The 72089-nt window shown below is 31.9% G+C and overlaps 4 protein-coding genes across 11 annotated transcripts in view; all 4 read right to left on the bottom strand.

The window, feature by feature from the left end:
* Nucleotides 1–1437, bottom strand: part of LOC144575525 (RNA-binding KH domain-containing protein) — a 5164-nt gene extending 3727 nt beyond the window's left edge. Inside the window, exons 1-2 of one of the 2 annotated variants that reach the window (XM_078325695.1) lie at nucleotides 1003–1437; nucleotides 68–153 (exon numbers count right to left, since the gene is read on the bottom strand). In XM_078325695.1, coding sequence (XP_078181821.1) covers nucleotides 68–153; nucleotides 1003–1109 — 193 coding nt within the window. In that variant the 5' untranslated portion in view covers nucleotides 1110–1437. The remainder of the gene's footprint in view (nucleotides 1–67; nucleotides 154–1002) is intronic. The other variant, XM_078325696.1, reaches the window with a different exon arrangement.
* Nucleotides 1438–9081: 7644 nt separating this feature from the next.
* LOC144575660 (agamous-like MADS-box protein AGL11) lies at nucleotides 9082–16815 on the bottom strand. Of its 2 annotated transcripts, none has more exons than XM_078325870.1 (8): nucleotides 16719–16815; nucleotides 14599–14806; nucleotides 11027–11114; nucleotides 10502–10566; nucleotides 10288–10387; nucleotides 9972–10013; nucleotides 9812–9853; nucleotides 9082–9523 (listed from the first exon to the last, which is right to left on the bottom strand). In XM_078325870.1, the coding sequence occupies exons 2-8, from the start codon at nucleotides 14778–14780 to the stop codon at nucleotides 9314–9316; spliced, it is 729 nt and encodes a 242-aa protein (XP_078181996.1). In that variant the 5' UTR covers nucleotides 14781–14806; nucleotides 16719–16815; the 3' UTR covers nucleotides 9082–9313. The 2 variants fall into 2 exon arrangements, with proteins under 2 accessions (XP_078181996.1, XP_078181997.1); XM_078325871.1 differs by having other exon boundaries at nucleotides 11027–11108.
* A 16917-nt stretch (nucleotides 16816–33732) lies between these two features.
* Nucleotides 33733–35946, bottom strand: LOC144575735 (uncharacterized). 2 transcript variants are annotated; one of them, XM_078325973.1, is made up of 3 exons: nucleotides 35723–35946; nucleotides 34744–35014; nucleotides 33733–34018 (listed from the first exon to the last, which is right to left on the bottom strand). In XM_078325973.1, the coding sequence occupies exons 1-2, from the start codon at nucleotides 35799–35801 to the stop codon at nucleotides 34773–34775; spliced, it is 321 nt and encodes a 106-aa protein (XP_078182099.1). In that variant the 5' UTR covers nucleotides 35802–35946; the 3' UTR covers nucleotides 33733–34018; nucleotides 34744–34772. The 2 variants fall into 2 exon arrangements, with proteins under 2 accessions (XP_078182099.1, XP_078182100.1); XM_078325974.1 differs by having other exon boundaries at nucleotides 34744–35008; nucleotides 35723–35943.
* Nucleotides 35947–36676: 730 nt separating this feature from the next.
* LOC144575863 (Ubiquitin-like superfamily protein) lies at nucleotides 36677–47096 on the bottom strand. 5 transcript variants are annotated; one of them, XM_078326113.1, is made up of 21 exons: nucleotides 46928–47096; nucleotides 46374–46494; nucleotides 45230–45347; nucleotides 44768–44860; nucleotides 44491–44612; nucleotides 44198–44281; nucleotides 43805–43951; nucleotides 43363–43432; nucleotides 42800–42957; nucleotides 41680–41844; nucleotides 41452–41523; nucleotides 41291–41363; nucleotides 41029–41109; nucleotides 40498–40686; nucleotides 40285–40404; nucleotides 39451–39521; nucleotides 39118–39252; nucleotides 38628–38828; nucleotides 38012–38356; nucleotides 37298–37453; nucleotides 36677–36983 (listed from the first exon to the last, which is right to left on the bottom strand). In XM_078326113.1, the coding sequence occupies exons 2-21, from the start codon at nucleotides 46491–46493 to the stop codon at nucleotides 36909–36911; spliced, it is 2595 nt and encodes an 864-aa protein (XP_078182239.1). In that variant the 5' UTR covers nucleotide 46494; nucleotides 46928–47096; the 3' UTR covers nucleotides 36677–36908. The 5 variants fall into 5 exon arrangements, with proteins under 5 accessions (XP_078182239.1, XP_078182235.1, XP_078182236.1 ...); XM_078326109.1 differs by having other exon boundaries at nucleotides 40285–40686; XM_078326110.1 differs by having other exon boundaries at nucleotides 40285–40686; nucleotides 42800–42951.
* Between the last annotated feature and the right edge of the window lie 24993 nt (nucleotides 47097–72089).

Below are 72089 nucleotides of genomic sequence, written 5' to 3'. Positions count from 1 at the left end.
CTTATCCTAGAAAAAATAATTAGTACAAGTTAACTATATTTTTACAAAGGATTAAACCTCTGTATACCTTGGTTGAGAAGGCGGCTACAAAAGGGAAGAACTTGCACAAATGGTGCCAATTTCTGTCTTTCAGCTAGCAACTCTGCCAAATATCTAAAATTGCAACAAAAAAAAGAAAGAAATAAAAACAAATTAGTTATGTATCCTTTTATAAGTAGCTTTCAAGAAAGTATATGCAGCATGAAGTGGCGAGCTCTTTGGCCAAAGTACACATTATCAAATTTTAAGTAACATTAGCAGAATAATAACCTTAATTAGTAAAAGAAATAATCAATTCCACAATCCAAGTAAGCATATGTTTATGCCAAAATGGAAAACAAAAAAGGTTCTTATTTTAGCAATATCCAAATCGGAAAGACCAGCGCTGAGGAATCTTTTGCTACTTTGTTTACTAGAGTTAATACAGTGTTGCAGTAGTGAAGTATAACACTACAAAAAGTTAGATGCCAATTGGTATATGCTAAATCCTTCTAGAATTACATATAGCAAAAAGAAATTTGCATGCATACCATGAATCATCATTTATTACAAGCACAACATCTATCTAATAAACCTCATTTAGTCCATTGAAATATTTCTAATATTCCATGTCAGATTCAGGTTACTAGCAAAACACTTGAAGCACAATGCTTTTCTTTATTAAAGGTTCTAAAGAGAGCAAACACCAGAACATAATAAATCAATACATATTTACTTTCTCTGTTTTAGCAATGCATAAACAGTACTCAAATGCAACTAAACAATTTTTATAAGATAGATCAAAGATGTTGATTATAGGCAATGAAAATAACTAAATTAGCAAATTAATTAAGCAATCAGACATAAGAAAAACTAACTATGGGACATAAATAAAACCCAAAATTGAAAAGATCGAAAATCAGATTTCCCACCTAAGACCGAAAATTAGACAAAAAAGATCATAATTAAAATTATAGATCGAACCTCTCTCTCTCAGACGCAGCAGGAGACCTCATGTGGTGGTGAGGCGAGGAATGAACGCCAGAAGGCGAGTACTGGAAGTAAGTAGGAGGTGCTATTCTCTCATCCATGGCGAATACTTAAACCAAAATTTCTCCCACAAAAATTCCCAAACAATCGGTACAAAAAAGAAGTCAGATGATAAAGTCACCACTTTCCAGCAAAAGATAATTCTTTTTCAGAAGATACAGTTGATAAATAGATGGATAACAGATAGGTTATCAGAGAACAGGCTGTGGGCTCTGCTTTGTCTTTCTTCCTTCTCTCTTTTGATGAGAGAGAGCGACAGAGAGAGGTGGAGAGGAAGGAGGAAGAGACAAGCCCGAAAGAGGGCTGGGTTTCTCTCTCCTCCAGTGTATATCTAATGAGATCAATAATGAGAAGAGAGTTATAGTAGTTGCTTCTGGAAAATTTATTATTGTGTAATATTTTAGAGAAAATTGTTTGACTTTTGCTTCAAAATCCTTGTAAATTTTGTTATTTTTGACGAAGTATGTATATAGTGGATCATAGTCACAAATGAATTATTCGGATTCGGTTTGGCGATGCCAAAAATCTGTGGTTCGGAAATAATTTGGATATAATTTCGGAATGATTCAGAATTATCCGAGCTAGAGATCCCAGCTCTACAAGAGAGCAAAAAAAAAAATGTTCTAAATAAGATCAATAATAAGACGAGACTTATAGTAGTTGCTTCTGAAAAATTTATTAATTGTAATATTTTAGAGAAAATTGTTTGACTTTTGCTTCAAAAATCTTGAAAAATTGTTATTTTTGACAAAAATATAAATAGAAGGGATTTTTTTCCGAGTAAATATCGAAAATCAAGCCAATAACTTATTTAACATTCACAAATAATTGTTCTTTTCAAATTTTGAACTAATAAAAAGAATTCTAAGATATGTTAAGTGTTACCAATATATTTAACCGAGGCTATAATAAATTCAAATATTTTGAACTAACCTAATATATATTTATCGGCGTCTCTTTATTACAATTTTATTGATTTTATGACATGAATTTAGTTTTAACACATTTTAAGAATGTATCCGGTAGATATAAAATCTATAATTTTTCTTCCAATAAAGTAGGTAATATGTTGTTGAGTAGAACTAGGGTGTTTTTAAGTTCACTAAGCTCCTTGATAAATTCAAGTCTAAAACCTGTTAAATCGGCTTCAAATGACGAATCCGAACCGTTGAAACCCATCTACCTTACGAGTAATGTGTCTACACGTGAAAATTTTAAACATTCGAATTAATTTAGTATAAAGTTAATCGATCAAAATTAGAAGGTTAATAAATTAATTTTAATGCATTCATTTTTTGTATATTTTTTGACTGCTTGACTTTATAATAAATTAATTCGAATGTTTAAAGTTTTCACATGTAGACGCATCACTCGTAAGGTAGGCGGGTTTTAATAGTTAGAATTTGTCATTTAAAGCCGATTTAATGAATTTTAGACATAAGTTCACCAAAGAACTTGGTAAACTTAAGAACACACAAGTTTCTTTTGAATGTATATATTAATCTTACATTCAAGACTTTTTCAATGCTTCATTATCATACAAAAGATAAACTAATTTCTTTTAATAGAAAATTATATTAATTAATCTCATATGATTGTTGGGATCTTACTTTCACATACAATAAATTATAATAACAAAAAGAATATGAAAGGACAGAGGCATATATTAATTAAAGCACTATTTAGATCTGGTACGAAAAACTTAACTTATCAATTCCAATTTTTTCAAGGGTATATAGGCAAAAACAATTAAAAAAATATTTACATAATTCTTGTCGAGCTAAGAAGAAATCAATTTTAGTTAATGGAATCTTCGCTTCGGTGCCCATTTGGGGCGGCATTGACTCCAACTAGGAGCTGTTGATAAGAGCGGTTGGTTCTACACGTGTCTCGATCCTGATCGTTGATTGGTCTCCATGAGGAAACCCCATTAAATCGCAAGCGTAGATCAGTACACGTGTCTTGTAGACTTTGATGGGCAATGTTCTATGATGGAAACCATAGTCCATAGACGAGAATTTTCTTTTAGGGAAAAAAAAAGTCATAGTTTCTATTTTTGGTAGTTTAAATTTATTTTTTTAATTTATTTTTCAAAGTCAGGTACAAACTCCGTCTGTGTAGTTTCTACACAACTTGTTTCAAGTTAGGAAAAAGAAGGAGAGTTCATGATAGACTTGGCGAGCTAGCGGTAAAACAGCCTCTTTATAAAAATGAAACCATCATGAATTAAGCAGGAGTGGTAGTAGGATGGGTGATCTTCTGGGAAGTCCCTGAGTTTCTTATTTCGGTTGAATTTTATTTCTAGTCTATCCCAACTTGTTTGAAAATAAAGACTTTAAAGAAGAAGAAGAAAAATTTTCAAAGTCAGGTACTACCATCTGATCAGTGTCAAAATTCACGTGTATAGTGTCAAAGTTCTAAATTGTTTGTACAAATTTTAATGCATATCAGACAATTTGAACCTGACTTTTGACAAAGTTACATCCAAAGTGGGATATAAATTGTTCGATCAGTGTCAAAATTCGCTTATACGATCAGATTTATATAGTTAAAATTTGTTAAATTTTAAATCATTTGTATTAAGCTTAGCACAAATGAAACAGTTTGAATCTAGATTTAAAATTTTTGTTCAAAGCTCTTTGCACAAAAATCAATTTCTTAAGCAAATTTTAGTCCTAGAAATTAAACAAGAAGTGAATAGTTTTGCAGAACATTGAGAAAACGAATAAGTTTGCAGAACATTGAGAAAACAAAAGTAATACAACACCAAACTTTGGAGATATGCTTTTGAAACTACAACATCAAATTGAGAATATTTTCAAAATTATTTTCACTCGGAATAAATTTTCTCTGTGATACGCGTACCTCTCTCTCTCTCTCGATTTTTTTTTCTAAAATAGAATCAATATAAATTATTTTAACAGAACAAGCACCATTAAATTTATTTTTATAAAAAACAGCTCCACTGATAAAAGGAATAAGTTGAAATCATCAATAAAAAATTTTTAGAACAAAATTTAAATTATCTCTCCACCAATCTCTAGGATCAGTGAGCTGCTTTTTATAAAAACCAAATAAAAGGTGCTTAACTGCTTATTATTATTATTATTATTATTATTATTATTATTATTATTATTTTTTAAATGATTCTATATTTTTTTTTAAAAAAAACCCCCTCTCTCTCTATGTAATGAACGAGCTATAGAGAATTAAATAATTTCTATTAACGAATCAACTCATTGCAAATTATTTATATTTTAAAATTTATAATTCATATACATGATTAAAAAAATTTAGCCTTTTTAGTCATGTCATGTTCAATGACGAGTTAATCTATTTTCTTTTTCTAATTTTTCTTAATTCTTACTTCTTTTAAAATGATATCTCTTAATTTGTATTACTTTACAGAGATTCTCACGTTAATTGTATTATAATCCATTATACATAATTGTAGTATTTTTTAAAAATATTTATTTATTATAAAATTTACCGCATGTAAATTTTATAATAGAAATCATGTTTGCTTAAATCAGTAAATATTTTTCAAGGACGAATTAGGTGAAATATAGTCCTACTATATAAAAAATAATAATATTATTAGCAGCTTTTGCTATCGTCTTCTTTGTTACTCTTAATCTAATCATTCCATATCTCTGAACCAAATTGAACTTCATAATCTAATACTTTTCATGTTTAGACTAATTAAACGTCAATTATTGGAACTTATTTATAGCTAAGCTGACTATTAGAAATAAGTTAAGTTACTTTTTATAAAAAAAAAAAGCTCTCATTAATTCTATTTTTTTTAGATATCTTTTACAAGAATTTTTCCAATTAACACTTTTTTGTTTTTGAACCAATTAACACTTTCACTCAACTCGATTAATACTAAAAATATCAAAGGTTTAAATAGCGTTTATCACGTCATAGCGTGCTGGCTGAAAAAACAGCGCTATTCCCAAATAGCGCGCTATAGCGCCATAGCTTTTATGGTCCGAAAGTGCTATAGCGCGCTATTTAGAACCCTGAAAAATATAATATATATACAATTACTTCATTTGAATCAACAAGTTGTATGTCCAACGTGGACATTTATATACAACATTTTAATAATTTTGTTCCTTTTTTGGTTAAAAAGGCCTAGGCCCAGTTTCATTAATAAAAACGAAACCACTGTTCTGTTACACTGGACTAATTCCTTACTACTGGAGTTGAGCATACCGCTCACTCCCTGCTACCAAAAAAACAAATCAGCCTGGGTGAATTACAACCAGAGAAGCAACATCAGCAGTTCTAACCAAAATAGAAAATAGCTCCACAAGGAGATCACTCAAAAACGTTCTCCACGATGGGAGGAAACAACTAGACCAATTATTAACAAACAAGAGCAGCTAGCTCTGAAAACGTCCTAGTAAGTGAGGATTCACAGGCTAACTGAACATCAGGCGCTTCCCTGAGCTGATGAGTCCTCTGCCTGGTAAGTCGCACTCTCTTCCTCCCCTGGCCAGATTACTCTCAAGGGGATAGCATCCATCATGTCTTCCCGAGGCAGCCAATGCTGAGTATGGTCTCTGACGGTCTTCTTTGTCTTTTTGGCACCTGTCCAATACACAACCAGAGAGAGTATTAGATAAATCAAAGCCCTTGCAGTTTTATGAGGTAGGTGCTGGAAAATGATTTCATTACGATGCTTCCACACAGTCCAACATGTGGCACTGAACACCAAGAGGAAGGCTGTCCTATGTGCTGACTGTAGTGTAAGGGCAAATTCAAACACATCCTGCATCGTAGACCACTGCTGGTAATACAAATGGGTCAGACCCATCCAACACCAAATTTGTTGAGCTATTCGACATTTCAAGAACAAATTATTGGTGGTCACTTCTTGAGAGCAAAAAACACATTGACTACTCCCTTCCCACCCTTTTTTCCTCAGATCGTGTTTACTTAAAATTCTATTTCGAAAAGTCAACCACATGAAAATACGTATTTTAGGGGGAATTGGTATGGACCACCATAAGAGTGGTTGCCTAGGTAAAATCCCAGTATAATTTTGTTCCTTTTAAATGAGCAATTATCACAGTTCATGATAATGATTTAATTACTATAATTAAAGAGGCGCCATGTGATTTGCGATATCATTAATGGGCTACTTTTAAATGATGATTACTTGAATTGAACTTTTTAAATTTTTTAGTCATGTTTGATTGTGAAAAAAGAGAGGTGGAATAAATCTTTTTTTTACACCAAATTCGACCATTTATGCTGAACTTTATCTGGGGCAAAGCTTCTCTTCAAAATATACTTTTGAAACCATTTTCTCATTTCTTTTGGTTGATTAAGATTTGCTTTCTCAATTAGATAAATTAAGGCGCAATTACTGAGATTTCTTTGTTGTGAAGTGATGTAATGTGATATAATTAGACGACCATTAATTGAGCCTACATGATATAAGTATACGATTGCCAAATAAACATTGAAATGGCAAAATTTATCTATGGTTTATAATATAATAATGGTCAAAAGTCAACTTAATTGGAGGAACAAGTTTTAAATATTTTTCTCAATTAAATTAAATCACCAATTGTCAGTAGCGTTTGAAAATTGAAATTCTAATCATTTAATGCAAATAGTTGATTTTGGGCTTTAATTTCAAAATTAATTATATGGGCCGGTTCAGCCTACTAATTATAAGCCCAAACATTATATGTTTACTACTTTTCGATTTAAAAAAAAAATAGAATCTATTTTAATTATTTTAATAAAACAAGCACCACTGATTTGTTTTTTTTTATAAAAAGCAGTTCCACCGATTCGATCGGTGGAGGGAGAATTTAAATTTTGTTTTAAGGAATCTACGTTGGTCATTTCTACTTATTCCTCCCGGTGGAACTGTTTTTTTTTTTTTATAAAAATCAATTCAATGGTGCTTGTTCTATTAAAATAATTAAAATTGGTTCTATTTTTTTTTTTTAAATCCTACTTTTCCCTTGGATAAACAAACTCAATTGATTTATATTTGGAGAAATGATCCATAGAATATAAGGTATCATTTACGTCTTGTTTGGATGGAGAGTAGAGGAAGGGAATAGAAAGAAAAGAAAACTTTCTGTCGAATCGTATTTGGTTAACAAAATTATATTAGAAGTAAAAGGTATAGGAGGTTAAAGGATTAATCTTGTATCATCGTAATTAATAGAATCAGTTTCCCTTCCAATTTTGAGTGTAACAGATGGAAATAAATTTTGTTGCAAATATTTTTAGAAAAAAATAATACAAATGCCTAACCCTATATCTTACCTATATAATTTCATACAAGTTTTTTTTTGTCATAATCCTATAGCAGCCACCGAATTTCTTATTAACCTTCTAAATTTTTAATTAACCAAACAAGAAATAAGACGGAAAGAAAAGTTAAATTTATTTTCCCTCATTAATCAACCAAACACAAAAAGTCAAATATGTTAATCTTACTTTCTATTCCATTCCATTCTCTTCTATTCTTTACCTCCTCTTTCCTTCCTCTACTCTCCATCCAAACAGGGTGTTATAGTATTGTAGCATCAGTAAATATATACATTTTTTTTAATCTTAAGATTATGATTATTACATTTTTCTATTTTGAAATAAAAAGAAAGTGCGCCAAGAGTAATTTTACCGCGGTTGTTTTATTATTATTTTTTTTTTATTGAATTCGACCATCTTTAACCAAAGTTTTATTTGAGACGATGCTTCTTATTAATACATTTTCCTTGAAATTAATTTCTTATTTATTTTGGTTCCAAGGATAAACTATATAATAGATTTCCCCAAAATTATATAACCCTTTTTGGAAAAATTATAGTCTTATTTACACATTTAATTCACTTTCTCATTGTTTTGTTTGTTTTCAAATATTTTATTTGCCAGAAAACATTAAAACACAAAAAAAAAAATCATGCTAAGTGTTTTACAAGATATAAAAAAATAATGCGATAACAAAAAAAAAAAAACAATAGCATTGGTAACAAGCTAGAATAATGATTACAACAATTAAAAATTGCATCACAAAAAATGATAAAATATACAGTGGGTAATATTGGTAATATTTGTTATTTCATGCGTTCGTTTTTTCTTCCTAAAGGCAAATGCCTTTTGTTGCCATGCCCAAGAATCAGCTTTTAGCAAAATATCAGACTACATTTGCACAAAATCTCATCCAAAGTCAGTTATAAACCGTCGGATCTGTATTAAAATTTACATACAGATGGTTTAGATATTACGGAGCCATTTAAAATTATTAAGTTTTAAATATGTTGGCACGAATATTAAAGCAAATCAAATGGTAAGGCCCGGTTTTGAATGAGATTCTGTCCAAAGCCCTTCAAACAAAATCCAATCCTACATTTAATTAGCAAAGAAGATTAGGATATATCTGATACAATATTTAATGATGATTAATTATTTTTAATCTCGATCTATGACTGATCCACAAATATTTCTCAATGGCCCTAGTTAGCTTTTACACACACTCGATAACAAACTAGAGGATATATATATATATGCAAGCTTGAATTCTGATCACCTCCGGTACCGTAAAAGAGAATCTATTAGAATTAGTGGATCCGGACCGTTCTATTAACTTGGCACGAATTTTAAAGGGGACTCCTACATCTTCAATAAGCATCGGATTGAGTTAGACCCGATTTGGAGTAAATCTAAACCGTAAAGTTGTGGGCCTCACTTTACAATATCTGAGAGGATATATACTTGCTTTGTTCATGCAAGCTTGGTGCATGTTGCAAACTCCTCTTATATATAATAATCACATAATTGAAGTGAGACCACCTTATTATGCATAGCTAGACCTACTATTTAAAAGAATATATCATAAATTTGTATCTAGTACTATTTCAAGCTTATATATATATTTAATGCCTAGCACAATAACTATATATGGCACAGCATGCACACACCAATACAGTTTACATACATAGCAAGCAGAAACAAACTAATTAGTTCGCAAAACGTTCACACATATCATAGATAATTAAGTTCCAGTTCCTCATGCATTACCATATATATATATATATGCATGCATTTCTATGAACTCATAAGTCATAATGCTAAAAAGTAAAAACAACACACAGTTACAGCACTTAGTTTTAAGCTGTTTTTGAATGCATACATAGTATTAATATCACAACAACAAAAGAAGCACTTAACAAGCATGCACACACAGCAGCAAGACATGCAGCTTTTTTCATTAGAGGAGGTTCTTGCCAGGGGTATTATTGGCCTTAATGTCGTAGCCGAGATGAAGTGCAGTTTGGTCCTGGCCATGGCCATGCGAGTATCCATGTGGGCCAGGCTCCAGCATTTCGAACTGATAGTAATTACCTCTTGAGTTGAATGTATGGAGCGGGTCCAGCTCGGACCCACCTGACATCATCCCGCTTTGTTGCGCGTGCTGTAACTGAAAGGAAGATAATTTTTGAGTATCAGCAAAGCACATAACTATTAACTATATTTACTAAAATCTGTAATGTACTACACTGTTCTAAATTAATATCTCACTTTGTTATTGTAATCATGGTTCATTCATGTTAGTTACAATTGATTAAAACACAAAACTCCACAAAACTTGTTGTAAAAATAAACTTAATTATGCAAGAAATAATGAACTGATAATAGAATCTAAGTTTTAATTTTAGAAAAAAATGTATGAGAAAATAATTGCAAAGATGATTGTTGGGACTTCTACCTTATATCTCAACCCCATATTTTCGTTCTGCAGTTCTTTCTCCTTCATCAATCATAACAAAAAAACATCACATTAGATAATAAATTAATGAAAAAAAGGAAAAAAAAATGGAAAGAACTGGTAGAAGTAATTGGTTATATATAGAAGTTGAAAATGGTACCCTTGTACTTGCTTTCTCAATTTGATCCAAGAACAACTCATACTGTCAATGGAAATAGATAAAACATTAATTCAATGTTATTTCAGGACCATAAGTTATTAATATCTTTAGCTGCTAGTTTTGATTCTCATATATATATATATATATATATATATATATATATATATATTTGTAAGTACTTGTGAGTTTTATAAAAGTAGTAACAAAACAAAGACAACTTATTTTATATGTAAAAGAAGGGAAACAACTCTAATTAATCTACAGAATTAAATTCCAAAATTGATGATTATGTTCAACTAGTTGAATTAATGTATACCTTTTTATTGCGAATGCGGGTAATGGACCTCTCAATCTTGTTTTCCAGATGCTTAAGCTCCTTTGGAGACAGGTTACCAAGACAGTTACCCATAAAATGTCTGCATTTTTATAATTTAGCAACTTGTCATACATTACTGAAATATCAATATTCCTTATCTTAAAATTTAAAATTTGAGAATTAATTAGACAATGATATGATAATGCTAGCTTACTCGTTTCTAGTCTCAAGGACCTGTATCTCATGTCTCATCTTTGCAGTCTCTTGCTGGTAGTATTGCTACAAAATAAAGAAGAAAAAAAAATAAAAGAAATAAACTAAATGAAAAGATAAAGAATTATATATACTTCTATCTATCTATTTCATGTTATCCATCAGATAGCTAGCTAGTTTTAGACTTAGTTTCTCATACATATATACAAAGTTTTGTTACTTCATGCTATAGGGATGAAGAAATGTATATCTTTGTGTGTATTGCACAAAACCATTTTAAGTAATAAATTAAATGGTTTCAAATAGGTTGGAGAATCTGAACAAATTAAATACCAGCTGAGTGTGTTCTTAGACTTAGTTTTAGACCTAGTTTTAGACTTAGTTTCTCATACATATATACAAAGTTTTGTTACTTCATGCTATAGAGATGAAGAAATGTATATCTTTGTGTGTATTGCACAAAACCATTTTAAGCAATAAATTAAATGGTTTCAAATAGGTTGGAGAATCTGAACAAATTAAATACCAGAGTGTTGACTTCAACAGCTGATGTGGAGCCTGAAGTGTTAGCATGTGCCTTCTTATACCTCTCTATGCTTTGCCTTATGCTAGTGCTAAAACAAAAACAAAAACAAAAAAAAATTGAAATTACAAATAACCCTCTTATGATTAATATAGTAACGGTTTTCTAATTAAATGGAGCTCAAGAGTTCTAAATAATGGAGAAAAAACAGGTATATATATAGTTTTGGCATATAAATCTAGCTACATGCCAAAACTTAATTATATTCTAATTAATATTTAATTAAAGAGTGAGCTAAATCATATACAAAATGTCGTAATAAATACATAATTATTGATCAAGAACGTCATTCAGAAAACTTCTTTAATTGTTCTTAGTTTCTTACCCTAGTTCTTCATAAAAATCAGAATTTAATTACATATTAACTAATTAAACACAAGCTGGCATCCACTAAACGTCTAACTATACTATGGAAATTCATTTCTTACAAAAAAAAGATGGTAATAATTATAAATAATGACTTGCTCAAAAAGGAGGTGACAATATATATGACTTCTTTGTAAAAATTAGATTTGGGCCGGTAATATATATATATGCAAATCTCATATTAATCTCTTTTTGCTACCCTCTCTCTCATTTTCTCTATCTCTCTCTCTCTAACACAACCACCAAACACACCTTACAAGTGCTGACGGACTTAACTTGCTAGAAAATTATAAAGAGAATTATAATTTTAATGTTATTCGATGTTCAATTCAAAGGTTAGACATAAATTGTTATAAATTCTAAGTCAATTGATGAAATAAAAAAGTACTAATTCTGTATTTTTATGTACATGATGTAAATATAATCACATTTAAAAATTCAAATTTCAAAGGTATGATTGACAATTGTCAAAATTGTCCCAACCAAAGAAAAACTAGGTTATTTTTGGATCCTTAAGTAGTACTTGGTAAATTAATGATGAAATTTTTGGCTGAGATGAAATTAAAAAAGAATTTCAAGCACCGAGAACAACATTGAATTAGCTCATCCTAATGCTAATCCAGAAAAATATAGAAATAGTAAAAGTGGCACTCTTTCCTCCAACAATAATATTCCAACTTATTATCCAAACAACATTTGCACTGTGAAATTTAGCACAAAATTAGTATTTCCAAGATGCAAAAAATTACTTTAAAAGTGATATTGTCTGAGCAAACATTTAGCTATTGTATTTTATAATGGAAAAATATAATAACTAACAACATGGAGTAGTTAGCCATATAATATACATTTAGTGCTGTCTGTCTGAAATGTTGCACTAACATAGTAACAGCGCTTAAATGGGATCTCAATGCAAAGCAGGAAAAGCTAACATAAAAATAGTAAATATGACTTCACTAGTTTTAACCCTTTGTACCTAGGAAATAGAAAAGCTCTCTCTCTCTCTCTCCAAAGTGTTGACTGTCCCTACTCCCTAGTTGCCAGAGATGCTAAAGACAAGTAGAAACTGGGAGTTGCTTTGGAGAAAGCAAGGGTAAACTGTTGAATGGTCAGTACGTAAAAAGAATAGGTCTCTTATCCTCTCTCTCTCTCTCTCTCTCTCTCTCTCACACACACACACACACACTAATTAGTTAAGTAATATCATGAATACATCATATATAGATAGTTTTTTTTTTGTTTTTAAACGTAGTATTAATTCAAGATAATAGTAATATAAGAAAATAATGATTAAATTTCTCTATATCTTTCTCTCTCCAGAAATCATCATTACTTAGGATACAAGAGGAAGGCCTAGGGGGGGAACCATTTTAACTTGAAAATTACAACAGAAAGGAAACACAGAAAGAATAACCTAAATTTTGCTTTTTCATGATAGAAAACTTTGTAACTATTTAGTATACCAATTAATCCATTTATATATATATATATATATATATATATATATATACTGACTGAAAACTGAAAAGACCCTTTTTTACTGTTAATAAATGTTCCAACTAGATACCATGTCAGACATTGCTTAGGAGAGAGATGTGAGCGGTGATGTCATGCATGCATGAGTTGCATGAAAATGGAAACCGAAAACTCTTGTTGCTGTATTTCCAAAACCATGCAAAGAAATGTATTTTCCAATGCATTTTTTCTGCTCAGGTGATATAATTTTGTTTCTGAGTGTGTAAAAGAGATAAGAGTGCAAATTGCTAACACCTCACAGCATGAGATCATCAGTCAATATATAACACAGCAAGGGAAAACCTCACAGCATATATCTTCAACTGGAGAAGTTAAATGTGACATTGCTTGAACTAATATATATATATGACCCATCAACAGAAGGTCTTTCAGGGTCTCAATAACTTTCAAAAAAAGAAATATACACATAAAAAACAGACAAGAGAATAGTCCAAAGAGATGCAGTCATGCAGATGAATTCATTTTCTTACTTTCTAAAATTGTCTAAATAGGTGCCAAATATGGTTTTACCCTAACTCTTTCTTTTACCATGTAATTGGAAAAATGACCAGGTACTTGGCTATAATATGCTAATAAATATATTTATTATATTTGAAATATAACTAATTGCCATTAGTTTGACAGAATTCTGCTATTTGGAAGCATGATATATAGCACTGTAATATATATTTAACAATACAATAAATGGAGCAATGAGATAATTAGTTGATCTCAACCCATAAATTGGATGGGACCTCGTTAATAAAAGAAAAGTTTGTTTTAAAATTATAAATAACTTTAATCAAAACTATTTAAAAAATGGATTTCACTTTTTTTTTTCTTTTTCTTTTCTATTCCATATATTGGTCAATTCATTATCTTTAATTGATCACATAGCATAAGATATTATTGAATATAAATGTCCTAAGAGAAAGAGCTTCAATTTGATAAATATTATAATATATGAAAATAAATTAAGAAACATTAAATGTGCTTGCTCTTTAACAAATTTTCTACAATCATATATATTCAAAAGAAACATGTACAAGTGAACCATTTTCGGATTTTCCACAACAATAATTAATATCTGTCATGAAACAAAGAAAATTTGGTTAAACAGAAGATGAAAAATCTGATAGTGATTTTTTGGATAAAAGGCTTTAGAAGCCCGTTTCATGTTAATGAAACAAAAGGTTTAAGTTACATAGTGTTCCTGTCAGAGTACTGGTGGGAAAACAAAATAGCACCACCTGTGCCTCTCACCAGTATCTGTACAAGTAAACCCAACTATTGGCAGTTTGCAAAACACCACAATCTGATAGTAATTTATTCATAAAATTTATTAGGATATAATTTTTCTTATGTTTCTTAGCTCCCTGTAAACATGGAGTTTGCACTTCAATGAAAAATTCATTCATTCTCATTTACCTTTTAAAAACAGTATTGAAAGGAATGAAACTACAGAATTTGGATACATATATAGTTCCTAAATAACTTGTATACAGAGAAAAGTGCCAAAATATTTTGAATGTAAGTTCATGTCCCATGAAATTTAAACAACAGTTCATGCATTACTCGTTAATTATACAAAAAGATGGGCATAAATTAACTATAAAATTAAGCTGTTAGTTTACTTGCTATTGGAGTACTCATAGAGGCGGCCACGACTGGAGAAGATTATCAGTGCCACCTCAGCATCACACAGCACTGACAGTTCATACGCCTTCTTCAGCAGTCCATTGCGCCTCTTGCAAAACGTGACTTGGCGGTTTGTCGTGTTTTCAATTCGCTTAATCTCTATCTTTCCCCTCCCCATCTGACTAGTTCCTTCCCTCTTCCTGCCTAAAAGCAGCAACAAAATTATTTTGGAAATGAAATTAGAAAACAGTGCAAGTTACTGTATATACTGATTCAGTTATATCTTAGTACTGTGTTTTCTTCACTTACTAGATCTCCAAAAAGAAGTGGAGATATATATAGTTATATACTATCACTATTTCCAAAAAGAAAAAAAGAAAAAAGAAGATGTATTTTCATAGAGAAGAAGAAAATTAATCTTGTGTGGCCTATGTACTATCTTAGAATTTCTAGAAAGGAAAGAAAACATTGGGGAGACGATAAACAAATTTAGATTTAGGAAATATATATTTTTTTTTACATTAATACTGTCAGCACAAACCATAAACTCTATTTGTTTTCAATTACCAGTAGTAGTTGTTAAATTAGAGCAAAACTAAAGCTTAACCCTAGCTACTAGTCAGCCTTTGTGTATCTTCTTAAAAACAAAATTCAGAAATTTCAAGAAAAACAACAACTGAGAAACAAAGAGAGAAGAGCTTTGTCTTGGTTGTTGAGGGAATTCAGTAAGGAATTCAGCATCTTTTCAAAAGAGAACCTGATCAGAACTAGAACCCAAAAAAAGAAAAAAAAAAGAGAGAAGAAATTGATCACACTGCTGCCTTCTCATATCAACGAAAAAGCTTCAAAATTTAGTTTGTCTAGATCTGAAGATCTTACAAGAAAAACCAGATCTAGATCGTCAATAAAACATGTTCAACAAATATTAAAACAATTTGAAGAAAATGTAAGACAGAAGTACTCATGATCAGTAGCTAATATTAGAAAATTTTAATGATATTAGGATGAAAATTTTAATTAGATCATATATTATTATAGATGATCATGAGGAAAATAGTGCAAGTTACTGTATATACTAATTCAGCTATATATTAGTACTGTATCTTCTTCACTTACTAGATCTCCAAAAAGAAGTAGAGATATATCTACTATCACTATTTCTCCCCCCCAAAAAAAAAGATAATGTATTTTCATAAAGAAGAAGAAAATTAATCTTGTGTGGCCTATGTACTATCTTATTGATGCATGATAGGCATGATATTAGAATTTCTAGAAAAGAAAACATTGCGGAGACCATAAACAAATTTAGATTTAGGAAATAATTTTTTTTTTTTTTAACATTAATACTGTGATCAGCACAAACCATAAACTCTATTTGTTTTCAATTACCAGTAGTACTTGTTAAAGTAGAGCAAAACTAAAGCTTAACCCTAGCTACTAGTCAGCCTTTGGGTATGTTCTTAAAAGCGAAATTCAGAAATTTGAAGAAAAATAACAACAGAGAAACAAAGAGAAGAGCTTTGTCTTGGTTGTTGAGGGAATTCAGTAAGGAATTCAGCATCTTTTCAAAAGAGAACATCAGAACTAGAACCCAAAAAAAAAAAAAAAAGACCGAGAAGGAACTGATCACACCGCTGCCTTCTCATATCAACAAAAAAGCTTCAAAATTTAGTTTGTCTAGCTCTGAAGTTTTACAGACCAGAAATTGGTCGAAGATCTTACGAGAAAAACCAGATCTAGATCGATAAAACATGTTCAACAAATATTAAAACAATTTGAAGAAAATGTAAGACAGGAGTATTCATCAGTAGCTAATATATATATATATATAGCTAGATCATGAGCAAGTGTATAGTAAGATCCAGTAGAAATATAGAGAGCAGATCTGTTCCTTTTTCTGAAAAAAAGACCAGCTAAAATTGGTAAACAATTACAAGGAAATCTAGTAGAAACTTGTAGATAAAATTGTAGCTAGCTAGCACATATATTTATATGGATAATTTTATATCTAGATCTATTTTCGGAACTGTGGGAAACAAACATTCGAAAAAAGAAAGAAATAAAAATGTGGTTTCTGCCTAGCTAGCTAGAGAGATAATTACTAATTAGCACTAACCTTTAATTCCTGATCACCAGAGAGAGAAAGAGAAAGAGAAAGAGAGAGAGGTCGAAAGAAATAGGCACTGCATGGACTATGCATTGGTGAGCGTTAGGTTTCCTTAAGAAGTATGGTGGTATGTTGCACCTGCGGTCTAGTTTAATGCGACTAGAATGGTCTCTACGTGTGCTTATTGAATCCAACATATATGGGACCACACCAAAAAGTGGGCGAATCACGTAATGACACCGTGACATGACACCAAAGGTTGACGCATTTTATTTTGGTACAGAGTTCATAATTCTGTTTGAGAAGCTAATAACAATATATATACATATAGAGATTGACTAATATGCTTTCGGTAGCATATGGGCCGAAGTGCTACCAGTCCAAATTTGAAATTTCAAAATCCAAAAAGTCGATCTGAACCGTTCATCTTGTTCTCCATATTAATATGTGCTTGGAGACCAAATTTTACATTTTTCTGAATTTTTTTACTATTTATTAAGCCACTTTGAAAATCGCTGATCCAACGGTAGCACTGTTTTGTTAAGCTACCGTTGGATTAGTGATTTTCAAAGTGACTTAATATATAGTAAAAAATTTTAGAAAAATATAAAATTTGGTCTCCAAACACATTAATATGGAGAACAAGATGAACGGTTCAGATCGACTTTTTGGATTTTGAAATTTGGACCGGTAGCACTTCGGCCGAAGTGCATGTATATATATATATATATATATATAGAGTACGGCTAACGCGCTTCCTCTAGCATATGGACCGAAATGCTTCCGGTGGAAATTTGAAATTTCAAAATCCAAAAAGTCGATCTGAACCGTTCATCTCCTTCTCCATATTAATATCTACTTGGAGACCAAATTTTACATTTTTCTGAAATTTTTTACTATTTATTAAACCACTTTGAAAATCGCTGATCCAACGGTGGCTTACCAAACAGTAAAAATCAGAAGCTACCGTTGGATCAGCGATTTTCAAAATGGCTTAATAAATAGTAAAAAATTTCAGAAAAATGTAAAATTTGGTCTCCAAGTAGATATTAATATGGAGAAGAAGATGAACGGTTCAGATCGACTTTTTGGATTTTGAAATTTCAAATTTCCACCGGAAGCATTTCGGCCCATATGCTAGAGGAAGCGCGTTAGCCATACTCTATATATATATATATATATGATTGACTAATATGCTTTCGGTAGCACTTCGGCCGAAGTGCTACCGGTCCAAATTTGAAATTTCAAAATCCAAAAAGTCGATCTGAATCGTTCATCTTGTTCTCCATATTAATATGTGCTTGGAGACCAAATTTTATATTTTTCTGATTTTTTTTACTATATATTAAGTCACTTTGAAAATCGCTGATCCAACAGTGGCTTAACAAAACAGTGCTACCGTTGGATTAGCGATTTTCAAAGTGGCTTAATAAATAGTAAAAAAATTCAGAAAAATGTAAAATTTGGTCTCCAAGCACATATTAATATGGAGAACAAGATAAATGGTTCAGATCGACTTTTTAGATTTTGAAATTTCAAATTTGGATCGGTAGCACTTCGGCCCATATGCTACCGAAAGCTTATTAGTCAATCTCTCTCTCTCTCTCTATATATATATATTTAAAAGTACAATTTTAAAATAAGCAGACATAATTAGCAACATATATATATATATATATATATATATATGAGCCGTTCTATCAGTATAAATAATGAAGAGAAACATATATAATTAATGAAAGAATAATTATTTTAGTACCCGCACTACAGTACTCGCACTGTACCCGCGCTATAGTACCCGCACTTAGAGAAACAATGTATTATGATCTCTAATAATTATATTGTGTACGTCTACTAATTAATATTCTAAAAATATATAATATAGCCTCAACTAATTGTTATTTTAAAATCTCAGCAGCACCCTTTCTCTATGGTTCCACTAATTATATGGTCTCTTTTCAAAGTCCCAGCATTAATTCCACGTTAACCTTTCTTTAACAAAAATAGTTAACCTCATAAAAATAAATACTCCAGTGCATAGATATAAATACTTTCAATACTTAGATATTAATACTTTCAGTGTCATATGTAAAAAATACTTAGATATTTACATCTTTGTAGATATAAATACTTAGAAGATTATTAGCACTTAAAAAAGTAAGATATTAATACATTGATGCGTAACTTGTTATGATAATCTCTTTTCGAGTTCCCCAATCATTCCCACGTCAACCTTACTCTAACAAACATAGTTGACCTCAGAGGTATAAATATTTCAGTGTATAAGTAAATACTTTCAATATTTAGATATTAATACTTTCAGTGTCATATGTAAAAAATACTTGCAAGTGTAGGTATAAATACTTGTACGGCGAGGTATAAACACTTGCGTGACGACGAGCCTGAAAGTATGTCATCATGGATCTCATTTGAAAGAGAAAATTGCATAGATATTAATAATTTAGAAAAACAAATTCAAATTGTGGAGTTTTTGCGGTCCTGTAGGAAGATATATTTATGCATTTAATTTTCAGTAGTTCTCGGGTACTGTAGCACGAGTATTGTTATCTTCACACTTTAAGAATCCACGCAATAAATAATTGTTCACATCATAGGTATAAATACTTCCGTTAATAGGTATTAATACTTTAGAAAAAAAATTCGAATCGTGCAGTTTTTGCAATTCTCATAAAAAATTATATTTTCACATTTAATTTTCAGTAGTCCTCCTGCGAGTACAGTGTAGGTACTGTAGCGCAGGTACTATCCTTAATGAAAACCTGTTATATGTATACACTTATTTTAAAATAATGAAGAAAAACATAACAACATACATGAGCGGTCCTATCAGTGTAAATCAGAAGATATAAGCATGATAAGACGGACGATGACTAACACGGGTGATATGACATTATTTAAGAGTCTTAAAAGTGAAAACTTACTTTCTTTATAAATATATATTTCAATGATATGACATGATTAGAAGAGTAAGGCTTGGGTGCTATGGATAGCATAGAGTCCTACGGTTCAATATTCGAGTTTTCAAAATTCTAACGGTCGATCCGAACCGTTCATCTTGTTCTCCATATTAATAAGTGTTTGGAGACCAAATTTTACATTTTTTGGAAATTTTTTACTATTTTTTTAGATAAGTAGAAAATCAAATATCTTAATGGTGTAGAATTTTTTAGATCAAGTGATTTTCTACCTAGCTAAAAAAATAGTAAAAATTTTTCAAAAAATGTAAAATTTGGTCTCCAAACACTTATTAATATGGAGAACAAGATGAACGGTTCGGATCGACCGTTAGGATTTTGAAAACTCGAATATTGAGCCGTAGCACCGTAGGCCTCTATGCTATCCATAGCACCCAAGCCTTACTCTGATTAGAATATTTAATCAGAAATCTATATTCATTACTTAGGATCCATTGCGCTAACTTAAAAATTTGAAAATATTCGGATGAGAATAAAATCCGCTTTGCACACCAAATTTGAGTTACAACAAGTTACCATAGCTATTTTTTACATTTTCAAAGTCCAAATCGTCGATCAAAACCGTTAGATATAATCTCTACAATAAAATGTGCTTGGAGACCAAATTTTACATTTTTTGGAATTTATTTACTATTTATTAAGATAGGTACAGAAACTAGTCAAATTCATACCATTGAATTTTGTACCCATCTTAATAAATAGTAAAAAAATTTCAAAAAATGTAAAATTTGATCAGGAAGCACATTTTATTGTGGAGATCATGTTGAACGGTTTGGATCGACAATTTGGACTTTGAAAATGTAGAAAATAGTTGTGGTAACTTGTTGTAACTTGATTCCTCCTCTCTCTCTCTCTCTCTATATATATATATATATATAGATGGGCTATGGTGAGTTGCGAAGTAAAGCGACTATTTTACTTCACGCTCATATTTTGCGATTTTAAAGTTCAAAACGTCGATCCGAACCGTTCATCTTGTTCTCCATATTGAAATGTGCTTGGATCGAGACCAAATTTTACATTTTTTGAAATTTTTTTACTATTTATTAAGCAATTTTGAAAGTCGCTGATCTGATGGTCCTGAAAATTTTACTGTTTTTTACTGTTCACAACAACAGCAATTTTCAAAAATGCTTAATAAATAGTAAAAAAAATTCCAAAAAATATAAAATTTGGTCTTCAAGCTCATTTCAATATGGATTAAACATCTAATGGTTCGGATCGGTCGTTTGGACTTTCAAAATAAAAATACGGCGTGAAGTAGAAACGCGTTTTACTTCGCAACTCACCGTAGCCCATCTCTCTCTATATATATACATATATATTGCACCATCCACATCACCGCAAGCTGCAGCTAGGGGTGTTCATCGAGTCCGGTTTAATTGATTTTAAACTGAACTGAGGGTTCGGATGAAACTGTTTGTTTTTCGGTACACATATTAGTTCAGTTCATTTTTAAAACCAGTTTAATTGTTTGATTCAGTTTGATTTAGAAAACTTTAAAAATGGTTAGACCAAATCGACCGAAAAGATTTTAGTTATGAACAAAAATTGCTTTCTTGTTGCGTATGAAAATCACTAAACCTCTAAGTGTATTGAAATAAATAATTCTTCTGAGTCTATAAAAAATTAAAAAAAATGGACAAAAATTGTTTTTTTTTCATTTTTTTTATTAAATATACTAAACAATTTTTAATTCTGTTTTTATTAAAAATGAACAAAAATTCTTCAACCGAACAAAGTGAAATTTAGTTTAGTATATTTAATTATATTTTAATTCGTCTGATAAGTTTGTTTCGGTCGGTTCAATTGTATCTTTAAATGCCAAATAAATTTTGATTATTTTATTTCGGTTTTAACCGAACCGAACCGAGCCGGTAAACACCTCTAACGGCAGCAGTATTACGATCACAGACCCAAAGAGCAAGAGAATGACATGGAGCGAATTGGGATCCAGAAGCTGATCCGTATGCCATTCAACAAATTGAAATTTGTGTGCCCAATGGTTTTTGCATCTCCATTAATTTGACTTAATTATTCTAATCGCAAATAAAGTTCTAATTATTGTAAAATAAATAATACTACGTACGAAAATTTAGTTGATATATACATTTCGAGCTGGTGTGTGTAAAGCCTCTCATTTTTACTCCTGTTATTAATGATATTATTCCTAATTAAATGCTGTAATGATATTATTAATGAAAATACATAATGATCAGTCACACGATTAATCGGTATTGAACTTTAATTTTATTCGTATTAAAGACTTTATTGCATGAATAATAATGATATATATCTTAATTTTCTCTTTAAGGAGGTCAGCCATGAATAAGTTATATATATAATTTCATGGGTGCACATGAATACATCACTTAATTATTTTGTGGTAGATATCGAGCAACGCAGATATTCATGCGTCAGTAGCTACGTACATCAGTATTTATACCCACACAAATAGCTTAATAGGTATACGGATAAGTTGCAATATAAAGAGAATAGAAAGATGACCAGTTTCTAAACACATATTTTACTGTAACTAGTATCCTGTCCGTGCGTTACAATGACAATATATTATAAGATTGAATAGAATATAAAAGAGATTATTTTGTTTGACATTAATACAAAATTAAAAAAAAATATATTTAAATGAAAATAAAAGACACAAATAAAAAAATAGAAATTCAAATAATAAATAACAATAAAAGAAACAACAACAAATTAAAAAAAAAGATCAAATATAACATGAAAAAAATTCTTGAAGTATCATTGCGATTTAATATCTAATTTTCTCCAGAAGCAAGACAAGTCATTAAACGATTTAGAGAAGAAATGATATATAAAGAAACAAAATTGGAAAATATATGATTAAATAATTCAAATAAGGATTTTCTTTACATATATATTCTTGATGAAAATTATTTTAACAATGAAAATTTCTCTACATATTGAATAATTATACAAATCCCCTCACCCCTGTCCCCCCCCTTTTTCCCCGCACTCTCTATCCTCAATATTAACTTCCTTAACAACTATTTATCCCCCATTTATTCTGCTAATAATTTCCATTTATCCCCGCATTTAATTAGATTGTCTTTTAATAACAATCCCCGCATTAATTATGCCGTCCTCTAATAACAATCCCCGCATTAATTATACCGTCCTCTAATAACAATCTCCGCATTAATTATGCCGTCATATAATAACAATCTCCACTAATAAATGCTTATATGTTTATTGTTGTTCAAGAAAGTATTTATCATTGTTATGACAAGTATTTATCATAATGTCTAAGAAGTATTTATCATTGTCTCTGACATGATAATACTTTGATTTGATTAAACATTAGTACATTACTTATTAACAAGTTGAAGAACAAAGTTTAAAAAAATATTTATCATTGATTCTGAGAAGTATTTATCGTTGTCTTTGACATACATATATTTTACTGAAAATTACAATTATGTCTGAGAAGTATTTATCCATGTAACATAAAGTATTTATGCATATAACTTAAAATATTTATCATTATGTCTGAGAAGTATTTATCATTGATATTTTACTGAAAGTTGCAATTATGTATGAAAATTATTTTTATCCATGTAATATAAAATATTTATTCATGTAACATAAAATATTTATTATTATGTCTGAGAAGTATTTATCTATGTAACATAAAATATTTATCCATGTAACATAAAATATTTATCATTATGTCTGAGAAGTATTTATTATTGATGTTTTTACTGAAAGTTGCAATTATGTCTGAGAAGTATTTATCCATGTAACATAAAATATTTATCATTATGTTTGAGAAGTATTTATTATTGATGTTTTACTGAAAATTGCAATTATGTCTAAGAAGTATTTATCCATATAACATAAAGTATTTATCATTATGTCTGAGAAGTATTTATCATTGGGTGAGGAGATTGTTTATTTAATGGTCTCCAGTTGTGCGGGGACAATCCAAAAAAAAAAGAAAATTTTGTGCGGGGATAAATGACAAGTATTTATGAGGGGATTGTTTATTTAATGGTCCTCAGTTGTGCGGGGACGATTAAAAAAAAAAGAAAATTTTGTGCGGAGACAACTGATGGATTGATTTATTATTTCATTAATAGAGATCATTGTAGAGGGATTAATACTTTACAAATTCAAGATAAATATTTTGATGTTTCAAGTTAAATACTAACAGTTTTCTAAATACTTATTAATGATTGAGCGGTCCTCTCATGATTTTTTTGACAGTTTGTGCGGAGTTTTTTCACGGGGATAAAGCTGTGGGGATTGTTATCATGATTCTTCTTTATTTTCTCTCTAGATCGAAAATATATGATTGTTTCCATCAGCACAAGATCTGCTATTCATTTATTCACAAAGATATAGTAGCCCTAAAAAAAATTCGGAAATATATGATTATTTCCATTTTTATTGTCAAAACTATAGAGAAAGAGGAGATGAAATGAAATAGAGGAAACGAAAAAATAAGGAAAATTATGTACTATTCAGATCAAGTGATTTTCTATCTATCTAAAAAAATAGTAAAAAATTCTAAAAAATGTAAAATTTGGTTTGCAAGTACATATTCATATGAAGATCATGTTGAACGGTTCGGATCGACCATTAGGATTTTAAAAACTAAAATATTGAGCCGTTGCACGGAGGCCCTTATGCTACATGTAGCACCGTAGCCAAACTCCTTTGATACATGTTTAAATTATTATACACTATGAATTCTTGTCAAACTTGATTTAAATTATAAACTTCTTACTATGTTAACTGTTGGTAGTAACTTACTATATGTTAACCGCAATTCACTGTAGTGTTGTAAAAAATGATTTGTGTTTAACAGACTAATAGAACATTTTCAAATAATTTATCATTATATATACAATTAATTAATCAATATTTTTACGGATATAATTAACATCAATGTTCATAAATGAAAATATTTTTGTAATGATTATGCCGATTATATTGTCGGTTAGTAAAATAGCAATTAGATGCTATAAGTACAATAAAGTAGACACTTTTTGCGAGAGAAAAAACGTTTTTATGACGGTCGTCCGTTGCAAAAAGTACCGTTGCAAAAAGAAAAAGCTGAACAATGAGAGTAGTCTGTCGCAAAAAGTCATTTTTTTATATTCGCGAAAAGTGTCTCATTCTTGTTGTATTCTTAAAAATTAAATCTGCGTCTCTCCGAAGAAAAATGAGGTCTCGTACCACTGCAGTAAGTTTGCGGTTTTTTTGCACACCTTTGTATTTTTTGAATATTTAGTAGGCCTAAAGTAGTGCATGTATGCGTGCATGATAAGAGTCAAGTTTATCTTTCATGCAAATTCAATATGCACTTTACATGGTGCAAAAGACTAAGATGTTTTCCCATTTTGGGGTTAATTTGTTGCTAAGATCTTCCAAGTGATAAAATAGAAAATAACCATTTTAAGAAGCTTTTACATTACCTACGCATGCACATTCTAGTGGAGGCAATATTCTACACGGATCTAGTTATGAAACTGATATATATATATAGGAATATGCTAGCATGCTATGCATAGCATAGAGCCCCTCCGGGCAATGGCTCGAATTTCGAGTTTTCAAAATCCTAACGGTCGATCCGAACCATTAATCTTGTTCTCCATATTAATATGTGTTTGGAGACCAAATTTTACATTTTTTGGAATTTTTTTACTATTTCTTTAGATTTATTGAAAATCGCTGTTTTCAGTAAATCTGGACCATAAAAAAACAGTTAGATGTGATCTCCATATTGAAATGTGCTTGGAGACCAAATTTTACATTTTTTTGAATTTTTTTTACTATTTATTAAGCAATTTTGAAAATTGCTGTTTTGTTGTAAACAGTAAAAAACAGTAAAAATTTCTAGACCATCAGATCAGCGATTTTCAAAATTGCTTAATAAATAGTAAAAAAATTCCAAAAAATGTAAAATTTGGTCTCCAAGCACATTTCAATACGGAGATCATATTGAGCAGTTCGAATTAGTCGTTTGGATTTTCAAAATAAAAATATAGTGCCATAGAGCACCAATGCGTTTTACTCCATGGAGTAGCGTAGCTCATCTCTCATATAATTTTTTTATTATATATAATTGAAGATCAAAATCCCTTCATCTCATTTTAGTGCATATTGGACTCCAAATATTCTTAAAATGAAAAGGTTATGTCTTAGATAAAATAGACTCATATTCCTGACATTATTGTTATTTTCATGAATAATGAGGTGCTTTCAAGAACCTTTGCTTTTTTATTTATGCATAGTACCATATGGCAAAATCATATCTCTAACTGTAATAAATCTGGCCAATTCGACACCTAATATGGTAAAATGTTGGTCCATTTTTTTATTTTATTTTATGCAATTAATGGTTTTTTAAGGCTATATTATATGTTAGGCGATTCAAACCCTAGACAGCCGCTTCTCCTCCTCCACATCTTTACTTTCAATTCATTCATCCGTCACTTCTTCTAAGCTTCTCTTCCGACAAAGCGCTTCTCTCTCTCTCCTCTACCTTTAGAGTCATTTGACTCGTTGTAATTTTTTTTTATCAATATAATTATTAGTTAGCATTTAAAGCCACTAATTAAAAATAAAGGCTATATATGTTATGTTTGAAGTTAAGTTCAAAATACAAGAACCAACAATAGTATAGATTTTATTTAGAATTACGTAGGGACGAAGTTTGACTATTAATTAGTTTGGAATGACACCTCTATACATTCCTAAGATTTGGTTGTCTAAAAAGATCGCTTCAAATTCATTCACTAATTTCTTGTGTCATGTATATTAATTATGCATGTACAATCTCGGAAAATATAAGTTTTATACAATTTTTAAATTTTTAAATAGTATACACTTAATGGTGATGTGATTCAACAAACGGTCTTTCTAAATGCAAATTAATAGACTTTTAATGAATAATGCACTAATTTTAATGTGTTGATCATATAAATATTTATATCTTTTTAATATATCACCCAACATATCAAGAATTAAGTTGTACCTCCAACTTAATTAATATTTATGTCTAACATAGGAAATTAAATGATGTTTTAATTGTTTTCAACTCTTTAAACATGCATATTGTTATAAATTACACACTTTCCATGCATGCATGCATGCATTTACATACAGTAGTTACAAGAATGAGACAGTATCCACGAGGATAAAAAGTAATTATTTGTAAGAATATACTGACATAAAGATTTTTTTTTTCTATTAGCGATGGTACTATTCGCGACAGTATACCCACAATATTTCTCGCGGATATTTGTTCCATTTCTATATATGCAATTAAGGTACGTAGTGTTAAAAGAAAAGACAAGATATTATCAAAAAAATACATCTAAAAAAAAATAATATTTGTTCAGTTTCGCTTTCAGACTTGCATGTAAAGCTTGACAAAGTAAGATCATAATTAATATATCTTATATCTATATGGGGAGATATTTTCTATTGATAGGCGAAATATCTCATTCAAGCCTTTTTAAGGGACCATGTTATCTTTTACCATGTACAGAAGTGCGAAAGCTGGACTTAAGATAATGACCTGACAAGACTTTGGAATTTGGATGGGAATGGACGTCCAAATCCAATTTCAATTTCACTGTATGAGACTCTCTTTTACATAGAATCAAATTTCTTCCTCACGGATTCGTGATTTTTTTTTAATAAACCATAATTAAAAAAATATATTTTTTTGAAACCAACATAATTTTTTATTTTTTTATTTTTACAAAAATCATGAGAGCTAAAATGTCATTTTGGTCTTATATATATTTATATATAGAGTATGGCTAAATTGCTACCGGTAGCACTTCGACCGAGGTGCTTACGGGTTATATTTTAGTATTTGATTTTCAAACAACAAATCCAAACTGTTAGATGTTCAATCTATATTAAAATATGTCTGGAGACCAAATTTTATATTTTTTTGAAATTTTTTTACTATTTATTAAGCTGGTTTGAAAACCGATATTTTCAATGCTTCAGAAATTTAATAAAAACAGCGGTTTTCAAACCAGCTTAATAAATAGTAAAAAAATTCCAAAAAAAATGTAAAATTTGGTCTCCAAGCACATTGTAATATAGATTGAACATCTAACAGTTTGGATTTGTTGTTTGAACATCAAATATGCTAATATGACCCCGTAAGCACTTCGCCGAAGTGCTGCCAGCAGCAAATTAGTCAGTCCCTATATATATATACTAATATTTTTTTTTGAGACCGAAATGGCATTTTGGTCTCTAGTGATTTCACATTTTTTCAGATTTGCGGCCACTAAAAATCCACAAATGTTCACGGGACTGAAATGACCCCGGGATAGCCAAAACTGAGGGTTCCTGGCCGAAACAGGAATTGTTCCGGGTAGAAACTGGGGGTTCCTGGCCGAAACTAGGTGTTCCAACGGCTACACCATTTTTTTCATTTCAGTCCGAAAAAAAATATGGGACCGAAATGACATTTCAGTTTTTTATGATTTTTGTAAAAAAAAAGTAATCATGTTGGTTTCAGAAAAATATTTTCTTTTTTAAATTATGGTTTAGAAAAAAAGTCCCAGGTTGGTTCTATTTTATACTTGCTTTAATCTGAACAGTAATAATTAAAATATAAAAAGTATTTGAGTTTTAAAAAATATTTTTCATGTTTTTATATTGACTATTTAGATTCAAACAGCCATAAAATAGATTGACCAATGGATTTTGTGGCCACATATCCGTTTTCTCCATCCATTTTATGTTTGTTTCAATTTAAATGATCAATTTGAATAATTAAAATACGAGAAGTATTTGGATTTTAGAAAATATTTTTGATGATTTTATATTGATCATTTAAATTAAAGCAGATATAAAATAAATGGATGGATGAATTATGTGGGTAGGATTTTTCTGTCTACAGGTGGACAGGAAATTTGATTCTCTTGTATTATAAATTTATATTTATATTTTTAAATTTTAAACAATCAATCTAAACCGTTAAACAAGATATTCATAAAAATATACTTGCAGACCGAACTTTTTAAAATATTTTTACTATTTCTTTTAGACAGATTTTTAGTGATGTTTTATCTGTCTAAAAAAATAGTTAAAAAAATAATATTTGGTCTTCAAATATATTTTTTATACGTAGATTATGTTGAATTGTTTGAATAGACTGTTTTGAACTTTTGAAAATATAAATATAAATTTATAATACATATCAATATGTTTCATTTGCCTCCCTCAATAAAAATTAATTAAATGTAATCAGTTTTGTTTTAAAAAAAAATCGACATGAACAATAACTTTTCGCACCTGATCCACTTCCTATAAAATGCATGTTTTAATTATTTTCTTATTCTGAATTGGTTGTTTTTTCAATGTTATATCCGCCTATCTATTTGTATTATATGGACGGTCGTCCATTCATCCTGGTTTGGAGAGGATCCGAGCAGAGACTTTTCTTTTCTTTTTGGTCTGGAATTTTTTTTATAAACTATAATTAGAAAAAAGATTTTTATGAAACCAACATGATTATTTTATTTTATTTTTTGTAAACAAACACTATGAGAATCGAAATATCATTTCGGTCCCGAATTTTTATTTTTGTTTTAGAACTGAAATAGCAATTCGGTCCCAGATATTTTTACAATTTTTTAATGTATTTGTTTCTCGAAATCTTTGAAAACGGCTGAGACCGAAATGACATCTTGGTTCTTATAATTTTTGTAAAAAATAAAACAATCAAGTTAGTTTGATAATTTTTTATTTTTTATTGTTTTGTAAACAAACACTATGAGAATCGAACTATCATTTCGGTCCCAAATTTTTTTTTTTTTTAGAACTGAAATAGCAATTCGGTCCCAGATATTTTTACAATTTTTTAATGTATTTGTTTCTCGAAATCTTTGAAAACGGCTGAGACCGAAATGACATCTCGGTTCTTATAGTTTTTGTAAAAAATAAAACAATCAAGTTGGTTTGATAATTTTTTTATTTTTTATTGTTTTTATGGTTTCTATCTCATGTCTGTGCAGATCATGATACCTCTGACGACCGCTAGCTTCTTAGCATTCGCTAGACTTCACTTGGAATTTTTCTCTGTCATTGTCAAAGAACGGCACAAATTAATAGAGCAATTTAATTGGCATAGTCATATATTAATATACCATGTATAATACATGTGATACGGATAACTTAATTAACTGAATAATTAGTATGATATAAACTCTCACAGTTTTGGATGAGTCTATTTGATAGTTCATTCATTTACTATTTATCTAATTGTTCATCATTTTATTTATTGCTTATACTGAGTTCAAACTAATGATCATTTTATTTAATCAGTCCTGTATCTTATTAAATAAAGTAATAAATAAAATGGATGAGCTTTTTCCCACTCTCACAGTTTGAACTAATTAAGGTGTATTTAAGTTTAAGCCTCTTAGTATTAAGCTTAACTTTAAAATTTATCTGATTGACTTATGATGAATCCAAATAAATGAAATTGATCTATTTCACGAGTGATCCATATGTTTATATGTAAAATTTATAAAATTTTGAATTAATTTAGTATAGAGTTGAGTGGTAGAAAAGGAGTTTATAAGGTCATTTTAATACATTCATTTTTCATCATATTTTGACTGCTTGACTTTGTACTAAATTAATTTGAAAATGTACAAGTTTTACATATAAACCTACCACTCGTAAAATATATTGGTTTCAATAGTTTGGATTTATCGGTCTAATTATAATTACTTATCTGCTAACTAAATACATTATTGTTAATAACTAAATTTTAAAAGATTTAAGAATTCACTCATTTAATAATTAACAATTTGTATTTTCAGTTGACAAAAAAGTAAATTCAACAAATATGTGAGTGGATGTTCATATTTCTTCTGGACCACAACATATTCAATCAGCTTTCCTTAATTTCACACACCATGTCTTAAATATTGCATTGATATAATGGAAAATGCTAATATGCTATGCGTGTGTGTGTATATATATATAGGCTGTGGCTAATTTGCTGCCGGAGGTACTGCCACCTTTTTTTTATTTTGTGATGTCCAAACAACAAATCCAAACTATTAGATGTTTAATCTATACTATAATATACTTGGAGACCAAATTTTATATTTTTTGGAATTTTTTTACTATTTATTAAGCTGGTTTGAAAACCGTTGTTTTCAATGCTGCAGAAATTTACTGAAAACAATGGTTTTCAAACCAGCTTAATAAATAATAAAAAAATTTCAAAAAATGTAAAATTTGGTCTCCAGTAGATTATAGTATAGATTAAACATCTAACGGTTTGAATTTGTTGTTTGAACATCACAAAATAAAAAAAGGCGGCAACAAATTAGCCAAACCCATATATATATATATATATAGTTATAGGAGTACGGCTAACGCGCTTCCTCTAGCATATGGGCCGAAATGCTTCCGGTGGAAATTTGAAATTTCAAAATCCAAAAAGTCGATCTGAACCGTTAATCTCCTTCTCCATATTAATATCTGCTTGGAGACCAAATTTTACATTTTTCTGAAATTTTTTACTATTTATTAAGCCACTTTGAAAATCGCTGATCCAACGGTGGCTTAACAAAACAGTAAAACCATTGGATCAGCGATTTTCAAAGTGGCTTAATAAATAGTAAAAAATTTCAGAAAAATGTAAAATTTGGTCTCCGAGCAGATATTAATATGGAGAAGGAGATGAACGGTTCAGATCGACTTTTTGGATTTTGAAATTTCAAATTTCCACCGGAAGCATTTCGGCCCATATGCTAGAGGAAGCGCGTTAGCCGTACTCTAGTTATAGGGTCCATTACTAAATTGAGGTGACATGTATTGAAATTTGATGTTGGTATCTACATAATTTGGTAGGGTATCTGTACTCCATGCCAAATACAATTTTTGTGTTTTTTTAGTATTGGAAATTGTAAGCTGCATGGGCATTTATTATATGTAATTTTGTATGTAACACTAATAATACAAACATTAATTCAGGTCTCTATTAGCACCTGGCGCTGGTTTTTCAGGTGCATGCAGCATAATCAATTTTATGAACGGTTAAAATTTAAGGTTAAGCGCACTAAATTTTTTTGACATAGTTTTTCTCTTCATTTTATTCAGTCCTGTATCTTCACACGGTCAAAGTTCAAACTAGAGTGGGAAAAATGGCACGGCTCCACCGGCTCCGTTACGGAACGACACGTTTGTCAGTTACGTGCCATGACTCGCGTGTCCCGTGTCGTGACCATCTTTTGAAACTTTGGCACCGCACGGCACGGCACATAGTCACTTGTAATTAGGACCATTATATATTGATTAAATGGTGAATCTTGAATAAACTAACTTAAATTATGATTAAATGGTTTGGTCACGGCACGTTTGAGCACGGCGTGACTCCTATGGCATGACCACTCTTTGATATTTTAGTCACGGCACGCACATCACGTGAAAATTAACTTGATCACGGCACCGCACAGCACGGCATGACACGGCACGTTTTTTCCACTCTAGTTCAAACTCACTAAGCGCACTATTTCACCATATATAATAATAAATTAATCACTAAATTTTAATTTTCTCCACATTTATTAAATTTCTCTGTCATTCTAAATAGATAAAAAAAAACACAAAAAAATGCTAATAGTAAAGGACAACTAAACATCATTTTGCTGTCATGTTAATGACATAAATTCTCCATTAGCTAGCTTCTAAACTAATATTAAATACAACTACATAACGTGATTGAAATACAACTAATTAAATTCTTGTAATTGTTTCTGAACTAATTAAATTTCCTTCAAAAACTTGTGTTAGTTATGGGGCAAAGTTTGGTGACCAGCAAAGAAATTAAAGCAATGATAAATTCAACTTCTCTTTGTCCCTCTATATCATTATCTCTCTGTTTAACTACTTTGCAGGAACAAACACATCAATCTACATATTCTATCTTACACCATCCTTTTTTTTCATTTTGTAGCTTTACCCATCCATCTCTTAAATAGGTGACAGTGAACTCTTTACCAGAAGAGGAAACATGTAAATAGATTCCAGTGGAAATCTCATGTTGCCAATCCACAAATTATGCAACCAAGATTTTAATACCTAGACCCTACTTATTTATTCTCCAATGTTGACATCCGCTTTGCCACCTTTGAAAGCATTGTCACTCGTAAGATCCACATGTCAATGTTTGTTATAGGTTTTTGGTATAATATTGGTGGGTCATCTTGCCATGTGTGCATGATATAATTTGGTCCTTTGGAAAGATGCATCCACCAAACTTTTATGTCTACCGAATAAACTTAACAGTTACATAGATTGTTTACTTTTTACAGTTTGAACTTGGAATCCTGCGTTATTAATTATATTCTCTAGAAAATACTATGCTAAAAATAATTTCCGTATAAATTTCATTGGCTTTTTAAATGCAGAATCCAGACAGTCAAGGCACATGAGATAAATTAAGATGTCATTCCCAAAATATATGAAATTATTTGATTCTATCAGTTTCACCAGAATTTATACAACTTATTCAACTCATTTCTGTCCCGCAACAGTAACAAATTAAAAACAAGACAAGTAAAACAAATACACCAAGTTCTTTTGCCTCTGATTTGATCCCCATAGCAGTGTTACTTTTCATAATTACTGTCTAAAAATTTAACCTGGTGCAAATAATGTGGAAGTATATTCCAAAGGCAGCAAGCAGTAGACTTTCAAACCAAAAAATTGGTCCTAATTTTCAAAGATCGTAAGGGACAATTTGATCAAAATCCATTTCAAAATCATATACATTTTTAATAAATTTGACTTGCTTGCGCTATGTTCGGACCAAGTACCTGGCAATCACTGAGTTGTCGATTTTTACCAGTAACACTTAACATATACTTGCAATACAATCCCCTTTTGTGGTACCTCTGTTCAGTTGGCTTCATGATTACCACACTCCAAATGAATAATTAAATAAACAAAAACTGAAAAAAAAATGGGAAGCAAAATCAGAGGGCTACATGAAATGAATTTACGGTTGTGATGGAGAATGATCAATCCATTTGTACAAAAAAATTGATTAACTAAAATAATCTGGGGTTATAACCCTGCCTAAAATTGGAAAAAAAAAGAAAAAAAAAAGGAAGAAGAAGAAGATGCATTCTATCGAACTCAATAAGCTTCACATAACAGTAAAACAAAAATTGCAAGCTGAGTAATTAAGCAAAGGATCTTCCTTGGGTCAAAGTAGAGCCAAATTTTAACAACCAGGGATATTTTTGTTTTGCCAATAGACACCAAAACCTGCATTTAGTGTGATCAATAGATTAATATTGAGGAAAAAGAAGAACAAGAACAAACAAAGAAATAGAGCTTTTGCATATACACCCCTAAAATGTTCTTGATTCACCTATTTTACCCAAGAAGATTCTCCAATGTTCCACTGAATCCCAGAATTAAATGCCCTAGTTAACCTATATCCGTCTTACCAAGAAAACAAAAAAAGGAGCTTATATTTGCTTATGAAGCAATTTCCTTATTTACTCACAAACTACCCTGATCCCCTTTTTCATGACAGATTATTCATATTTCCCAATTTCACTTAACAAAGAATTTACTATCTCTATTAGAAGGGGTAATGAGTAATGACATGAGACCCCCTCAATTTTTTGCTCGTGACAAATGACCCCACTCAACTCTTAGCAAATATATCAAACCAAGATCTGATTCTATTATATGGATAACCAAAAAAGAGAGAAAAAGTATAATAGGTCCAATGCAACCCGAAACATCATACACGTAGCACTGTCCCGTAATTGTATTCAGCACTGTACACAACCTGAAGTGAATTTTACAATTAGAATATGCAACTGAATACAATTGCAGGACATAAACAATATCTCAGTGAAAAACTTCCCAAAACAACTAAAATATGCAGCTGAATACAATTACGGAACCTGAACAAGTAAACTGGTACAATATAAAGATACTGGTACAAAAAATTCCAAGACTACTTGCAAACACAGTACCTGATAGGTAAAGCTCCAATTAAGGTTTCTCACTCACGAAACCCTAATTCAACCTCTAGCTCGTCATCCTCTTCAAAGAGCTTTAGAAGGCGTGCATGCTGTTCCTCTCTCTTCTTCTTTTGCCAGTACTTGAATAGGAAAAAACCTATAGCCCCCGCCCCTCCTATCCCCAACAGAACAAAAAGAACTGTCTGGCCTGTCTTGCCTTTCGGGCTTGAGGGTATTTCTGTCTTTGTGCCATTTTTGGTTGCTAATGAATCATCACCTAGACCTAAAATACAACCAAAAACATGATTAGGCAAGATATATGACACTTGCCACAAACCAAGGATAACCATGTTGCTTATGCTACATACAGTACTGGCACCAAGATGTTATTTACCAACATGTTAAATGCTCAACTGAAGCTGCACTGATGAAATTAAGCAGAAAAAAAATGCAGTGGAAAACAATCTTGACTAAATGAGAATTCGTTAGGATTGGAGAGACAGAAGGTAACTCCAATACTGGCACCATTTATATATTGTTATATGGTATATAATCCATAATTCAGATGGATAAGGAGCTATATAAATTAGAAGTTCCATTTGTATCTCATAGAGATTTATCAATTAAATTTATGCAGATATTTATCTCCAGTGTGTGTGTGTGTGTGGCGAGGTAACAGCAAAACCATGTACTACCAGATCCATGCTAGTCAGCAATCAATTTTGCATAATTCTTTGTTTTTAAACTGATCGTGAAACAACATGTTCTCCAGGAATAAGAGACGCATCAAAAGAAGTAACAAATCCCGAAATTAAATTGGTTTCTGAACCTGATAACCAAATCTGCACTTATAAGCAGGATAGTAATCAGATCTACAAGGTAAGAATCATGTAGATCCGAAATTATTTCATAAAGGGAAAATTTTATATACTCCAATATCAAACCAAATTTCACCCCGAAAGAACGGAAATAATCTCTAATTAAGACCAACCTGAGATGAATTGAAGAGAAATTGCTGCGATTATGAGGAGGAAAGTAGCTGATCTGCCCCAAATTTCGTGCCGTATCATCGCTCAATTTTCTCCTTTTTGAATTTCTCTTTTGTTGTTTTTGTTCCTTTTCGACTCTTTTTCTCGCTACGCTATCTTTGCTTTTCTTGTCGGTGCTTTTAGTTTCTCGCTTGCTCAAAATTCTATATTCTTTTTCGGAAATATTAACTCTTTATACAAGTTTAATCGTGTGTAATTGTCTCACTGGCGAGTTGGAGGAACCTTCTTTGATGTCTAAATTATCTCCATTACATACCACTGGACATCTCCCTTTCCATCAGATGGTCCAGATCTAGCAATCAGATCTCCCTTCTCAAAAATAAACAAAAAAGACTAAAAGATTCAACACGCTCCGTTTCTTATAATTGGTCAAAGATTCATAAGAAGAATGTGTACAGTGTACTTTATCGTAAGGTACTATTGTACCCTTTTAATTTTTGTATCATTTGTTATCAATTATTTTTTAATCACAAGTTCGTTTATGAGTTAATAATTCTTGGGTAAAGGCTGTCGCCAAAAAAATACAACTTCAATTGCATCTGATTTGTTTTAATATATTATATTAATATAAAAGAAAAAAATAATTAAAGTCATATAATCAATTTTGAACGGCTCGGATTGAGAAATAGGAGGTTGAAAAGGAGCAGATTTGAATCCGATTTTCAAAGAGTTGTAACTTTGAGGGAAGTTTCTTTATAATCTCAATAAGAAAAAAGAATAGATACATGAAGAAATATATTGCAAGGTATCTAAATAAAGAAAGAAGTGCGTAATTCTCAAGCACGATAAAGAACATATTTCGAAATTTTAACCTAGATGTCAAAAGAGAGGTAAAATAAGGCCCATAATTCATTGATTCAAAATGCAACGTACAAGTGAAATATGAAATAAGAGCATTTGAAAGGTAATATTGTAACGTCTTCATAAATAAGCATAAAGGCATGTTTCTAATTTACAGAAAAATTATCTCTATAGATAAACACCAAAGGAAACTGAATCATCTTTGTACAAGTAAAACGGCAATCGATTCATTTCTAAAACAACAAAAATAACAGGAATACATAACCAGTTTGAATTTAACACTACTAGATAACCTAACTTCTTTATTAGTGACAAAATTGCATCATCTCACTGTCTGTTGCCCGTAGCAGAGTCAGACTCTACCCGCTTGCGGATTTCTTCATACAGCACATTCATATAATCCTGTTACAGTTTCAATTCATGAGTAGAAATCACAAAAATATGGCAGAAAGTAGGTAACTGTTTTTTTTTTTTGGGACTATTCAGCAATCAACCAATGAAACAATTGACCATTTGTCATTGTGAATGAGAACAAGAATATTTTTCTTTATTCATTTGCTCAATTGCATGAAATTTTGATTGCAGCTCTCAGCTAGTTTAGGAAAACATTATCATATTCACTTAAAAAAAAAAAAAAAAAAAAACCATCAATCAGAAGGCAGGTGATGCCAGCCCATGCATTTTTTAAGAAAGAATCCTTGAGAGAGAGATGGTACATTTGCAAGATCAGGGTTGGTGTTGAGGGTACTAATTAGATCGGTAAAATCGTCATCCGCAGTTTGATACAAGCCAGTACCCTCCATTACAGAAGTGAAGATATTTGAGGCCGAGTCTTGCTGCTCAATTCTCTCACAAGCTTGCTGAAGTGATGCCTTACCACAAAAAAACAGGATGACCAATCAAAATTGATATTTCGGCCCAAGGCTACAACAAAACTGTAACTTTTATCTTAAACTCTTCTTTTTGTGATTTACCCCTTCTACATTCATAGTCAAGATTAAAATTCACATTTTATTTGGTTCTTCTTGAAGTCCTAAAAGAAGAGTTAGGCTACAGTACTATGCATAGCACACATTGATCTTTACTAATGATCCATATATTCAGTTTCAAAGTCTAAATAATTGATCTGAACCGCTCAACGTGATCTCCATATGAAAATGTATTTGGAGACCAAACTTCATATTTTTTTTGAATTTTTTTACTATTTGTCTAGAATCATCAAGTGATTTTCTACCTATCCAAAAAATAGTAAAGTTTTACTAAAAAATGTGAAATTTTGCCGCCAAGTGCATATTCATATGGAAACCATATTGAGCGGTTTGGATAGACTGTTTGGAAATCATATTGCCACCAAGTACGGTCCAATTTGCACTATGCATAGTACCATAGCCTCCCTCCTAAAAGAATTACCAAATAACAAGGTTACCTACCTCCCTATCCCGATCTGCCTGAACAGATGAAGGAGCTGGTGTGCTAGGAGAATTTCCAGCAGTGTGCAGTCCAGATCCTCCTACTCCAAGCACATTGGACACAACAGGCATCATTTGTTGCACAATTCTTGAGAGATCAATTCCCCCACCTGCATTGGGCCCACTTTGGCCCGCACCAGTACCACGTTGCCCATCTATCTGTTGTACCAGATTTCCAAAGATGTCCTGCATGGCTGGATCTCGTGTGCACTGTTCCATCACATTTCTAAGTTCACCAGGAGACCCCATGCCGCTCTGGCTTGCCATATTACTCATGAGGTTGTTTATTACAGGGCTTTGGAGCATCTGAAATGAAGATTTATTACACCAGTAAGGTAGGTCAGTTCAGCGAGATAATGTTATATAAGCAAAAGATCAAGCACCCAAAATATAATGAAGTCATCAGCTTGACACTAGGTTTGTAGCAGAAGATACTGATTTTGTCAAATTTTTAATTATTTTTATCATTGCAACTCTAATTCTTCAAGCAAAAACCAAACAAAAAGAACTAAATAATATACAGAATTTACTTCTGCTGGTACAGATAAGAAAAACTGATTGTGTGGTAAATACTTGCCTGAGAAAACATGCTGCCAAGGTCAACTCCTTGGGAAGGAGCTTGTGATTGTGGTGCTGTTGACTGCATTTGGGCCGGGCTGGATCTCGAGCTAATTTGAGATAAGAGGGATCCAAAATCAAATTGCGGTGTCGGGCTTTCCGAAGCTGGTGATTGAGATGGCCCATCATGTGTTGGTTTAGCAGAAGCTTTGGTCTTTTTCTAAGAAGATGCAAACAAGAGTAACATTATTTGGAAATATATAACCAACAGCAAATAAATTAACCAAGAACAACTTCTGCCAATTTGTACAAGTGATATGATACCCAAGTATAATTAAACAAAAAGAAACCAAAACCATACCTAAACAGTCCCGGTCTTCCAGATCATTATGCTAGTGAACTATGTAGTAATAATAACTTGCTGTACCGGATACAATACAACCCTCACTGAGGAATCCATCTCTCAAGAAGGGCACAAATTAAAAAACCCAAAGGAAGACTAATCTTACCTTAGGTTGCAACCCTGCCAGACCCAAACCCAAAGGTGCCGACGTACCAGTCTCACTTCCTTGACTAGATTTTGAGCTCTGCATTGTCTCAGTTGATGTGCTGGGAATGGTATTGTCAGTGGAATGCTGGTTGACCTGCATTTCCATTCAAAAGAGTAATAATGAATTTGTTTTTTTTTTATTTTATTTTTTATTTTTTTATTTATTATACCAAAGACTGTAAATGAAGCTTCATTTGCTTTCCAAATCTTAGTTGCATCAGATTCATACTTGTACTAGTATGAACCAGATCATAATAATTAAATTTCCATCAGGAGTGCTGTGAGAATTAACCTTATTATCAGTAGATCCAGATCTAACCAAGCTCGCATCTTGCCTGTTCAGAGAACGAGCTCTCAGATTACCTACATATGTAGTAAGATGTATATATTACCAAATTTCAAATTAAAGAGAGTGAGTCTATGGCACTATGCATATCACAAGTTGGTCCGTAATACGGATCAATACTTTTGTTTCAAAATACTAATGGTCGATCTGAACTGTTCAAAATGATTTTCATATGAATATGTACTTGCAGACCGAATTTAACATTTTTTAGAATTTTTTACTATTTTTTAAGATAGGTAGAAAATCACTTGACCTAAAAATTCTGGACCATCCAAAAACAGTGATTTTCTACCTATCTTAAAAAATAGTAAAAAAATTCTAAAAAATATAAAATTTGGTCTGCAAGTACATATTCATATGAAAATCATTTTGAACGGTTCAGATCGACCGCTGTGATTTTGAAAACGGAAATACTGATCCGTATTACGGACCAACCTGTGATATGCTTACCACAGACTCACTCAATTAAAGATATATAAATGCACACAGACACACAAAAAAGAAGTTACTAAAAGAAATTAAGCTATTCAACCATAAACAAACACAAAGCAAGGAAAAGAAGTAGCAAATCAACAAGGATGAAGACCAAAGCAGTACAAGTCTGGAACCAACTTTAACACAATTTTTACATTTGAACCGAAACTGATTGGCACACACCAGATATAATAAGCTCTAAAGCTCTTGGTTATACACATTAGCATAAAAAGATATGAACGGTCAAGCTAATACAAACAAATGATGAAAATGGTGAGAAAAAGAGAGAGATGGGAAGAAGAGAACCTGATACAGAAACTTGCTCAGAAGTTTGAACAGGGGCATCATCAGTTCCACCAACATTCTCCTGAACTCCACCAGTAGTGTTTGTACTAGCTCCTTGGCCACTTGTTACATTGACTTGACCTGGTTGATTAACTTGACCCGGTTGAAAACCAGATAAAACACTGCTAAGTTGAGCATTTATTTGCTGTACCAAGGAAGACATACTACCAGTACCAGCTGACTGAAATGAGCTTTGTGTATTTTGAGCAGAGGTCCGTAATTGAGCCGATGAACCACCAGATGCCTGTGCCCGCATTTGGACTGGATAAACAACACTGAGCATGTGACCTCCGGGCCCCACAGACTGACGCACAACTCCACCTGGTGCAAGACTACGGATCGGCTGTGGATCACCTGGGTTTCCTGTCAGTATGATGGTAGGAATTAAATTTATTGTGATTTTTTTGTATATAGATTTTGTTCTTTTTCTATTGGAAGCTATAGGTTGATCAGTCTAAATTAACTTTCGAGCACGATACAACACAATAGAGTAGGAATAGGTGGTGTTTGAAATTTGGCCAGTAATAAACATGGACAGACCTAAAGCAGTTACAGAGATCCTACATGGTCACAATAAACATGTTATTATGGAAACAGAAATATTAGGATCCATAATACCCATCAACTCTTGGGATATAAGAATCTAAAACCACATCATGTCAGTTTTCAGTACATTATTTAGGTTATGTTAACATCTTCAGTTACCTGCAGGTTGATTTGGTTGGGCTGCATTTGGATCAACTGGAGTTCCATTAGCAGATGGTGGTACAGCAGTTCCAGTAGCACCTATTACCAAAGAAAGTGTCAGGACTAAAACGATACCAGCATGAAGTGAAGGATTTAATTCGGGTTGAGTTGGTTTCTTGTTTGCTCAATTAGCAGCTACTATGGTAGTTACTTTGTTAATTAAAAAAAAAAAATCGTTCTTCTTTGATTTGTATGTTAGAACTGTCTATAGGATCCTCACTGGAAAATGGTCCAACTACTCCACTAATGAGCTGACCACCGCCAAGCATGGAGCTTGTTTGTAGAGGAAAAGGCTGAAAATCAAAGCAAAGAATAAAATTGATAAGCTTATCACCTTTTGAGTGTGTGTGTGGGTGTTTGTGTCAACAGGATGATACTAACCTGAACCATTATTGGATTGGGGCCATTAGCATTTATGTAAACTGAAGGTCCAGAATTCACAACAGACTCCTCCTGCAAATTCAAATAATGAAAAAGCTCAAAAAAAATAACAGACTACAACAAAATAATGTTACTCAGGGTAATCTAGAGCAGTTGTTCACTTCGTCATAAGCCTAAATAGGCCAAATTTTAATCCACAAATGTAAATAAGAAATGGCAATGACATACAGGAGAAGAACCCATGCGAAGTGTCATAGTGGTACGGCCAAGCTCCAAAAGCATGGCACCTATGTGTTGCATCGAAATTCCTGCCTGAAATGCTTCACCCTGGATTGCTTGCCTGACAGGTCCATCTGTGGATCCTGCATCTCTCTCTAAATGTTCCACAAATTGCTGAAAGTAAAAGCATATATGAATTAATTCTTCGGTACAGAAGCTGTCGTAATTATTCACAGGATAGTAATCCCGGTCTTTGGTACCTACCAAGCAGAGTATACAATAACATCCCCCTTTCCCAAAACTTCAACACCGCTTTTGTTTAGTTGCCTAAATGAATTGAGGGTGGCATTGGGTTTAATGGAGGATGTCAGCAGTGTAAATGATGCATAGAAACACATCTCGATTAAATCAACATTTGATTGAACAGTTAAGGCTTACCTGTATATCTTACACAATTGCCGATTATTGTTGATTTAATAGGGTGTAATTTGGCTTAACTGCAAATTTGGAGGGCTTCTAGTAATGCTTTCACAAGTACCAGAGTAGGTAAATGTTGGTCTCCAGTCAAGTTCTATGTGCAAAACATTCATTACTACAATGATATTCCTATCTTATACAAAAAATTTAGACATATAAAAAGGGACATTTATGCCATATATCCTTCCAAATTTGCATGTGTGCCACTTAAAACTTCAAAATTCCATAGATACCACCTGAGACTTTACTTCCATTCCAAAATGACACGAGAAATCTTGTTTGATATAATCCTATATTAGACCAACACAAGGACTAATCTCCGCTGATTTGTACTTTATAACACTGTTCTAATCCTCACCTATTTGTACTATATCTCTTCCTAAATAACTAAAAGAAATTTTATTTACTTCCACTTTTTTAAGTCCTCACATAAGCCTTACTTTGAATCTTAATCTAAATTAGGTACACCATGGAGTCTGCTATATCTAACAAAAAAGTTGATATTAACTATTGAAATATAAGCAGCAAATATATAAATTTGACATTTCTAGTGGCTTCTCTACTAAATTAAAGTTTCAGGTGTCATGACTGTACAAAAAAAAATAAGACAAAGAGAACAGCATTTTCAACAGAAAGCAAGATGTGAACATACAGAGAGGGAGGATGCAAAGCTGCCAGTAAGCAGCTGTCTCGCCTGTGCAATAACAGAGGCTAGAGCCTGAGGAGTTGGTGGAACTGCCCTTTGGTTCATGGCTTCTGGTCTTGTGGGAGGCTGAGATGGAGTCCCACCACTGCCTACATTTTCTGAGCCTTAAACAAAATATAACAGATCTAGATTGTCAAAGAAAGCAACATAGATATCCATTAATTTGATTCTATTGCTTAGGAAAGAAAGACCCAAGTCAAACCCCATTTGCATAAGACATCAGTTTTCATTGTGATGATTTCCTCTCCTCGTAAACAAAACCATCTACCTTTATTAAAATGATAAGGACCTTTCTGTTAGCATGTAAGTTAAATAAATATGTTTTACTGACATGGGATTTATCCCAGACATTAAAACCCATGCATAGAAATGTTTGGAGTAAAAATAGAAGCCACAAAGTGCAATTATGGAAGTAAAAAGACAATTTTAAGTGTGTTCCAAAAGATCCCAAAATTTACCACTTCTAATTCTTTATTGCATAGAGTTGAAGAGTGCAACAAAGAACTTACCACTACTTTGTAGAGCAACCTCCATACGATGTATGAAATCTGACAGAGTTGTCACAGAATCAGGAATAACCTAACAGAAGAATATATCCAAACTGAATGAGTAGATTAAAAAAAGTCAAATGAGTAAATTTACAAGGACAATAACTAACATTTTTACAAGAAACCCCTCTTACTAGACTGATATAAAAAAGAAACATCTATCAATTAATGAGACAAGCACACAGCAATTTTACACTAATTGATTCAATACTCTTTCAATTATGGTAAAAAATATTTGTATGCGCCTATAATTTAATTAGACATTTGTCCTATTTTCTTAGTAATCAATCTCCTTGCCGACAGAGAATTGAATCATGAATATCTACTGTGAGGAACCGTTGGTATTTTATCAAGGAGAGACCGTAATAGAAAACCCAAAAGGAAAAAAAGAAAAAAAAAATACCATGTTTCTAGATATCAATGCTGCTGGTGGGATTTGGGAAACTTGGATCTGATGATTTAGAACAGCAAATCCAGGTTGGACTGAGTTCACAGACTGAGCTCTATTATTAGTATTCTGTAAACCTTCTTGCTCAGGACCACTTCCAGCCTAATCAAACATCAAATTCTATACATCAATATACAAGTTCAAGATTAATTTTGTAGTTTAATACTGAAAAGTAATCATGTTTATCAATTTTCAACAATGTATTTCCTTGATGTTTCCCTTCATGCGTAATTTCTTTTCAAAGCATGCTCCTTTAATTACTTTTGGCTATATCCTGCCTCACATAATATATTTTAAATTTTCTATGTAAATAACAAAATATAAAATAGGAATAAAGAGAAGAGTGACATTAGCTGATGGTTGATTATTCCCAGCCCCACCACCAGGAGCCATGAGTCCAGAGCTCAAAGAACGAAGAACGTCACCTATACCCTGAAAAATATATTCCAAATTTTGAGCAATTATGAAGTACTGTACAGAAACCAACCATAGCTACCAGCATTATCCTCTTCTTCATTGGCAGGTGAGATGAAACAGGTATCAGGCCAGGTTAATGGTATATATTCTGTTATTATACTTGTCACAGTAGAGAAAATTGCAAATTAGTGCGTGATAAATAAGAAGGAAAAAAAAAAAAATACCCTGACAATCTGATCAGTCATCTCTTCTCCAGTTCCAGTTTCAGTCATGTTAACACCAAAGATCACATTGCGTGGCCCTTGCCCTGGTCTGGTGCGCTGCCCATTCGCACTGGAATCATTGCCTAGACATACAAAGTCCAAGCATTAATAGCAAAGAAATGAGTACCTCTACTTTGGTCAGATTGTTCAAGTATATTTCAAAATTGGCTGGAATGATTGCATCCTTATAAACCCAATCAAAGAAGGTAAAAGTTGGTTGACATTATACTGCACTTACCAGTATTGCGATTACCATCAGCAGAAGTTGAACCAGGAGCGCTCTGCCCATCCCGGCGAGTAACCAAATGCAAAGTGTGCCCCTCTTCGACATCTATTGCATTCTATTAAGGATCTCCAAGCCCCAAAACAAATGAAAACTACACATCACAAGATCTCCCTTCAGTCTTAAGGATCGGTGTTTACAAAACAGGAACCAATCTATAGTACCAAATAAAGGACTCATTTAATATTTTGCTTCTGACATTGAATGGCCATTAAGGCAAATGAAACAATGATGTCAGTGGGCTTGACCAATCTCTTCAGTTGGATTGCAGAACTAAGCCCTGATGGAAATGCTCATTTCATTATTTTCCATTGAAGGGCTTGTAATTTAATAGTTTGAGCACATGACTGCACGAAAGACAAACTAAAAACAAAGACAGGGAGTTTCAGAATATAGACATAATATAATTAAGGATACGATATTCAGAGAGTGTTTGATCATCATTTAAAACCCTTCCTCTGAAAATGAGGCGCTGCTGGTCAACTGAAGCTCCAGTTATATCATTTAGTTTCCCCTTCAGCACAGCCACTGGCATCTGAAATTAATGCTCAAGTATTAGCACATAGTTGCCTTCAATTGGTTCCAACTTATTATCCATAGAACTATGCTTTGTCTTTTTTTTTTTTGATGGTTGGCGGCGAAGCACCAACAAAGATATTTTATAAAGAAGAGTGTCTAATTACAACTATGCTTTGTCATAACCACTGTTGCACGGATACAGAGTACCGTATCTGATGCGATATACATATGCCGATACAGCATATTTCAACTGCTCCAAATAAAATACATTATATACATATATGTGAATAAATTTTATCAGATTTTCATAGCGCAAATCAATGCAATAAAATTTTAAATTTTAGAAATTTGAATATAAAGCTTCAGTTTCAAACTTTCAATAAAATACATGTAAGAACATGTAAAGTTACACATATATCAGACATTATAATACATCATGATACGTTGTTTTATATGCAAAGTTGCAAATATTTACTCAGGAAGTAAAGACAGAAAAATAAAAGGTATTGAATTAATTAAAGTTGTAGGAGTCAAACACAAAAGTTTATTTCTTGTTGCTTTCTAATAACATGGAATAGTTCTAGACCCTAATGGGATTAGAATAAGGTAAAAGAAATGAGCTGCAAGTCTAGACTCCTAGCATTTCCTTGTGCTTTTTTAGTTCCACAATAATGAAAGAAAAGTTTAGTTCCAGACCCCAGCCCATTTAAAACAAGAGGGGACATGGGTTAGCTTTTATTGGGATGTAGAAAAACCACCTATTAGGTGTAGTTTGCACATACCAGTGATTGGATACACATATCCTTACTGTCCTCTTAGGCCGAATCATCAATATGTCTGTACTAAAAGATCTATCTTAAGATATGTCAGATAACGTATCTGATACAAGTCACATGTGTATCATGCATGAACCTTGATATGGGTACATTACCTGTACACCAAATCAGGGTTACATAGGTCATTAGTAGTGGCTCCAACTACTGTCTAGTATGAAGAACACAGATCTGACAGAGAGAGAGAGAGAGAGAGAGAGAGAGATTACATCTTTAGTGACATGAACTTTATGAACTTGATTGTCTATTGTTTTGATATTTATTTCAAATGCCTGTTCGCTGCTTCCATGACTTAAGCTGGTAGCCTCTCTAGCCGCATCATCAGACATCCTGACAGGTTAAAAATAATATTACAAGAAAGAATACCAAATAAAAAAGTAACTAGACAAAAATGTAATGGATAAAACTCTGGACCTAGATAACAACTCTACAACTCTATATCCTAAATAAATGCAAATACTCCAGGATGCTTGTGCAAACAATAAATTATCAAACTAAGCAGTTACTTAAGACCCCCCCCCCCCCCCAAAAAAAAAAAAAAAAAAAAAAAACCCACACCCACACAAATCCATGGGTGGTGTGAGCCCAGGCAGCGATTGAGCCGGGCAAGGTCACCTTCCTTCGGTCGGTTGCCCGGTCCGTTTCTCTTCGCTAGCGTAGCGAGAACAAGCCACACGGAGTGACAGGGACAGTATCCACAACCTACGATGATTCAAAATGGAGGAATGAAAAGAAAGTTACACGAACTGTACAAAACTTGCACCTGAGATTAGCGAAATCGGATCGATCTGACTACTGTACTGAGCAAGAGGTGGAATTAGGAGGAGAGAAATGGGGGAGCTAATGCTTTACTTCCGCTTGGTTTTTCCTTTTGTTTCTCTTTCTCTTTTCCTTACTTTTTTTTTCTTTTTTGATTTGAAGGCAATTGATTTGTCAGAAATGGGGTCCAGACGACCAGTTAAACAGAAGTATCCGGATCATCTCCAGTCTCGTGCAGACAGTTCAAAATATTCTGGTAAAACATTAACCCTCCGATCGACTCTTGGGTGGAATCTGGAACGGACGATATTCCAAAAACCTGGAGAGGAAAAGTAGATCACCCCAGGTACAGTTGAAAATCAGGACCGTTCTTTTAGCATTGCACAAATCTTAAAGCAGACCCTACAGTCACAGCAAATACCGAATTGAGTTTGATCTGAATAAAATTCATCTGGACCGTTCGTTCTTTTAAATTGCACTTCAGGTATCTGGGCGGATACGCACTCAAAACTCAAAAGTAGGTTCTGGAAGCATCTGGAGGATCCAACGAGTCAACAAGAAAGACGAAGTCATCCAAAGAGAGACTTTTGAATCGGATCAGAATAGGACTCACGGGCTCACGGCCCATGGACGAAGGCCCAAATACGATCCAGTTCATGATAAAACCATGTTGAGTTCATGCAAAGCCCGTTTTCGTTTTTCGTTCAGTCATGTCATGTGTTTGTGATTCCAGTGCATTTCTCATTTCCTCTCCAGCTTTGCTTCAATTAGGCTATTTGTTGATATTTGGGCTTTTCATATTTCAATCTATTTATGGATATTGACTGGTTCATATCACCTGATGAGGTATCAGCAATTTTGAGTTTTGATATTGGCCGTCCGATTCGCTTTGGCACAAATATTGAAGGATCAGTGCATTTTATCTCGTACCAGATTGGCCTTGATTCTGATTAGACAGCCAGAATCTAAACTCGAATATTTTGTTACCTCAGAGGTTTCAGACTCTTATTGTGTCCAGTAATTCACCAGTATATATATTTTTAGTGTGGCTATGGTACAGATGGATCTGTGCTATAGATTCCTGTCTTTATTTGTAAAGTTTAAACAATTAATTTAAGTCATTAAACATGATCTTCGTATGAATATGTAATTGAAAACTAAATTTTACATTTTGTTTAAATTATTTACTGTATTTTTAGGTAGGCAAAAAAATATTTGATCTAAAATTTTTGGACATCCAAAAATACTAATTTTCTATCTATTTAAATCAAGATTCTAAATAGCGATTATAGCGCTATAGCTTTTAAGGTCCGAAAAAAATATAGCGCAGCTATAGCGTAACCATAGCTAGCTATTTAGAATCATTGTAAAAAAAAAAGCGGTTAATAGCGTTATAGCTTTTGAGGTCCGAAAAAGCTATAACGCAACTATTACGTAACTATAGCTAGCTATTTAGAACCCTAATTTAAACAAATAAGAAAAAAGAAATGTAAAATTTGGATTCTAACTTTCTAAGCGTTTGTGGTGAGCGCTTTTAGTTGTCTGGAAATCAAGTTCTTCAAGAAAAAGATCATTTCTTCCAATCTTCATTTTTAAGATTTCAACTATGAAAAACCAAACATAGAAACCTATGACCTTATTCTAGTAATCAAAACCAAAATTAAACAAGAAGCCTTTAGTAATGAGCAAGCCAAAGAGAAAGATACGAACCTTGCTCTTCTCATGAATTTATAAAAAATGCTACAGTTTGATGCATATACAGTATTAATTGAGATAGTTTGTTTAACATTGATTGGTTTAGATAGCCATTCAAATTTGATAAACATTATATTTCTAATCAAAAGATCTTGATTCTGATCTTTGAACCTCTTTAACAAAAAACAAAGATAAGCTCTCCTTAGTGGTTTGTTAAACAAACTATTAAGCAAGGCATCTAGAGTTGGTTCCAGCAAAAGTTGTTAAGAATTTAGCAACAGTCAGATAACAAGTAGAGCTTTTGTTTACTATTCCAATCTCTGAAAAAAAATTTAGAAAATAACCAAACAAAAAAATTATTAAATTAATAAACAACTATATAAAGAAAGAGGAGGGTTCACATGCATGCCTCCATTTTAAAAACCTTTAATAAATCAAAATTTAAAACTTAAAAGTCAAAATAAAACCATTGGATATGATCTACATCATTTTATCTTGGCACGTGTAAAAAATTATGACATTTCAATTTTGTTTTGATTGTTATCAAAAGTTTATAAAAAACGTACAAATGTGGATAATTTATAGACATTCATTTTTCAACTTACTGATTCACATAAAAACAAAATCGAAATGTGATAATTTTTTATGAGTACATAGAGGAAAATAACATAGATATATCATATCTAACAGTTTTATTTTGACTTTTTAAGTAGTAAATTTTGAGTTATTAATGTTTTTAAAAATAGAGGTTTAGTGAAGACACAAAAAATAGAGGCATTTCAATCCTCCATATAACATAATATTTTTTTTAGTTTGTGTTAACTGTAATAGAAAACAAGAAATAGTGAAATATAGAAGGATATGGACAATGGTGATCATATAATTGATGAAGTAGAACCAATCTAGACATCTCTAGGATCAATCTATAGGCAACTGTGTATTGTACTTATATTTTAACAAAACCGTACAAACAAAACATCTAGCAACAGTACAGCAAAATAATTGATACATCAATGTTATTATGTTATTGTGAAATTCAGGATCAGTTTTTGATCCAGTACAGACAATGTTCTTCGTATGAAATATTACATGTTCAAAATCTGAATGATAATTGTTTTTGCATATTAATGAAATGCCATACATGCATTATGAAAATATATATATTAAAATGCAAGTTGGACAAATATTTTAGAAGAAAATGTATAGGTTTGTTAAATTTATTTTGTAAATTTCATGAAAATGTTGAACACAATGAAAGAAAAAACTAATATTAATTGAAACACATATTATAAAGAGAAGATAGTTCACAAAGAAATAAACTTATTTAATATAGCATCTTTTTTTGTCTTAATATTATTTTCTCTGAGAAATTTTTTATTTTTGTAATTGATATAGTTTTTAGTATTTCTTTTGTAAGATTGTATGGTTGTCAACTTGTCATAAATATTTTTTAAGCATGTCATCAATATTTTCTACTTATTAAGAATTTAATTAGGTTGTGATCAAGAGAAGGAAACTTCGCTCAAACGGCCAAATTGAAATTCTAGTTCCTAGAGGTTCAAATATTGATTTTTTTTTTAAATAGAATCAAACTTAAATATTTTAACGAAACAAATAAAGTGGACTTGATTTTTATGAAAAACAGCTTCACCGATCCTGTGAGGCAATTTATTATGCTTACTTTGTATGCAGTGAAGCAAATACTTTTTTGCCTCCACCGATCCACAGAATCGGTGGAGTTGTTTTTTCATAAAAACAAAATTCAACGTGTTTGTTTCGTTGAAATATTTCAGTTTGGTTTTATTTTTTTAAAAAAAATCTCAAATATTTATATGATCCAAATCCAAATCAGTCAAAATGAGGAGAGTGCCTACAAAATAATTCAATACATTGTTTCCACTGTAAAATTCTAACATTCAAAAGAACAAATCAATTAATTAAATTTGACCCCTCGTCATTATGGTTTAGTTTCCGTTGATCGATTGACATTAAAAGAGTTTTAAATAATCAACTGAGAGAGGCAATTATGTTTGTTTTTTCACGTCTTAATGTCTATTGAAATAAAATTAAATATTACCCATGTTTTAAATACTTGTAAAAATGATGTATCACATTTTCAGCTAAGTTGAGCTCTATTGTTTTTTTTTTTTAAATTCATTTTCTTACATAGATGAGGTGTGAGAAAAACATGGAAAATAAGGAATTTGAACTCCCTGGTAAGATAACATGTCGTTGCCTTTTAAAATAATTTAATTTCTCATGGGAATTAGATTTAATTTTCAATTAATTTATTCTAAAATGTACAATATGAAATTAATTTTGTTATTGGAGTCAATAATACTGTCAAATAATAATCAAGAGACGTTTTATTTCAAATAATAAAGAGATGTTAAGAGCATCTCCATCGGTAATTGCTAAGGCTATGTTTGGATGTACTGAAAATAGCGAGAATAGCGCTGTTCCGATCCATCCAAACATACTCAATTGTTATTCGGAACAGTGAGAATAACACTGTTCCGCTATTTCTACAAAAAGTCGGAATAGTAATTGGTGCTCTCTCAAATGTTCAATCCCTCCATTGCTATTCTAAATATTCAAATATTCAAACAACATTTTCGCTATATATTCCGAATAGCACCACATCAACACTATTTTCACACTCTTTCAAAAATCACTATTCTCATCTACTATTCTCAAATAGTAGCTATTCTAGAGTGCATCCAAACTTCTTCCGTGTCACTTTCTAAAGTTTCATTCTGGGCTAGCTGCAGGACAATTTCTAATTTAACAACTTTTCGCTCCATTTGCTTATTAATTAAGAAACCAATTGCTCTCTATTTCTATTGGTTGTCCAAAGCCATGCAGGATTTTTTTTCTTTCTCTGATTGGTTCGTAACCCAAGTGAAATTAAAATTGAATCAATACAAGACATCTGTATACAATTTCCTTTGAATTCATGGATGATGAAGGTATTAAACAATGTTTAAACTTGTGTAACAACAAAGAGGCTTTCTTAAATTGTTTTTTGAAGAAGGCTTAAGCCTACTTTAAACTTTTATTAAATAAATAAAAGAGTGTAATACAAGATCGAAAAAATACATGCACATAAAGGTTATGCTTAAAAAAAAAGAGTAGATTTCATCCGACCGTACTCCTTGCCTTTCTTAATTCTTAGCATGTTTATTAAAGCTGTAGGTGAACATTACAAAATCAGAAATATAATTTGAATTTGAATATGAAAGAAGGAATACCGAAAGCTTTATTTTTACCATCTCCAAAAAAAAAAAAAAAAACCAAATAACTTTATCTTTTAGAAAATTCGGATTTTATCTTGTAAGCCAATTCAATTGGCGGACCAAATATCAGTCTGTCAATTCAATTAGCGACCCTATTATTTCATTTTTGTTAGCCCACCGCCTAACTATGCCTGCTATGTCGATGCATGGGAATCTTAAATTTTTGTTTTCTTAGTACTTAATGAGATCTCTCTTTGAAATCTTCACAGAGGCTGCAAAATCGTGATCGGGGCTCAAACTCTCGACATTTGAGTAGCCACAATCATAGAATCTTTTTTTCTAGCCAACTGTGCTACCATTCTATCTCATCTCTTTCTCTATGTGATACCGAGCACTGGTGCATGATGCAAATATAAGCGCATTTCTTAATCTTGCTCAAGCTATGATTGATCAGAATTCAGACATTTGAGTTAATGCATCTGGACAATCTAACTCGCTTTAAGATCCGTGCATATTAGATCACATTAATATTAAAGGGTCACTCAATTATAGGTTGTGACTGGATTGACTCCGTTTAAAATCAGACGGTCGAAATACGTTAACTCAAAAGATGCTCTTTTGAGTTAATGTAGACAATGCAAACTCGATTGATCAAGGATGTGTGTGAATCCATATACAAACAAGTACATATTGGTTATGCCGAAAACCTGGCTTAGGATATATAATATTAGCCAAGCTTGCGCTGGTTCTTGTGGACTAGAAGTGTGTGAGAGGGTTTTGGAGGGGATTGATGGCGCACTACAACATAACATTACAGGGCGGGGATGATATCTTATCAGTATGGACATTCGCCAAGAATCAAATAACAAAGACGCAAAAGGGCAGATGGAGTGTCATCATATGGGCAGTAGGGTCTTGGGCGCTAGCTATGGAGAGAAAGGAACATGATGCTATTCTCTGACAAGCGTAAGCTAGTGTGCCACCTAATAGAAGCTACAACACTCGAGATTGATAGATGGAGGGCATGCATTCAATTAAGGGTGAGTGTGGGTAGAATGTTGAGCCAATTAAAAAACACACGAAAGCTCTATTGTAATTACGAGGGAGCTAGAGATGTGATTTTAATTTTTTTATTGTTTATCTGTTGTGTAAATATTACTTTTTTCTTATCAATATATTTATTGTCGGTTATACAACCATAAAAAAAAAAAAAAAAAAAAAAAAAAAAAAGTGTGGGACTTTTTATATATTTTAAGTAGTTACTAGAAGCGCATCAAAGGTAGAGAGTTTATTGGACGACGTACATAATTAATCATATTAAATTTGACTCATTAATTATTGTTTAGACAACAGTAGATGTCATAATTAAGATTCTTTTTAAACCATTATAGATGAGAGTGCTTTGTACCAATTTAGCTAATTCTATGTTTTTTTGTGGTTTTATTCTGAAAGCACTTGAACAGTACTAGAGTTGAAAATGTATTAGCACTGAAATATCTTGCTCTAGGACAAAATGATGGTTATTCTTCCAACGTGTGATTATATCACTGGGAGATGAATCATACATGAATGATGAATCTATTTACATTAGGTTGTTTTATTATATATATGGAAATTAATTAAGAATTTGATTGGATTGTCCTTGCATCTTGATATTAACGCTAATAATATATGCTTTCTGAAGTAGTGGGCAGATATGATGCGCTCAATTTTCCAGTTCTTGAATTTACCACAGAAACATTTATGCATGTACCATCAAAGAGAATGAAAATGAAATAGGAACAGAACAGTAAGGTACGTTTGAATGAGAGCTATAATAGCGAAATTTGAGAATAGAGAAAAAATAGTTATTTTTAGAATAGTGTGAAAATGGTGCTATTCGGATTAATAGAAATGTTGTTTGGATTGTACATTTGGAATAATCAATAGTTGTAACTAATAAATAATAGTGTTAATAAGGTGCTAATTAAGATGAAATATAGACAAATGGGGTCTTATACGAATTGTCACAACGTGGAGATAACATAAAGTAGTGTTAATTTTATCATTTCGAGACTATGTTGATGAAAATCCGAAAATGAAATATTTTTCCTTCTCTATTCATACTTTCAAATAGTAGTTATTCCAACATTTACAAGGAATAGATAATAGCGGCTATTCTAGTTATTGCAAATAACAAAAATGTTGTTTGGATGCACATTGCTATTCCGAATAATCCCTATTCTAGAATAGCTTCTATTCTTGACACATCCAAACATTATAAAGAAAACGGAATAGATAAAGAAATATTAAAAACACTTAAAAAGAAAATGGAACTAAAAGGGTTTTTTTGGTATCTCGACAATCCAATAGTTAAGCGGTGGACTGATAAAAATAAAAATAAAAAGATTGGTCGCCAATTGAATTGACGGACAAGATAAAATCTGATATATTTTTTTAAATAGGGGTATTTGTTTTTTCTTTTCTTTTTGAGATGGTAAAAATAAAAAATTGGGAAAAAAAATATCATCTCTAAAAATTATATGATGTACTATTTTTTTTTTCTATTTTTGGTGGCTCTTTTGTTGTTCAAATTGAATTAAGAAAATAATCTACATCACAATAATTAAATAATATGAATTTCTTTCTTTTTATAAATTACGCATTATGAAATAGGAAGCTAGCTGCTAGCACATGTCAAAATAGAAATATCAATTAATTTAAATATATATAATCAAGATTTAAAAAATTATGGATAGTTTAGCCACCACCACCCCTTACTAAATGTACTTTTTTTTTCTTCTTTTTATAAGATTCACCACACCATTTGTTGATTGGTCCTCATTTGGGTGTAGAATTTCTCAACTCAGTTACACAACTTCTACTAAATAAATCAGGTTAATGTGTTGAATCAATTAAGATAAAGATATTTGAGTGAGGTTAAAATAATATGCATATTACATATTAATTCGTGCTATGGATTCAATTATATATTTTTAAATTTCAACAGTTAATCTGAACCGTCAAACATAATATTTATATGAAAATATACTTAGAGACGGAATTATACACACATATGTATATACATATATATATTTTTTAATTATTATTTTTTAGATAGGTAGAAAATCACTATTTTCAAATGCTTCATAATTTTTAGATTAAGTAACTTTGTACCTATTTATAAAACTAATTAAAAATTTCTTAAAAATATGTAAAATTCAATCTCTAGATACATTTTCATATTTAGATCGTGTTTAATGGTTCAAATCAACTGTTAGATTAACTTTGAAATTAGAGAATGAATTCATAGCTTGAGTCGATTCTTTTTTTTTTTATAGTAAAGGTTGGTGGTTAAGTCATTCAACTATTTAATATCTTTGTAATACAACAAATGATTTCTCTCATCTGGATTTCAATTCATGACCTCTCTAATCTCTATGTGATTTCTCTCATCTGAATTTCGAATTCATAACCTCTCACATAAAGACTATGTGCATGCCTTTGTCACTAGACTAAATGCTAGTTCTTGTAAATGTATAGTAGTAGTAGCTTGTAAACATATAATATACGATGCTAATAGTACTTGCAAACATCATTAGCATTAATTAATATCAGTATAGTAACCTATTAAGTTTATGAAATTGTGCCTATAGTACTAGTGTACGACAAAAGATCATCTTTTTCAAGATCTTTCCAAATATGGAACTTTTCAATGTGGTCCTTAACAGTGTAAAGCTCCATACTAGCTAGTTACCATGAACAATTAATTAATCAAATATTAGTCCACTAAATTCATAAAATTGTTACTAGTTGCATGATCATCCTTTAAAAATATTTCCAAATAGAAAACTTTTCATGTGGTCCTTAAATCTTCAAAATCCCATAGATTTACAAACAACAAAAACAATGCTCTTGGATTTTTAATTTCTTTCTCGTACTATGTAATAATTTGACAACATCATGCGGTCCTTGTACATAAATGTCTTCCACATAATAAATTTAGTTAGCTCAAATCATTTTATGCCAAATTGGATAGCATATCAATAATTATTACACTCTTGCGCAAGGGCCCCACCTTTGATGCCTTCTCGTTATAAAGTATTCTAATCATTCCTCTTTTTTTCCATTTTTTTTTAAAGAAAATAGATAATGCTAAGTTAGATACGTGCATTATGAAAATATTAAAATGCAAGTTGGACAAATATTTTATACGAAAATGTATATTTAGGTTTGTTAAATTTGTTTTGTAAATTTATAGCATCATTTTTTGTCTTAATATTATTTTCTCTGAGAAAATTTTCATTTTTGTAATTGATATAGTTTTTAGTATTTTTTTTATAAGATTGTATGGTTGTCATAAATATTTTTTAAGCATGTCATCAATATTCTCTACTTATTAAGAATTTAATTAGGTTGTGATCAAGAGAATTAGGAAACTTCGCTCAAACGGCAAAATTGAAATTCTAGTTCCTAGATGTTCAAATATTTGTATGATCAAAATCCAAATCAGTCAAAATGATGAGAGTGCCTTCAAAATAATTCAATACATTGTTTCCACTGTAAAATTCCAAGAGCATTTATATTTCTGAAACTCAATTAAGTTTTTAAATAACTGTTAACTATTTTTTAAAAATTAAAGTCTTTGAATTTTTTAACTCTCACATTTCTAAAATTAATTTTGGAGTTTCTATTAAGTCACATCAACAACAAACTAAAACGGAAAAATAATTTGAGCTAATCATTTGGTCAGCATGAAATTTCCCTTCTCTGTGTACTTTGTATTAGCATATATATATTTACTAAGAGTCATTCTAGAAAATTTGAACAAAAGCTTCATTTTATTTGAGACTAAATTATATATTTTATTGGAGAAGGAGAGAGATGAGGGATCGAAACATATTTGTTTTCTATGGGAAGTTATTTTCTTTATTAATTGTTTCCTTTGTTAACTTTGAACTAATTAAGATTGATAATGAAGAGAGAGAATAGAAGAGTAGTATAGGTATTTGGTGAGAAAAATTTCTCTTACCGATCAATATTGTAGAAGCTTAGCTCAAAGGAATTGGATTTTGTTCAAAGAACTTTGGATAAAATCTCATCCAAAGCCGAGCTTTACCGTTTTATTTGCTTTAAGATTCGTGCCAACATATTTAAAACTTAATAACTCTGAATGGCTCTGTAAATCTAAACCGTCTGTTTAAATTTTAATATAGATCAGACGATTTACAAGTAGCGTTGGATGAGGTTTTGTCCAAAGTCCTTTGGACAAAAACTCCACCCTAGCTCAAAATAGCACTCCCTTTCTTAAATTGTTTTTCTGAAGAAGTTTTAAGCCTATTTTAAACTTTTATTAAATAAATAAAAGAGTGTAATACAAGATCGAAAAAAAATATGCACATAAATGTTATGCTTAAAACATTAATAAGAGTAGATTTCATCCGACCGTACTGGTCTTTCTTAATTCTTAGCATGCTTATCCACATTACGTACAAAACCAGAAACGGAATTAGGATTTGAATATGAAAGAAGGAATACCGAAAGATTTATTTTTGCCATTTCTAAAAAATAAATAAACCAAATAAATTTATCTTTTAGAAAATTCGGATTTTATCATGAATTGGCGGACCAAATATCAGTCTGTCAATTTAATTAGCGACTCTATTATTTCTTTTTTGTCATCCCACTGCTTAACTATGCCTACTATGCCGTTGCTTGGGAATCTTAAATTTTTGTTTTCTTAGTACTTTCATTAAGATCTTTCTCTCTCTCTCTTTGAAATCTTCACAGAAATCTTGATTGGGGCTCAAATTTTCGACATTTGAGTAGCTACAATCTTAGAATCTTTTTTCCTAACTAACTGTGCTACCGTCTCATCTCATCTCTTTCTCTATATTTGTGATACAGAGCACTGGTGCATGATACAAATATATATAAGCACATTTCTTAATCTTTCTCAAGCTATGATTGATCAGAATTTGTATCCTCTGCGTTAACTCAAAAAAGAATCTTTTGAGTTAATGCATATGGATAGTCTGATCCGTTTTAAGATACATACAGATTATATCACACTAATATTAAAGAGCCACTTATTATAGATTGTGACTGGATTGATTCTGTTTAAAATCAGACGATCGAGATGTATTAACTCAAAAGATGTTTTTTTTGAGTTAAATGCAGATGATGCGAACTCGATTGATCAAGCTAGGATGTGTGTGAATCCATATACAAACAAGTACAGATCATCTCTTGGTTATGCCGGAAACCTGGCTTAGGATATATAATATTAGCCAAGCTTGCGCTGGTTCTTGTGGACTAGGGTCATGTTTGGTTGTGGAGTAAAGTTAAACCGGATTAAATTTCTTACTCCAAGCTAAACCGGAGTAAGTTAATCATGTTTGGTGAAGTAAGCTAAACCACCTCTCTAGGTGGTGTAATTACTCCAGTTTAGCTCAAATCTTACTCCATCTTAAACCGCCTATGTTGCTCCTCGTTTGGCTCCTTAAGCGTGGAGTAAGGGGTTTACTCCACCTCTTACTCCACAACCAAACATGACCTAGAAGTGTGTGATCGACTTTGTATATATGTAAAGTAGATTACTAGAAGCGCGTCAAATGTAGAGAGTTTATTGGACGACCTTAATTGTAATCATATTAGATTACAGTAGAGGTCATAAGATTCTTTTTAAACCATTATAGATGAGAGTGCTTTGTACAATTTAGTTAATTCTATTTTTTTGTGTGGTTTTATTCTGAAAGCACATGAACGTACAGTAGAGTTGAACGTGTATTAGCACTGGATATCTTGCTCTAGATCAGGAGGACAAAATGATGGTTATATATTCTTCCAACGTGATTATATCACTGGGAGATGAATCATGCATGAATCTATTTACATTAGGTTGTTTTATTATAGATTAAAATCTCACTCTTCCTATATTTTTCCAGCAAGATGAAAATTAAAAATTTGATAGGCTTGTACTTACATCTTGATATTAACGCTAATATTATATGCTTCTCTAGTGGGAAATAAATCTGCTTAGGATCGTAGGTCCCTCCGATTCTAATCTAAGACGTTTATATATTTTGAGATTCGTGCACAAAACTATCTCATTTTAAGATTCCCACACATTATAAATAAATGAAGGATTGAAATTGGAATCGCAGAACCCTGCAATCCTGTAAGATCGCAGCAGATTTGCTTCCTCTCTAGTGGGGATTGGGGAGATATGATGCGCTCAACTTTACAGTTCTTGAAATTACCACAATAACAACATCATGCCATGTCAAATATATTAATTGTCCCATACACCAAATAAATTATGCATGTACCATTAAAGAGAATGAAAATGAAATAGGAACAGAACAATAATAAAGAAAATCGAATAGATAAGAAAGATTAAAAACACTTAAAAAGAAAATGGAACTAAAGAGTTTTTTTTTTTTTTTTTTTGGATCTGGACATATTCAAGAACTTTACAGTTTGAACTTTGATCTCCAAGTACATTTTAATATGGAGATCAATATATTAAGCAGTTCGGATCAACTGTTTGAACTTTAAAAATACAGAGATAAAAATGTGATGCATAATTGAAGCACAAAAGAAAAATATGCACATAAAGGTTATAATATGCTTAAAAAATTAATAAGAGTAGATTTCATCCGAGAAGCCTTTCTTAATTCTTAGCATGCTTATCAAAGCTGTCACTACTAGAATTCACTCTTTTTTCATGCTCCCGAAAATGGCTTTTTTCAAGGAATTACCCTTGAAAAAAGCCAAAAAATCGTCATTTTCAAGCGCTACCCTTGAAAATACTACCGTTGATAATACCCTCCTTGAAAATAGTCAGTATGTCTAAGGGGACCGTTGGAAATACTCTTTTCTAGCTTTTTTTCAAGAGACTACCCTTGGAAAAAGGGCTGTTGGAAATACTTTCAAATTTGGTCACTGTCTACATTATTTTCAAGGGGAGGGAACATGGGTCCCACTTGAACATTTCCAAGGGTGACACCCCTGGGACCCACTTGAGTATTTTCAAGGGTAGTTTACGGGGGACCCACCCCAGCATATCCATGACCAGCGAAAGTGGGCCCCACTTGGTCAGAAATTGGCGCTATTATTTGAATGGGCCCGTGCATTTTTTCCATGGATATACCCCTGGAATTACTAGCCTCCTATTTTTGGTACCATAATGCCTTCATTGGACAATCCTCCCGGTACCAACCCAGTATTCCTTTACAATCCCCAATTATCATTCAAACTTAGAACACATCTTACAAATCGATAGAAAACACATTGAGAAAAACATCATAAAACATTTAAATTTGAATATGAAAGAAGGAATACCAAAATTTTTATTTTTACCTATCTCCAAAAAATAAATAAACAAAATAACTTTATCTTTTAGAAAATTCAGATTTTATCTTGTCCGTCAATTCAATCGGTGGACCAAATATCGGTCTGTCAATTCAATTGGCAACCCTATTTTTATTTTTTTTGTCATTCCACCACTTAACTGTGCCTGTTAAGCCGTTGCTTGGGAATTTTTTTTCTTGGTACTTTCATTAAGACCTCTCTCTCTCTCTCTCTCTCTCTCTGAAATCTTCGCAGTTTTTGCGAAGTCATGATTAGAACTCAAACTCACGATATTTGAGTAGTCACAGTCTTAGAAATTGTCCTGCAGCCCCGAATGAAGATTAGAAAGTGATACTGTGGATTTAGCAATTACCGATGGAGATGCTCTTAGCATCTCTTTATTATTTGAAATAAAACATCTCTTGATTATTACACAAGACACAGAGTCCTGTATGGCTTCGAACAACCAATAGGAATAGATAGAAATTAATATTGAATCAATACAAGACACGGAGAAGCTTTTCTAAGAAATTAAAATTGAATCAATAAAAGACAGTTGTATACAATTTCCTTTGAATTTCATGAATGTAGATGCTCTAAGTGCTGAAGGTATTAAACAATGTGTTGAGATTTCGAGTAGGTTATAGTGCAACAATTTGAAACAGTTTAAAATTTGTTCACTACCCAAAAACCAGAATCCATGTATAAAATTAATTCCATGATTAAATAAAGAGTTTACCACTAGACCCGCAGCGGAAACTTCAAGTCTAGCAGTAGCCTTCTTCTTCTTTTCTTCCGTCTCCTTTCCTTCTCGTGTCAGATTCACGCAACAGCCCAGCAGCCATGCCTCTATCCATATCCACACGAACAGGTTGACAAACTAATGTAATTCGGTGTGCTAGTACCGAACTGACAGCCCCGTCTTTTGTCATTCTTTCTCTCTTACGTTTTCTGATGTGTATAGAACAAAATTTCTGGAACCAACCAAAACCGAATTATGCATGTATATTTATAATACTAATGCATCTATTCAGTTGCACCATTTAGTTGCATCTCTTCAGAAAACGTTATCTGATCTGATCAGATCATATCAGATGAGATCAAGAATTCGGACCTAGCCCATTAAGACCTGATCCATATTAATTTTAATATGGCCCATAATATTTTGGCCTATTAGTGTTATACTAAGTGCACCGCTAATTAGCTCAAAAAACTGAAATTAAATTGCAATTGAAAGTAAATAGATGAGTTTAGAGAAATTTGACACGCGGGATGTTAACGGAGTTCAGCAAAACAAAGGCCTACGTCTCCGGGGCGTCGCAACCTCTTATAGGTGTGCCTTTCTATTACCCAATACAAAAGGATTACAACTTGTGAATCGGTGAGCCCTTACAAAGTAACCGGAAAGTCACACGGCCAACTAGAGATGAGAGCCGGCGAGCCCTTACAACCAAGGGAAATCACACGAGCTACTCGAGGTGAGAACGAAGTCTCAAAGTCTAGATGCTCAAGAGAAACACTCAATAGATCACTCTAACCTAATCTAACTCAAGATTAGTAAAGTGGGTTTGAGGTTGTTTGAGAGATATTGAAGTTTTAAGCTCAATCAACAATGGTGGAACCAAGCTCACAGAAAATCGCCTCTTTTGCAATTAGGGACGGCTGGGTTGATTTGGGAAGAAATCCCTATCCCCTATTTATGCAACGGCTCAATATTTGACTTTTCAAAATCCTAACGGTCGATCGGAACCGTTCATCTTGTTCTCCATATTAATATGTGTTTGTAGACCAAATTTTATATTTTTTTGATTTTTTTTACTATTTTTTTAGATTTATTGAAAATCACTGTTTTCAACAAATTTGGACCATAAAAAATAGTGATTTTCAATAAATCTAAAAAAATAGTAAAAATTTTCCAAAAAATGTAAAATTTGGTCTCCAAACACATATTAATATGAAAAACAAGATGAACGGTTCAGATCGACCGTTAGAATTTTGAAAAGTAGAATATTGAGTCGTTGCACGGAGGCCCTCTATGCTACGCATAGCATGCTAGCAGGTTCCTATATATATATAGAGAGAGATGGGCTACGGTGAGTTGCGAAGTAAAGCGACTATTTTACGTCACGCTCATATTTTGCGATTTTAAAGTTCAAAACGTCGATCCGAACTGTTCATCTTGTTCTCCATATTGAAATGTGCTTGGAGACCAAAATTTATATTTTTTGGAATTTTTTTACTATTGATTAAGCAATTTTTGAAAGTCGCTGATCTGATGGTCTAGAAAAATTTACTGTTTTTTACTGTTCACAGCAAAACAACAATTTTCAAAAATGCTTAATAAATAGTAAAAAAATTCCAAAAAAATGTAAAATTTGGTCTCTAAGCACATTTCAATATGGATTAAACATCTAACGGTTCGGATCGGTCGTTTGAACTTTCAAAATAAAAATACGGCGTGAAGTAGAAACGCGTTTTACTTCGCAATCCACCGTAACCCATCTCTCTCTCTCTCTCTATATATATATATATATATATAATTTTCCCAAACATGTGTAGGTCCTGCTTTTTGACGAGCTGCCAAAAAATCCCCTCAAATTTGAGAACTTGACACGTCTCGCTGTTTCTATCTGTTCTTATTCATATTTGGGAATACAAGCTTGGATCTTTAAGAGTTGTCCAAATTTGACAAAGCTTACAGTGGTACAACATCAGCTTTATGTAAGTTTTTTTTCAAATACATAACTTCTCTTCATTTTTAATGTAATGTTCAAAGTTTTTTTTTTTAGTTTGAAGTAAAGATCTAGTTATCAACCAGCCAATTATTTGTAGTTTTGTCATCAGCATTATCATGAACCATCAGGGCAAAATACTATAGTCCAGTCCAGCTGGTTGAGCATTTGGCAGTGGGTATTACCGAGCTTACAGTAAAACTAATTTGGATCTATTTAATTTGGATGTTAATTTGGTAAAATTAATTAATACCACTAGTTAGGTCCAAATACATAGCTTCTCTTCATTTTTAATTTGTTGTTTAAAGTTTTTTTAAAAAAAGATTAAAGTAAAAAGATCTAGTTATCAATATTTGACCAATTATTTGTTGCAATTTTTTTGCCTGGGATTGTGATAAATGGCAAACAACTATAGTTCCAGTCAACTCGGTTGAAGCATCTGACAGAAGAAATCTTGAGATGGTTGAGGTTCAATTTTGGAGGGTTGATACCATGGTACAACGAGTGATATAGAATATCATGTTTCTGTAGAGTTTTTCTTGTACCCTTTGATTAGGCTTAAGCTGCAGAAAGACCGTAAAATGAAAATTTTACTTCTAACTCAAGCTGAGGATTAAAAGAGGTCCATCGGAAAGACAACCGAAAGTTCATTTTCTAGTCTTTCCTTAACAAAACCCTTTTAATCCTCTAAGGATCTACTCCTTGATTGATTTCTAAAAACTAAATCTATTTAACAATTAAATAAATTAAGATAACATTTATTCCTTGTTTTCAAATTCCAATTGGATTGAAGTTTGACTCGTATCGGAGCACCAGACGTCTGATGCCTCTATATGTTATCTACTAGGAATAACCAGAAAGCAGATATTTCTTTTTCCAGAAATACTGAACCCACGGTATTCGCAAAAACACTATTCACGAGAGTCATAAAAATACTATTCATGACCCGCGGAAAAACTAATTCACAATAATGTGTAAAAATAGAAATACCGCGACTTTTGCAAAAATACTATTCACAGATCCCGCACAAACACTATTCAACACCTCGCAAGATTATACGTGGATTACGTATAACTTTATTTTCTAAACCGAAACACTATTTGGGAGAGAAAACACGAAAGAGAGAAAATAGATATTCGAATTGATCAGACACGAACTATCACGGAATTAATAATTTTCTCTCTCACACCCCATGTCTTTATATATGACATAGGATAGGTTTGCATATTTACCAAAATGCCCTCCTAGGGTCGATTTCAAGAGGAAAAGACCAAAATGCCCTCGGCCCAATATGTATTGATTAGTTTGGGCTTTGACTTTGGGCTTTCAAATCCAATTAAGGCCTAAATTCAAATGGGCTTTAAGCCTAAAATATTAATTCATAATTAACATTTATAATCCAACCGATGTCGAAGAGTCAATTAAAACCAACGGTTGGGTATAAAAAACCGATGAAAAAGAGAGGGGGCATCGGCGCCATCAGTTTGTTAAACGCCAAGCGATGATAAAATGTTCAACGTAATTACAGCGCTGCCACTCGTAATGTACACCATCTGTGCGAAAGCACATCCGATAATAAATGAGCGATGATAAAAATATATTTTTTATAGTAGTGAAAAGATCAGGCCATGTCAAATATGAATCCATAACATGGATCGATTATTCTTAATATGTACAGTAGCAGACTAGGAGTAGCTTGTAAACGTATAATATATACGATGCTAATAGTACTTGTAAACATCATTAGCATTAATTAATATGATAATATCAGTATAGTAACCTATTAAGTTTATGAAATTGTGCCTATGGTGGCATACGACAAAAGATCACCCTTATAAGATCTTTCCAAATAGGAAACTTTTCAATGTGTGGTCCTTAACACTGTAAAGCCTCATACTACCAAGAACAATTAATTAATCAAATATTAGTCCACTAAATTCATAAAATTGTTACTAGTTGCATGATCATCGATCCCTTTTAAATATTTCCAAATAGAATACTTTTCATGTGGTCCTTAAATCTTCAAAATCCCATAGATTTACAAATAACAATGCTCTTGGATTATTAATTTCTTCCTCGTACTATGTATTAATTTAACAACATCATGCGGTCCTTGTACATAAATGTCTTCCGCATGGATTCAAATCCACTGCTATCCTCTTTCTGTGAACAGTAACTCTGTTATTCCTGTTTTTTCGAATCCAACCATTCACTTTTTTTTAGAAACAAATCTCAAAGCAACTTTTTTCAGTACTTTATTGTGTACGCATCTCAAAACAATTCGACGACTAAATTTGGAAAAACGGAAATAGCAAAGTTACTGTTCATGCACGAGAATAATAGCAGATTTATATCCCTTCCACATAGGGGTGCAAATGGGTCGGATATTATCCGACCGTATCCGCATCCGTATTTGAAAAATTAAATACAGATATCTGATATCTAAATATCCATGCGGATACAAATACGTATATGGTTTTGAATTTTAATTATCTGTATCCGAATAGTAGGTATATATATACCATATAGTTTACCATAAATTATAAAAATATTTATGTATATATGTACGGATATCCAATATCCAATCCATATCTGTATGTATCCGTTTAATATCCGATCCGTATCCGAAAATTAAAAGCAGAAACGGATATAATTTTACACTATCTGATCCGTATCCGATCCGTTTGCACCCTTACTTCCACGTAATAAATTTAGATAGCGCAAATCATTTTATGCCAAATTGGATATATAGCATATCAGTAATTATTACATACTCTTGCTCAAGGGCCCCACCTTTGATGCCTTCTCGTTATAAGTATTCTAATAATCATGCCTCTTTTTCCCTTTTTTTTTAAAGAAAATAGATAATGCTAAGTTTGTGGAGTAAGGAATTATCTTTACAATGGACAAGAAGAGAACTGCGTTAAAATAATACCTAACAAATTATATTATATATGCTGCATAACGTTTCTTCATATTTCAACAAAAGTACATGCTTCAGAAAATTTAAATATTTGTACTATATTGAAATGAAGATTCACCACTGATATAGACAATTGTCCAATGATAATGTATTAAGAGTAGTGTTAAAATATCTCATTGTTTTTGTGTTTCAATAATGTTTCACATTATTATCTCTGTTTTTAAAGTCCAAACAGTTCATCCAAACTATCCAAACCACTCAACATAATCTCTATATTAAAATGTGTTTGGAGGTCAAATTTTATATTTATTTTGGAAACTTTTTTTAATATTTTTTAGATAGGTGCATTTTTTTTAGAATGTTTTTGACCATCTAAAAACAACAATTTTGTATCTTTCTAAAAAAATAGTAGAAATTCCTCAAGAATATAAAATTTGTTCTCCAAGCACATTTTAATATAAAGATTAATTAAGCAGTTCGGATCAACTATCGAACTTTAAAAATAGAGATAAAAATACGATGCACAATTGAAGCACAAAAAAGATGGAACATCAATCCTACTCATGTATTAAACAATTTGTTGGAAAAAAAAATCATGTGTATTGTCCACAAATCATATGTATTAATTATAATTCCCTGCTATAACTCGTAATGATTTTGCTTCTCTTGAATAAATTTTGTTTGTCACTTTTGAAATATTTCCAAGTATCTGAAATCTAATTTTGTCTCAAGTCAGAAAAAAAAAAAAAAAAAAGAGTCGTGATAGGCGTCACGAGCTAGCGTAGCAGTGAAAAAAATATCATTTTTATGGAAATAAAACTTAAAATTAACTATTTCATTTTTAGTTTATCTTAACTTGTTTGGGATTAAAGGTAGGGGTGTTCAAACGGTTAGGTTTGTTTTCAACCAAACCGAAAAATTTCGGTTTAAATAGTTCGGTTTTTCGGTTTAAATGGATCGGTTCAGTTGAATTTTTTGAATTATTTCGGTTTAAATGAATTGGTTCGGTTTAAATTTTCAAAACTGACTAAATCGAACCAACCGAATTATATTGGTTCAAGTATGGTTTATATTTTGTTTGGTTCAATTATTGCTTTCTTTCTTTCATTTTAGTTTAAATATCTTAGAACATTTACATATTTTGTATGGAATTGAATAATTTGTGTATGAACATGTGTAATTTTCGTTAATAACAACATCAATAGGTTTATTTCGGTTTGAACCGAACAAACCGAAATTTACTTCGGTCTGTTCGGTTCGGTTCTATTTTTGAAAACTGAAGAAAAGTTTGGTTTGATTATTTTAGTTCGGTTTCAACCAAACTGACTATTTGAACACCCCTAATTAAAGGTTTAGTTGTTGTTGTATGTTGAAATTTTGGATTGGATATTTATCAAGTGTAAAATATTTTAACTCCAATATTAAGGCTGTGCTCCAGAAGTAGCGTCCGTAGAGGAAGGGGAAGGGACGGGAGAAAGAGATAGGGGTGTTCGCTATCTCCGAACAATAAATCTTATATTTCGAATCGAGAGTGACAAGATCCGCCAAAAATACGTACACGCTGCATCTCTCCTTTCTCCCCTCCAAACAGTAACTCCTCCCCTCCACTTCTCTCTGTTTCTCCTCTTCTGGAGCAAGCAAGAGATGCAGGGGTGGATCTACTGTAGCACAGGGGGGGGTCAGTCGCCCCCCCTGGATTTCAAGTTTTAGTGGTGATTTATTGGTACCGATCGACTTTGCCCCTCCCTGGAAATTTTTTTGTCCCCCTTTGAGTGTTTGAGTTGTAATTCGGGTTAAATTTAGTGTTAAAATCAAAATAAATTTCTTGAATTATGATTGGTAATATTAATTATAAGTTATAGGATCAGAAATTATAAGTCAAGGTGTTGAAAAAATAAGTCAAAACATTATTTTTTTATCGAGTACTCAATTAGTTAATGGGTCAAAAAACGTTCAAAAAATGAATGCACTAAAATTAATTTATTAACCTTCTAATTTTGACCGCTTGACTTTATACTAAATTAATTCGAATGTTTAAAAATTTCACATGTAGATGCATCACACGTAAGGTAGACGGGTTTTAACGGTTCGAATTCGTCATTTGAAATCGATTTAATGAGTTATAGAGTTAAGCTCACCAAAACCTTAGTGAGCTTAAGAGCACCCTAGTTCTACTCAAATTAATTAACCATAGTATAAGATGGAATTAATTATTAATCTTTTTTTATGCCCAAAACCACTAGCATCTAGCATCTATCTAGGGCCTTATTAGGCATCCATAAAAGCTGTCTTAATTCATCTCCAATTCGACACGTAGCCCTCCTGAAAACCCTAGCTTACATTCCCTCCCACCATGTAGCAAACATACCAAATTAAAAATTAATATTTCCGTATAGGTCCTTCTAAGAATTTCATTTGGATTGATGGATGTAACGTTCTTTTCTTCAAAAGTATGTACTTTCTCAAAAGGATTAATTGAAACGTACGGTCTGCAAATATCTGGAGATCGATATTCGTAAAGAGCAGTGTGCAGCACAATATATAAGTGGAAGCTGATAATTGCTCAAATAAAATTATTGCGCGCATCCTCCAGTCTTCTAAAATGTTAGTGACAAACCGAATAGTTTTCATTTCATACAGTATAATAACAGTATGAATCTTTCTTTATTGTATAGTATTTTTACTGCATGAAGCGAAAAATATTATGTTCAAAAAGTTAACAAAAATAGCGCCAATTGCAGCGAAACAATCATATAATTTAAACATGTAAATGAAAGCGTTTAATCAACTACATTCTAGTGTTTAACTTTCATTGTAAATGAGTTAATTTTTATTTTTTTTTAAAAAGACGAATCCCCGAATTTGTCCCCAAGCGCCAATTTTTCTTAAACATTCTAGAATGTTGACAGCTCTAAATTTCAACCAATCTCCGAACGCGTCCCCGAGCACAAATTAATAGCTCTAAATTTGTACCAATCCCCGAGCGCGTCCCCCACCACAAATTTTTTCCATACATTCTAGAATGATTACAGCTTTGAATTTCTAAACATGCAAACCTTTATCAAATAACAATGAAACTAGTACTTCGAAACAATCATTCTTACCAGACTCATCAATTATTTTAAGTTGTAAAAATTACAACTTTTTCCAACAATGACAATTTCTAAGCATGCAAACCTCTATTAAATAATAATAAAACTACTACTTGAAAACAATCATTCTTACCAGACTCATCAATTATTTTAAGTTGTCAAAATTACAACTTTTCCCAACAATGATAATTTCTAAGCATGCAAACCTCTATTAAATAACAATAAAATTATTACTTGAAAACAATCATTCTTATCAGACTCATCAATTATTTTAAGTTGTCAAAATTACAACTTTTCACAACAATGATAATTTGTAACCAAGCAAACCTCTATTAAATAACAATGAAACTACTACTTTGAATGCTTCGAGCACATATTAAAAAAAATTATCACATAAACAATGTAAATCTAACTCATTGTCCACCCTGTGTAAACAATTAACTATAACAATTTAGAAACATTGAAAACTAAACTACATAACATTGAAAGCTAACTCATAATCTCCGTATTTAGACCATTCACTATAACAAATTAGAAGCATTGAAAGCTAACGTAAATACCATTAAAAGCTAACTAATACTCTCCGTTTTTAAACCATTAACTATAACAAATTATAAGCATTCAAAGCTAACGTACAAACCATATAAATCTATTCACTTCAAAATTTAAACATCAATTAACAAACAAAAGTGAGAAATAAAAGTATTCAGTAAAAAATGCTCAAACTTACTATGCTGTAAGGTTTGAAACATCGATCAACGATGAAAAGCACGAAGAGAAAGAAAATAGAGAGAGAAGAAACGAAGCAAAACATAAACAAAATGGAGACTCTTTTTTTAGTTATTAAATATCAAAAACAATTAATTTCCATCATTAAAATTTGTGCTTATCATTAAAATTAGAACCAATCCCTGAGCTAATCATTATAACTTGTACTTTAAAGTACAATAAAGTACTTTAAAGTACTTATAACTAGTTTAACTAGTTAAAGTACTTAAGTAGTTAGCAAATGATTACAGGACCGTTAACAAGCTGGGGGACTAGCTCGGGGATTGGTGATTACAACTGCTCCTAACAAACTGTCCACGAAATTAAAACACAGTACAAAAGCATGCAAAGCTAATGTTTAAAACAATCAAATTAAAACAGTGATGCGTTAATTAATGGAAAATTAATAAATTACCATTATTAGCGGATGGTTAAACTCAGTTAAACCAGTTCGGGGACAGGCTCGGATTTGGTGGCTCGGGGTACCAGAACATTTCTCATATAAGATAGATTTTTCCAATCTCTAAAGAAAACATCATTATATTAATGAAATGACTAGCATGCTATTTGCAACATAATGACATATTGTACTATTTGCTAAAAATTTACTAAATAAATTTCAAATGATGAATTCAAACCGTTTAAAACTGATCTACTTCACGAGTGATTTATTTACACAAAAAATTATAAATTTTTATATTCATTTAGTATAAAGTCAAGTGATAAAAAAATAATTAAAAACTATTACATTAAAATTAACTTATAGATCTTTTTTCTTTTTACCACTTGACTTTATATTAAATGAACTTAAAATGTTATAATTTTTTCATGTAGATGTCTCACTCGTGAAGTAGATCGTCATTAAAACATATTCAATAGATTTTGTTACATTCCGAAATTTTAAAACATGATTAAAATTGTTAAATCGATCATTTGGCTTAAATAATTATTTTTATTAACTTAACGATCGTTCAGAAATTTTCTGACCGACTAAAACGAAACTAAAATTTCAAAATATAAATAAAGCATGAAATTATGTATAATAAAATTTAGGGATTAGAAATATGTGTGTATGAACATATTATTTGATATCAAAATTATTCGAATCTGAAATTTATAATTTAACATCTGAAATATTATAACGAATATATGAAGTTCTAATTAAGAGATTAAAATACAAACTTTTGTATGATTAAAATTATATAAAAGGTTTCAAATTTCGTTCATAATAAATTATACAGACTAATTGGATTATGTATATTAAAAACATTATTATTATAGCCCTAAAATAATAGTATGATGTTATAATAATTTTTACGAAACTTCGATTCGAAATTATAGTAGAAACAGATTTTAAACCAATTAAATGAGATTATATTGAAATTCTGAATTGTTTGGACCTTTGGATTACAACCCAGCATTAATCTTGAAGCAGCCTTTTATAATCTCTTCTCCCTCCTCTCTTTCTCTCCTTCCCTACCCATGACAGCCCCAACCCAGACCCGTTCCCCTCTCCTCTCTTCTACGCCAAAGAAAAGAAAGAAACAGGGGCTTCGCCCCCTCCCGTCGCCGGCGAGCCGCCCACGCCCCACCCTCTCCTCTCTCTCCTTCTCGGTTCGGAAAACCCCAGCCCGCCCCTCCTCTCTCTCGGTTTCTGCCTCCACTGCCCCTCCGCACCACCCCTCCTCCTCTCTCGCTGACCCACGTCACCACCACCAAAATATCACTCTCTTCTCTCTCTAACCCGTGGAACTCCTCTTCCAATTTATCTCTCCCTCTTTTGCACCAGTTGCCGCTAATTTCGTGAGAATCTGAAACCCTAGAAATGCGGGTTGTGCCTCATGCTTGCAAATTGGTCCCGCTGGTACGTTCCATTTGCTGCCTTGGTGCTGTGCTGGTGTTGGTTTGGTGCTGTCTTGGTGTTGGCGTGGTGCTGTCTTGGTGTTTGCTTGGTGTCGTGCTGGTGATGGCTTGGTGCTGCCTCGGTGCTTGATTGGTGCTGTTCTGGTGCTTGGTTGGTGCTGAGCCGTGTTAATTGCGGGTTGTTATTGCTCCGGTGTCGATTTCCCTTTCCCCTTTGCTCTCTCCATACCAGGCTAGCTCTAATCGGATAAATTATCGAGCCTCTTGTTCAATTGATTGTATTTTATTGAGGGAATTGTAGTTAATTACACCTTTTTGTTCGGGTTGTTGATTTTCCCGGCAAAGGTGCTGACTTGTGGCTTGTGCCTTGTGAGATGTTTCCGTTTTACTGGTTGGTGCTGATCTGATTCTGGTTTGTCTGTCTGGTTTCGCTGGTGAATGTGGTGCCTTGTATCTGACCTATGCTTGTCTCTGTTTTGCTGGTTTTATTGTGCATGGCTGTGTTATGTTGTATGAATGGCGA

This window comes from Carex rostrata, chromosome 24 (genome assembly GCF_964058835.1).
Source record: "Carex rostrata chromosome 24, lpCarRost1.2, whole genome shotgun sequence".
Taxonomy (NCBI): domain Eukaryota; kingdom Viridiplantae; phylum Streptophyta; class Magnoliopsida; order Poales; family Cyperaceae; genus Carex; species Carex rostrata.
This window is presented reverse-complemented; position numbering and strand designations above follow the sequence as displayed.

Coding starts and splice junctions, on each gene's coding strand:
- LOC144575660 (XM_078325870.1), bottom strand. CDS start 14,780: ATGGGGAGGGGAAAGATAGAGATTAAGCGAATTGAAAACACGACAAAC. Junction 10,388..10,501: donor GTCCTTGAGACTAGAAACGA/GTAAGCTAGCAT, acceptor ATAAAAATGCAG/ACATTTTATGGGTAACTGTC. Junction 9,524..9,811: donor ATATGGGGTTGAGATATAAG/GTAGAAGTCCCA, acceptor TCTTCCTTTCAG/TTACAGCACGCGCAACAAAG.
- LOC144575735 (XM_078325973.1), bottom strand. CDS start 35,801: ATGATACGGCACGAAATTTGGGGCAGATCAGCTACTTTCCTCCTCATA. Junction 35,015..35,722: donor TTCTCTTCAATTCATCTCAG/GTTGGTCTTAAT, acceptor GTTGTATTTTAG/GTCTAGGTGATGATTCATTA.
- LOC144575863 (XM_078326109.1), bottom strand. CDS start 46,493: ATGTCTGATGATGCGGCTAGAGAGGCTACCAGCTTAAGTCATGGAAGC. Junction 40,687..41,028: donor CCAACCAAATCAACCTGCAG/GTAACTGAAGAT, acceptor TCATACTGACAG/GAAACCCAGGTGATCCACAG. Junction 38,357..38,627: donor TTGGCAGCATGTTTTCTCAG/GCAAGTATTTAC, acceptor TCTTCATTTCAG/ATGCTCCAAAGCCCTGTAAT.